General features: G+C 46.4%; 1 protein-coding gene across 1 annotated transcript; it reads left to right on the forward strand.

The window, feature by feature from the left end:
• The first annotated feature begins 11921 nt into the window (after positions 1-11921).
• On the forward strand, positions 11922-43311 carry LOC147717859 (uncharacterized). The gene is made up of 3 exons (XM_086924637.1): positions 11922-12152; positions 35648-35755; positions 41633-43311. The coding sequence occupies exons 1-3, from the start codon at positions 12098-12100 to the stop codon at positions 41842-41844; spliced, it is 375 nt and encodes a 124-aa protein (XP_086780763.1). The 5' UTR covers positions 11922-12097; the 3' UTR covers positions 41845-43311.
• Positions 43312-72089: the final 28778 nt, after the last annotated feature.

The raw sequence follows: 72089 nt of genomic DNA on the forward strand, positions 1-72089 counted from the left end.
CTGATGCCACACTTATCCTTTACTGCCCCACTGATGCCACACTGCCCCAGTAATGTCCCAAAGCCACACTGCCCCTCTACTGCCCCACTGATGTCACACTGTCACCTTACTGCCACACTGATGCCACACTGCCGCTACTTCCCCACCAATGCCACACTGCCTCTACTGCCACACTGCCCCACCAATGCCACACTGCCCTCTACTGCCACATCACTACCATGCTGCCTATCTAGACCAAACCAATGTCAACCGGAATACCTCGGAAGACCAAAACAGCTACCGGAACAACCTGAAGCAATATCACCAGCGCATAAGAGACACCAAGCCGACGTTAATCAAGAACAAAATCCACACCAACACAACCAACGCAAAATAACTCTTTAACGTCATACAACAATTCACCAAACCCCCCAGCGAAGCCACGAACATCACTCCATTCCAGGAACTCTGCAATAAACTCAGCTCCTACTTCCATCTGAAAATCAAAGGCCCTCTACGATAACTTCAGCTAACAGACACCAGTCACCCCCTCCACCACCGACAAAGAGCCAACCATCACAACCTTGGATCCTGCCACTGTCGAACACACCACTGCGTCCATGAAGAACACCCACTGAGGAGCCACCACGGACCCCTGCCCACCGCACATCTACCACAGGGCCTCCGCCGCCATCGCTCTCAAACTAGGACGGACCATCATCGCCTCCCCCGAATCCGGCATCTTCCCAGATGACTGGAAGCGCAGACCACACATAGAACCTCAGAATCATCCTTGACTCCTCCCTCCTCCCTCACCATGACCCGCCAGATCAACTCCATTACCTCCACCAGTTTCAACTGCCTTCAGATCCTCCACAAAACCTTCAAATGGATACCCCGTGAATGCAGAAAAACCGTCACCCGCTCACTCATAACCAGCAGACCGGACTACAGCAACGCCCTCTACGCCGGAATCAACACAACTCTCCTACACAAGCTCCAAACTATCCAGAACTCCACAGCCAGACTCATCCTCAGACCCCACAGCACGACAACATGACCCAACACCTACCAGACCTCCACTAGCTCCCCGTCAAGAAGAGGGTAACCTTCAAACTGCTCACCCACGCCTAAAAATCCCTCCACAACATTGGACCCAAATACCTCAATGAGCGAATCTCCTTCCACGCACCCAAGAGCAATCTTCGCTTCGCCAACCACACCCTCGCAGTGACCCCCAGGCATCCACAGAAACAGATCAGCAGAAGAACTATCTCCTACGTCACAGCCAAAGCCTGAAACGAGCTCCCAGCCAACATCAGATGCTCCCCCACCCTGCACACCTTCAGGAAGAACCTCAAGACCTGGCTCTTCGACTGAACTGGAGCTGTAGGCCCCCGAGACCAAACCAAGGCCATACCGCCCCCCTACTGCCCACCGTTGCCACCCTGCCCTTTACTGGATATATAACTAAGGGGAATGATTCATTTAAGAAGAACAGGGGCTGGAATCAAAAGATTATATCAACAAAACATAATACCTCTCACACCATAAATCACACTAACGTGTTTTCTAACACAGAAGTCCTTTTTATTGACTCTGTGCTAGTATTATTATTTTTTCTTTCTTAATATGCTTTTTAACATTTAAGTATTCCTTCACCTTATACATAACAAAATATCTTCAATATTCTGAATAGACTTGGCATTTATACAAAAAACACATAAAAACAATACATTACTCACTGGACTTACTACACATGAATACATTCATAAGTTCAAAATTCTTACACATTACATCATCATTCTTTTACTTTATGCATAAGAATATATTTGGCGCTTTTATTAGCAGGGAATATTAACACTGTGTGGTTTTCTAAAAAGTCTGATGTCTATCGTGATTGGACTGCATCCAATTGTCCCTGATGTCAAGCATATATCTTTAGTGAAGAACCCTGGGTTTTTCAAAATAGCGTCAGTACTTTACGATGCACAGAGGCTCATTCTCTTTATTTTGTATGTAAATGTATAGGCATTTATATAGCGCACTACTTACCCGGAGGGTCCCAAGGCACTTCGACCGCTGCGAAACCCTTCCTGGCTTCCCTGAGAGATGGTCCCTTAATGGGTATCTCCAGGGTGAGACCAGGCATCCCCGGCGGTCTGGTGGGGCCGTTAGTGAGGATGAGGCAAGCTAATGCCCAGAGTTGCCGAGTGTGATCGCTGATCAGAGTGGGCACCGAGGCGAGAGAATTATCGAGTCCGCTGACCCTAGTCCAGAAACCTGCCGCGCCGGGAATCGAACCCTGGTCCCGGGCCGTCCTCTGCTCTCGGGTCTGCCGCCTCTAACCAGTGAGCCACACTACCTGGCACGAATGGCACATTCCGTTAAAGTGAAGTCCTTCACAGCTCCTTTTACCGGATCCCTGCCCGTGCATGAGGGCATGATTATATTGGCGGTGCCGGGGTGTAATGACGGTTTGACGGCATCGCATATCTTGGCTTTGTTTCCTTCTTTCGTGCTGTATTCTGTTCAGCAACGATTATCCCGTTCGCTGTTCTCGCTGCAATGTCCAAGCGCTGGAAGAAATCGGTCGCTCTGGAGATGGATTATTAATCTGCCTTCCTGGCGTCTGATTTTTAGACCCGGCCCAAGCCCAAAGCCGCTCAAAACCAAGCCAAAAATAAGTCATATCAGACCAGTTCCAGCCCAAAAACCAGCCCCAATTAGGAACTCTGAAATGATGCACAAATTATCATCACAAACAATTTTAAGGACAAATATACATTTTATTCAATATACAGATGGTGGGAGGGCATTAACTGGGCACCTGCCTTAATGCTACTCAATTTTAAGACCAGTCCTTACTGTGACTTTGTCATGTGAAAAAGGCACCGCTCAGAATACAATAGTAGAAAACAGAGAATAAGCAAGGCAAAAATAGTGTTCTGGGCAATTTACAGCTCCCTCTAAATTGTATTTTAATAAAGTCTGTAAAACTTAGTGTCTTCATTATTCCTTACATTACAGATTAAAAATCTACATTGAAAGTTTTCGACCCCTGGCAACATACATGAGCTTCATGCAGCTCCGGGTTGGTGGCGGCACTGACTGTTACAATTTTAATCATACATTGTTCTGTTAAATTTTGCAAACAATAGCGGGGGTGGAAGAAATGGTGCATTTTCAAGCAAATTTGTGAAAGCAGGAAGGTGTCAAGCACTCTGAGGTCTGATGACCCCGTCCAGAAGTTGAAGACCCGTTGAAGAGCAGGGACCCCTCCAGTACTTCCGCCCACCTGTGTCTGATCTCAACTTTCCTGCGGGCCCTCGCTGCACAGTAACAGCTGCAGCCACAGGGACTTGGTCTCAGATCTGAGTGTAAAGTCTACGTGTTATGATGTTGTCTTTTACCTTCATCCCCTCTTGCCCCCCTGAGGCCTCCGTCCCATCCTCGCGCGTCCCCTGCCCTCGCTCTACCCTGTTCACCAGCTGGTAATTTGCATATGCACAGTTGTGGGGTTGTGACTGGGATGACGTGACCGGCGGCTGCGTCCCTCCGCTCCTGCCAGGGTGTTGTGTTTAACATTTAATTAAAGGAGGAGCCTTGTCATCACTGCTGCCTGCCTGGTGTCTCTCACACTCCCTTCACTGTGTACACTTTTGTAACCTGCACACATATCACTTTTTCCTCCTGTAATGTACCGATTGCTACCTCATGTATTTTGGTTGCCCACTATTGTCACTTTTGATTCATGTAACTTAACGTTTGCTTTTGTAATTTGTTCACTTGTAATTTCCTCCTCATGCATATTACTGTTCCTATTGTGAAGCGTTTTCGGGTAAAGTCCGCGCTATATAACATCGCATAAATACATTAAAAAAACGAGGGAGCGTAAAATGTGTGAACATATATAAACTCCAATAAATAAAATACAATGAAATAAATACGGATGGGCCGGCTGGGTCTGGCATGGCCTGGGGCAGAGGCTGGTGTCCTACCTTTGAAGTGCGTCACCGTGTCTCTTCAAGGGCTGGTGCGTGTGGGGCCTGGGTGTGCGGCAGCAGCAGTGTGACACTCGACGAGTGTCACCAGTGACTCACGAGTCCTCCTCCCGACCTCCGCTCCTCTCCAGACAGCAGCCCGGGTCAGACAGTCAGTCTGTCACTCACCGGCCGGTTGCCAGCAAGCAACACCACTAATATCACCGTCACCGCACCGAAAGAGAGAGGTGTGGTCAGCCCCCCGCATATATGGAAAGCTTGTGGGGGCTGACCAACAACTGCTGTCCAGGGCCGTCATTGGTAGCGTTTTCGTGCGCTACACGAATGACGGCCCTGGGGGACCCCCACATTGGCTAATTTAGGGATAATTTACAGTGGCAAATGGCTCCAGGCCATAACGTTGCAACAGTAACTAAGCAACAAAGAAAGGTGGTGACCTGGGGGGGCGTCCAGGTACAGCGCGCATGTGCTGAGTGTGTGTGCACCATGCAAATGAAATACAGTGACAAGCAAGCTAAGATAACGCTCAAAGTTCTCCTCCTCCAAAGACACCTCCAAATCTAATTCACGCCCTCTCTATCACCTGCAGGAAGGCCTCCCATTATTGAAAATTCTATTGTCCTTGACTATTGAAGTGCCTTCCCAGTGTGTTCTGGCAGTTTGAGTGTTTACTATTTATTGCAGTATTATCCTTGCACCTGTGTATGGTACCCTTTAGTAACGTGCACACGTCACTTTTCTCTTGTATCACACTGTATGCTACCTCTCACTTTTTGTTTGCTTTAGATACTTGCACAAGTGCCACCATTGCCTACGTAACGTTTGTTCTTGTGCTGGAATGTCTGCCATTTATCGCAGTATTATACCTCTGCTTGTGCTTTGTACGCTTTTGTAACCTGCACACATATCTCTTTTTCCTCCTGTAATGTATCGTTTGCTCCTCTTGTATTTTGGTTGCTCACTATTGTCCCTTTTGATTCATGTAACAACGTTTGCTTTTGTAATTTGTTCACTTGTAATTTTTCTCCTCATGTATCAGTTCTGTTCCTCTTGTGAAGCGCTCTGACACCCTCGGGTAAAGTCCGCGCTATATAAAATCGCATAAATAAAAGAAAAAAATAAATATGTAAATGTAAAGGCCGGAGCCAGGCCTCATTGATGGATGCCAGACCTCGCTCTATGGCAGGCTGCCTTCTGCTCGTGTGCGCGATGCGCTTTAAGTGTGTGTGTGATTGTTGTCGCCCGCCCAAGCCAGTTTTTCATGTACAAGACCACAAATATAGCCCAAAAACGAACCCCCCGCCAGGCATGGGTTTTTCCCGCACAACTGGGAAAAAAGTCGCCCAATTGTGCGGGAAATACCCCCAATCTGGGCTGTACTTCCTCTTTGCATCACGTCGCTGTGTTGTTGCGCATGCCTGTTTCTGTCGGGATTTTTGTTGTTCCAGATGCGCCCATCCTTCAAAGATACGAAACGTCATCGTTTTTGCATTGTGCAATGTTTATTGTGCATATGTTTTTTTAAATTTAAATGTTGTGATGTTGAATACCATTGTGTTGACTGCTCGAGTGCACTTGAGCCGATATTATTTGAATGCCTTAAGGCTGCACATGACGTTTGTATGTCATGGTAACTGATTCTACCATGTTTCAGAGTGATGATGATCGCTTGGGTGTCTGTAAAATTAGTTTCGTAGAAGTGTCTCGCACTTTGCAAAGCATATTGCACTTCTCTCTGATGGCATGACATGGCATGACGTCAACGATGCTTGGGCCAGAGTATTTCAAATTAATTCTCTTTTTTCTATAAAAATGAACGTTTAACCTCTGTGTTTGTGTCCTTCATATATTTCCTCATTTGTGGGCTATGTATTTCGTCATCTTCATATTAAGACCAGTGAAATAGCACATTTCTCTGAAAGGGTTGGTGTATATCGGGCAGAATCATGCACTTTGAACAAAGTTTGGATTAAAAGGTCTTGCACTGTGGTATTGCTTGGTGGACCAGGAGGGGCGACTAACCACAGTTTGTAAGTTCCAACATCTCATTATCAGCCTGATTCATCAAAGACTCGCTTTGCGAGTCTTTAATAGCGATTCATAAGGAATCGCTATTACAGACTCGCAAAGCGGGATTCATATAGGAATCGCAAAATAAAATGTGATTCCTACACATTCCTTATTTGCGATTAGCAATTAGCTAATCGCAAATAAGATAGCGATTTAAAGGGTGCCAGGGGTGTCCAAAGGACACCCTGTAGCACCCCTTTAATGCTAATTTAAACAGGTGTTGCGCACACACATGTCCAAAGGACATGTGTGTGTGCAACATGCAACTTAGAAAAATGCTTTTAAAAGCATTGTTCTGAGTTTTCGCTATTTACCACGAGGTTTGACCTCGTGGTAAATAGAGGCCCGAAATTGCGATTTCACAATTTGAAAATGGATGATGAATTGCATTTAAGGAATCTCAAATAGAGATTCCTTAAATGTAATTCCTCGCAAATTTGCGAATTCGCTATTACCGAGTTTTACATTTGGGATGATGAATCCCAAATGCAAAAATTGCGCTCGCAAAGGGCCAGATTCTGAGAATCTGGCCCTTTGCGAGCGCAATTCACCTTCATGAATCTGGCTGTTAGTCCATTTTCCATAGAACCCAGAAACAAGATGGTTTTGGCTTCTATTTTAGAAAAAGTATTATCGGTGTTGCTTCCAGTGATGTGTCTTAACATGGTCCACCTGACTTCACTAGGGCCGTACCCCATTTCAATACAATGTGACACCATCGGGGCATTAGGCGTCTTGCATCTTATGCGTGACCGATGTTGTGTGATCCGCTTTTTGATCGGTTGGCTGGTTTTTCCAATATATGCCTTTGTGCAGGGGCAGATTACACAGTAGATGACATTATGGGTGTTGCAGTTAGTGAATTCATCGTGTTTTATGTATTTCTTCCCGTGGGTAAACTTCGTACCTTCTATAGTGCTGGCGCATGAAACGCAGTTTCCACATTTCTTATGGCCTTTAATTGGTGGTAAAGACAGCAATGAGCGAGAGAGGTTTCCTGTTTTTTTACTTTAGAGTTTGCATGTACTAGTTTGTCTTTAATACTGGTATTCTTCTTGAGTGCGAAGATGGGGACTGCCTAAATGGGTCAAAACTTTTGACTGGATTCCAATTTTTTCTGATTATTTTTTGTACATCCTTCTTAACACCTGAAAAAGTTGTAATGCAGACCAGGGGAGTAGCTTCCTTCTTGGTTCTTGACATCAGGAGGGATTCCCGAGGGGTGTACCATGCCCTCTTCATTGCTTTCTTTAGCAGCTTTTTGGGGTAGTTCATATCTAGAAGTTTGTTTACGAGTACCGCAGCGTTGTCAAAGTAATCCTCCTTTCTTTTACAATTGCGGCAAATTCTCAGGAACTGGCTCAGTGGTGAATTTTCCCATAGATTTCGCTGATGAAAGCTTGCAAAGGGAAGGAATGTGTTCCTATCGGTCTCTTTGGTATATAGGGTGGTATATATGTGTCCTTGATCATGTTTTATAAGCAGGTCTAAAAAGTTTATCTCAACCTTGCTGGTGTTAAGGGTAAATTGTATGTTTGAATTCCGGTCGTTCAGCCAAACTCCAAATACTTGAAGCTGTTCATCACTTCCGTGCCAGAGCATAAAAACATTGTCTATATACCGATGACACATTTTAATGTGTCCTTCATAGGGGTTGTTAATATATACCCACTTTTCTTCAAATAATGCCTTAAACATTATGGCCATTTCTGGGGCAAAGGGACACCCCATTGCGGTGCCCTTTACCTGTAGAACTGGGTGTCATTGAAAGAGAAAAAACCTCTGCTCAGCGTAATGCGGACTGTGGAAAACGCAGCAAACTCTGCAAGCAGAACGGAGTTCACCCCCCAGGGTTAGTTGAGAGCTGTGTAGAATGCAAAAGTTCTGAGAAGAGGTTGAGAGTTAGAGGTTGTACTCAAGACACTCAGCTGCATATGTATGAGGCTGATTCTGTATGAGAGAAGGTCTCTAGATTTTATTTGTGCGTTCACATTTTTGCCAGAACAAGAACGATTTTCTGCTCTCTTGGTGGATGCCAGATCACGGTGGTTTGAGGCGGCCTTTTTGAAGAACATAAGTACAAAAACTATCATTGCCTTATTGGAAGATATCTTTAGGAGGGAAGGAGTGCCTGTGAAACTCATAATGGTATGCAGCTCCCCTCAGTTGAAATGGAAACATGTTTGGCATATGTTGGGGTGCAACACGTGTGTACATCTCTGTATAACCCTCACAGCAATGGTCAAGTGGAGAGAATTAACAGATTTGTGAAGGGTACCATGGAATTGGCAATCAAAGCAGGGCAGAGTATGAAGAGTGCAATTCAAGATATGTTGTGGGCATCATCCTCTATACCCAATGTGGCAACAGGAAAGACACCTTTTGAGATGATGAGGGACAAGAAACCAGGCACTAATCTGTTTCCTTCCTGGATGTGGAGGAGTGGCGATCAGTCAGTAACCAAAGCAGACCCTGACTTCTACAAGGATGGTGTGATTTGGGTGGGGGACTGGGTCAAACTCAAGCCTGGTGGTGTGAGGTCCGGTTGGTCAAAATTTCGTGGTCATACAAAGTCAAGCAGGTGGGCCGCAATAGGTTAATGTCAGAAAATGAGCAAGTCTGGAACACGAGAAGGGTGGCTTTATTTCAAAGGGGTGGAGTTGTTCCAGTGCAGGAAGGGTTGGAAGCAAGCTTGTGTTTTCCAGACTTGAATGAAAAAGAGTCCCAGGTGACTTCAACACTGGATAGTGGGAGTGGGAATGTTGAGGAGATGTTGCTAGCAAAGTCGGTGATGCACAATACAGAGGGTGTGGATGGTCAAAGGGAAAGTCGGTCTGGTGGTAGAGGAAGAGGGTGTGGTGGGCCTCCCAGATGGCTTGATGATTATGTCTGTGGTGGATCAGCCACCTGGTGAAGTTGTCTTTGTGTTCCTCGTTGGGTCCTAGGGTGGTGGGTGGTGTCTCATGTGCGGGGTCCCTCTTGTGTTCCTGTTTGTTCCATCTGTCCTCTTTGTGACCCCCACTGCTGCCTCATGTGGGTTCATATATATTCAGGGCTCGAGTCGGGGTACCACACGGATGGACGGCATCCCCCCACTTATTTTACCATTGCCAAACAGCTGGACTTCACTCTTTGGCCTCTCTGGGACGAGGAGCTCGGCACCTTTCGTGGCGTCACTTCCTGTTGTGACGTCACTTCCGGTGATAGCGCCCCCCCACTTCTTTTTTTAGGACTTTTGCCCTGTATATATTTATTGTCCTGAAAGAATGGGGATGTGTTTGATGTGACTTAGTCTTTCTCCCCCCTTCACCTGGTGTGTCTAGTCTTCTGTGGAATGTGGGACTAGTGACATGGGTGGTTCCATGTCAGTTGTAGTCAGTGGTGTCTGGCTATTCAGGAATAGGGTTTCTATGTTCTATCAAAGTTGAAGAATATAAGCCTTGGAATCTGTGTAATTCTTGGACAGGGAAACCCACAACAGTGCCACCAGTTCTTCCCTTCACACAGACTTCCTTCCTCTGAGCCATGCACCTCTCTCTCACACATTCACCTTCACAAAAACTCTCCAACGCGCTCACATTTACACCCAAACTTGTCTTCCTCGCATCTCTCTCTCCGCGTCGCGATTGCTACCTCCCACTTTACCTCTCTTTCCCTGTCTCTCTCTGTAACCGCCCTCCCTCACCCCTCTACGGCCTTGTTCTCTCGTTTTTCCTCTTCTCGTCATGTTCAAACTCTCCCCGCTACCCCTGACAGGCAAAGCTGCTGAAGGCCTGGAAGTCTAGGTGGGAGATGTCCAGAGACGCACTGTGTGTGATGGCTCTCCTGTCTACCCTGTCTGTATCTCTCTGTCTCCCCTACCCCGTGTGTCTCTTCTCTCTCCCTGACAGGCACAGCTGGTGATGGCCAGTGATGCACTGTGTGAGATGGCTCACCTGTCTACCCTGTCTGTGTCTCTCTGTCTCCCCCACCCCGTGTGTCTCTTCTCTCTCCCTGACAGGCACAGCTGGTGATAGCCAGTGATGCACTGTGTGAGATGGCTCACCTGTCTACCCTGTCTGTATCTCTCTGTCTCCCCTACCCCGTGTGTCTCTTCTCTCTCCCTGACAGGCACAGCTGGTGATGGCCAGTGATGCACTGTGTGAGATGGCTCACCTGTCTACCCTGTCTGTGTCTCTCTGTCTCCCCCACCCCGTGTGTCTCTTCTCTCTCCCTGACAGGCACAGCTGGTGATAGCCAGTGATGCACTGTGTGAGATGGCTCACCTGTCTACCCTGTCTCTCTCTCTGTCTCTCCCCCACCCCGTGTTTCACTTATCTCTCCCTGACAGGCACATTTGGTGATGGCCAGTGATGCACTGTGTGAGATGGCTTACCTGTCTACCCTGTCTCTCTCTCCTTGTCTCTCCCTTACCCCGTGTGTCACTTCTCTCTCCCTGACAGGCACAGCTGGTGATGGCCAGTGATGCACTGTGTGAGATGGCTCACCTGTCTACCCTGTCTGTATCTCTGTCTCCCCCACCCCGTGTGTCTCTTTTCGCTCCCTGACAGGCACAGCTGGTGATGGCCAGTGATGCACTGTGTGAGATGGCTCATCTGTCTACCCTGTCTGTGTCTCTCTGTCTCCCCCACCCCGTGTGTCTCTTCTCTCTCCCTGACAGGCACAGCTGGTGATGGCCAGTGATGCACTGTGTGAGATGGCTCATCTGTCTACCCTGTCTGTATCTCTGTCTCCCCCACCCCGTGTGTCTCTTCTCTCTCCCTGACAGGCACAGCTGGTGATGGCCAGTGATGCACTGTGTGAGATGGCTCACCTGTCTACCCTGTCTGTGTCTCTCTGTCTCCCCCACCCCGTGTGTCTCTTCTCTCTCCCTGACAGGCACAGCTGGTGATGGCCAGTGATGGCCAGTGATGCACTGTGTGAGATGGCTCGCCTGTCTACCCTGTCGCTCTCTCTCTCTGTCTCTCCCACCCCGTGTGTCTCTTCTCTCTCCCTGACAGGCACAGCTGGTGAAGGCCTTGGAGTCTAGGTGAGAGATGTCCAGAGACACACTGTGTGTGATGGCTCACCTGTCTACCCTGTCTGTGTCTCTCTGTCTCCCCCACCCCGTCTGTCTCTTCTCTCTCCCTGACAGGCACAGCTGGTGATGGCCAGTGATGCACTGTGTGTGATGGCTCACCTGTCTACCCTGTCTGTGTCTCTCTGTCTCCCCCACCCCGTGTGTCACTTCTCTCTCCCTGACAGGCACATCTAGTGATGGCCAGTGATGCACTGTGTGAGATGGCTCACCTTTCTACCCTGTTTCTCTCTCTCTCTCTCTGTCTCTCCCATACCCCGTGTGTCTCTTCTCTCCCTGACCACACAGCTGAAGACCCTGCAGATGCATGTGGAAGGGGTCCGACGACAGAGTGTATGAGACGAGACACCTTGCCTGCTTCTCTCTGTCGCTCTCTCTTCCTCTCTCTCTTTATCCCTCCCATAAGCCCCATCTCTGTTTCTCTCACTCGCTGTCTCTCTGTCTCTTTCTCTCACTGTTCTTCTGAAGGCCCTGGAGCTGTGTCCAATGACACATTGTGTGAGCTGAGACAGCGCACCTGACTCTCTTTCCCTCTCGGTTACTCTATTGACCATTTGTCTTTCTCTCTCCCCACCCCCTGCTAAAAGCAGCAGAGAGAAGGGCCGGAGGCGTCCAGTGACGCACTGTGTGAGCTGACGCGACTCACCTGGCCCTCGCATCCCTCGGGGCTCCAGCGTTCCCGACGCCTCCCCCATCCTGAACAAATTCCCAAACGTCAGATTTGTGGGGCGGCCCCTGCCGCCCAGCCCTTGGGGCGGTAGTAGGGTGGGAACGGCTATAAATGCTCTGTGCGGGGAGAGCGCCACGAACATCTGGTGAGGCTGACATCGCGCGCTGTCTGGAGGATACCTACCGTCCCTGTCAACCCAGAGCCTTCCCCAGTGCCCCTCAGCCGAGACCCGGACACCAGCGGCGCCTGACTCTGACCCAGCCCGTCCGACCTTCTTCTGTCCAACACATAGGGGCCATGGCGAGGTGGCAACTGGTAGCAGCCCTGGTCGCAGCACTCGGCGTCTGCCTCGGTAAGGATGGGTAGTTGTGGGTGGGCGAAAGTGGGGTGGCACCCGGGACTGGAGTATGGGACCGTGGCACTGTCAGAAAGGCCTCAGGGGTGGGGAAGGGTGTTCGCTGGTGTCTGAGGCCACCAGTAGGCCGGACGGTGGAGGGGGTGGGGGCGGTGTTGGGGTCCCTGGGCAGCATCGAGGGCTAGAGGTAAACCCCGAGAAGATTCACTCCAGGGTGGAGTCGAGAGGATTGCCAGTCTAGGCCGCTGCCCCCGAGGTGGCGCAAGCGGCGAAACCCTTCACAGCGGCCCTGGTCCCACCAGTGACGCGCAGAATGTCGTGAGGGCAGCTGCGTAAGGGTGTTTTGAGGGTGGTCACTCTTACGAGCAGGGGCGGCGCTCAACACTCTGAACAGGCAGCACTGAGGCCGGCGTCGCACAGCGCCTAGACACCATGCCAGAGAGGTTGGCCCCTGTGCTCCTGTCTGAAGCGGCTTGGCTGCTCTGAGTAAGAATGACCAGCGAGGCTGCTTCTAAGTATGTGGAATAAGAAAGCTTCAGCACAAACAGCAGGCCTCTGAGTGACAGCAGCAGGCAGCACGCTCAGGAGGCTGAGAGAATATCTCCCGAGGGAGAATGGCGTCAGGAGGACTCTAATATCCACCTAGACACCCCCCTTAGCCAGCTAAGCACCGGCTCCAGAGATCTGTTTGAAACCTACATGCCACTCATGCCCTGGCAGTGCTTGTCCTATGAGTGATGGGCGCTTCGACTAGTCTGCTTCTGTGAGGAAGGAAGGCTTGCTTCGCGACTACCAGGCCGTGTTTCTTCTGTGAGGAAGAAAAACGTGCATTCTATGGGGAAAGCTTCCACTGCTGCCCCGGCTGTACATATCCTCTGAAGGAGGGAAGCTTGCTCTGCTGCTCCGGCTGTACCTGTTCTCTGAAGGAAGGAAGCTTGCACTGCTGCCCCGGCTGTACATGTCCTCTGAAGGAGGGAAGCTTGCACTGCTGCCATGGCTGTACATGTCCTCTGAAGGAGGGAAGCTTGCTCTGCTGCTCCAGCTGTACCTGTCTTTTGAAGGAGAGAAGCTTGAACTGCTGCCTCGGCTGTACCTGTCCTCTGAAGGAGGGAAGCTTGCACTGCTGCCCCGGCTGTACTTGTCCTCTGAAGGAGGGAAGCTTGCACTGCTGCCCCGGCTGTAACTGTCTTCTGAAGGAGGGAAGCTTGCACTGCTGCCTCGGCTGTACCTGTCCTCTGAAGGAGGGAAGCTTGCACTGCTGCCCCGGCTGTACCTGTCCTCTGAAGGAAGGAAGCTTGCACTGCTGCCCCGGCTGTACCTGTCTTTTGAAGGAGGGAAGCTTGCACTGCTGCCCTGGCTATATCTGTTCTCTGAAGGAGGGAAGCTTGCACTGCTGCCCCGGCTGTACCTGTCTTCTGAAGGAGGGAAGCTTGCACTGCTGCTCCAGCTGTACCAGTCCTCTGAAGGAGGGAAGCTTGCACTCCTGCCCTGGCTGTACCTGTTCTTTGAAGGAGGGACGCCCCTACTGCTGGCCTGACTGTACCAGTCCTCTGAAGGAGGGAAGCTTGCACTGCTGCCCCGGCTGTACCTGTCCTCTGAAGGAAGGAAGCTTGCACTGCTGCCCCGGCTGTACCTGTCTTTTGAAGGAGGGAAGCTTGCACTGCTGCCCTGGCTATATCTGTTCTCTGAAGGAGGGAAGCTTGCACTGCTGCCCCGGCTGTACCTGTCTTCTGAAGGAGGGAAGCTTGCACTGCTGCTGCCCCGGCTGTACCTGTCTTCTGAAGGAGGGAAGCTTGCTCTGCTACCCTGGCTATATCTGTTCTCTGAAGGAGCAAAGCTTGCAGTGCTGCTGCCCTGGCTGTACCTGTCCTCTGAAGAAGGGAAGCTTGCACTGCTGCCCCGGCTGTACCTGTCCTCTCAAGGAGGGAAGCTTGTACTGCTGCCCTGGCTGTACCTGTCCTCTGAAGGAGGGAAGCTTTCAGTGTGCTCCAGTCCTGGCTCTACCTGTCCTCTGAAGGAGGGAAGCTTGCACTGCTGCCCCGGCTGTACCTGCCCTCTGAAGGAGGGAAGCTTGCACTGCTGCCCTGGTTGTACCTGTCCTCTGAAAGAGGGAAGCTTGCACTCCTGCCCTAGTTGTACCTGTCCTCTAATGGGGGAAGCTTGCACTGCTACCCTGGCTGTACTTGTTCTCCGAAGGTGCAAAGCTTGCACTGCTACCCTGGCTGTATCTGTCCTCTGAAGGAGGGAAGCTTGCACAGCTGCTGCTCCAGCTGTACCTGTCTTTTGAAGGAGGGAAGCTTGCACTCTTGCTACTCCAACTGTACCTGTCTTTTGAAGTAGGGAAGCTTGCACTGCTGCCCTCGCTGTAATTCTTCTCTGAAGTAGGGAAGCTTGCACTGCTGCCCTCGCTGTAATTCTTCTCTGAAGTAGGGAAGCTTGCACTGCTGCCCTGGTTGTACCTGTCCCCTGAAGGAGGGAAGCTTGCACTGCTGTCCCAGCTGTGCCTGTCCTCTGAAGTAGGGAAGCTCGCACTGCTGCCACGGTTGTACCTGTCCTCTTAAGGAGAGAAGCTTGCACTGCTGCCCTGGCTCTACCTGTCCTCTGAAGGAGGGAAGCTTGCACTGCTGCTGCTCTAGCTGAACCTGTCCTCTGAAGGAGGGAAGCTTGCACTGCTGCCCTCGCTGTACTTGTTCTCTAAAGGAGAGAAGCTCGCCCTGCTGCCCTGGCTGTACAAGTCCTCTGAAGAAGAGAAGCTTGCACTGCTGCCCTGTCTGTACCAGCCCTCTGAAGAAGAGAAGCTTGCGCTGCTTCCCTGGCTGTACAAGTGCTCTGAAGAAGGGAAACTTGTACTGCTGCGCTAGCTGTTCAAGTCCTCTGAAGAAGGGAAGCAAGCACTGCTGCACTGGCTGTACAAGTCCTCTGAAGGAGGGAAGTTTGCACTGCTGCCCTGGCTGTACCATTCCTCTGAAGGGGGGAAGCTTGCACTGCTACTCTGGCTGTACCTGTCCTCTGAAGAAGGGAAGCTTGCACTGCTGCTCCGGCTGTACCTGTCCTTTGAAGGAGGGAAGCTTGCACTGCTGCTCCAGCTGTACCAGTCCTCTGAAAGAGGGAAGCTTGCACTGCTGCTCCGGCTGTACCTGTCCTCTGAAGGAGGGAAGCTTGCACTGCTGCTCCAGCTGTACCAGTCCTCTGAAGGAGGGAAGCTTGCACTCCTGCCCTGGCTGTACCTGTTCTTTGAAGGAGGGACGCCCCTACTGCTGGCCTGACTGTACCAGTCCTCTGAAGGAGGGAAGCTTGCACTGCTGCGCCAGCTGTACCAGTCCTCTGAAGGAGGGAAGCTTGCACTCCTGCCCTGGCTGTACCTGTTCTTTGAAGGAGGGACGCTTGTACTGCTGCCCTGGCTGTACCTGTCCTCTGAAAGAGGGAAGCTTGCACTGCTGCTCCAGCTGTACCAGTCCTCTGAAGGAGGGAAGCTTGCACTCTTGCCCTGGCTGTACCTGTCCTCTGAAGGAGGGAAGCTTGCACTCTTGCCCTGGCTGTACCTGTCCTCTGAAGGAGGGACGCCTGCACTACCATCCTGACTGTACCTGTCCTTTAAAGAAGGGCAGTGTAAACTGTTTCTGCCTAAGGAATACCTGTCCGATGAAAAAGGGTTGTTTCCACTAGTGTACACGAACACTACCTTGAATGAACGCTACAAGGGGCTTTTTCTATATACACTAAGGCTTGAAGCACTCTCTCTGTAGCTGGGAAAGGTCAGGATCTTTCCCTACCACAAGAGTGCCTGTACTATCCCCATACTGAACTCTCAGGGCATGTCCCTGCTCAGATGGTTATGCTTTCCACATACTGAACTCTCAAGGTCTGTCCCTACCCCCACAGCTGTGCTATCCTCTCAAAGCACTCTCAATGTGTATTCCTAATCTCAGCAACGGCTGAGCTATCAGCTCTCTCCCTACTCCCATGGCTGTGCTATCCACATTCTGATCTCCCAACGCCTGTCCCTATTATCAGCAACGGCTCTGCTAGCCACATATACTGAAATCTCAGGGTATGTCCCTACTATTGCAGCTGTGCTATCCATATACTGATCTCTCAGGGTCTGTCCCTACTCTCACGCCTGTGCTATCCTTATACTGAACGCGCAGGGTCTGTCCCTACTCTCACGCCTGTGCTATCCACATACTGATCTCTCAGGGGCTGGCCCTACTCTCAGCAGTGGTTGTGCTAGCCCTATTCTTAAGGTGTGGCTCTAACCAGCCAAGAACCGTTGTGCTGTCTCTACAGCCTCAATGTTTGCTCTGGTGGATGCAGTGACCCCTAGTGGCCGCTCATAGTATGGCATCAACTGATACGTTAGAGCAGATTGACAGCTGCCTCAGACACTAACAATCAATAAATATCAAGGCACTCCGATTGGAAAATAATTTGTAATATTTTCAGGGAGGGGGTATGTGTTGATCCGAGGCAGGTGATTTTCTTGGATACGCCGTATTCGGCTGGCAGAAAACGACCTCAGACACCGAATACTCTCTTAGAAATATAGGACATGGCGACTAGAGCGCGTTTACTAATGGATGCAATATCTTTTATTGCAATTGTATTGTAATGTTATTTATATAGTGCTTACCACCCCCGACGAAGCACTGTGGCACTTTACGGTGAGTAGCACGCTACTCCGGAAGCCAACGTTAGAGGTTAATTTAGTGTTTATTGTTGGTTATTGTTATTAGTCATGAGCTCTCATGAAGAAGTGTGTGCATTTTCTCTGGTTACTTTGTTATAGATTATATTGATTCTTATCAGGTGTGATCATTAGTGGGGGCATGAGGATTCCGGTGAATGGTTGGTGAGACAGATTGGCCGGTGGAGATTAGGTAATGTCAGATTATATGGAAGAGGTTCTAAAGAGGAGAGCTTGTGATCCATGAAATGAGGTATCAGAACATTGCAGAATTCCAATAAGAGGATTGAGGCAGACAGGCATGAGACTGGGAGGAAACTACACTCGGAAATACAAGGCGGGCAGAGGATGAGGATGCAGAGAAGAAGGTCACTCTAAAGAAAGGAGAGGAATCACGCAGATGTGAGACAAGGTCAGTTTTTCATGCAGGGCTTTAGGCATATAGTGGGAGAAGGCTTTCTGTGATAGCAAGATCGAAGAATGTAAGCTGTAGAAAGAAACAACATTATACATAGTGCTTCTTATACGGGCCAGACAGCTTAAACATGTGAGTCTGAGTGTACACATCCTTTAAACATGAAGAGGCCGAGTCTGGTGTGTGCCGAGCCTAGGGCAGGCCTTTTAACCCCTTCGCTGCGGGGCTAATGCCCCCGGGATGCGGGGGGAGGGGGACCGCGTGCGCCCCTCGGTGCTCGTAACGAGCTCAGCTCGTCACGCTGCACGGTGGCGCTGTGCTCATGACGAGCTGAGCTTGTCATGACTACACCCGTTTCTATGGAACGCTCAGCACAGCAGGGGACTTATCCCCAATCGGGAGCGCCGTGGCGGGCATGACGATGGTATGTGATGATGGTAAAGTGTTCCAAAGCTTAGGTCAGAGGAACCCATGAGGCACAATTTGATCGTGGGAACAGTGCACAAGGAGCGATTGCTAGAACGCAGATACCAAGCTGATTGATGAAGACTTATCAGGTCAGCGATACAGTGGGGGGCAACTTTTGCCCTTGCTTTGTAGACATAGCATAATGCTTTGGATTGGAAGTGTGTCTCCGCCCTCAGCCAGTGAAGCTCGCGGAGGAGAGATGTAGCTGATGAGCATATGGCAGTCTGTCAATAAGTCTAGCAGCTGCATTATGCACATTATGCATTGTACATATAAGTGAAGCAGAGTGAAGGAGGCCTGTGGGATCCATTTTGAAAGTTCTGGACTCCTCCTGTGCACAAAATGGAGGAGTATGTTATTTTTCCCGACAGTGCAAGTAATGCAGGAGGGAGGAGACCTAGGCAGTGAAGTGAGGACAAAAGAGACATGGCTCTTATAGAAATGTGATGTGGCACTGCCACCTGGTGGATGGTGGGGTGAGTGAGCTGTAGTCTCTGTTCAAAGTGAAAAGGGTCTCCTATGTAAAACCAGCCTTTTGTCTCTTTCCTGATCACAGCCTTTGTGGCTGTTCATAGCCAGGAGCAGGTAGTACACACCTCTTTGTGTCTCTGTTGTGGATGCTCCAGGCTGGAGACTTCCCTGCTCCAAAGAGCACCACCCCACATTAAAGCTTTGTCTTCAACTATATAGAGAATCACTTGAAAAGGAAGCCGCCCTGAACCAGTTCTCCTGCCACCAGATTTCTGGGAAAATACATTGTGCTTCCTGGTTTTCAGGGAAGTCTGACGGAAAGCAGAGGGAGGCACGTTTTTATGTGTTTTAAGGCAGGGCTGGATGGTAGCCCTTATTGAAAGCAATGTATGTATTCTACAGTTTTTTAACTCTGCAATCTGGAATGTTTCACTATTTATGGTGAATGTAAATTATGATATTTAAAAAACAGTAGTTGCGGGTAGAGCGGTCGACCTCGAAGCAGGGAAACGGGATCGAGTCTCGGCAGGGACATTCAACACCCTGTGATTCTGGGCAAATCACTTAGGGCAGTTTTACAAGCTCTTTGTGTCACTTTTGAGCCACTTTTCCCATGTTAAAAATGACGCAAAAGTGGCACAAAGGCCTTGTAAATAAGCCCCTTAATCTCCCCATGTCGAACAAAAAAATGTGTCCGTCTGTAACGCAACTGGTGCTCATGTAAAGCCTCTGATACCTTTAGGTTGAGTTTGCGCAATATAAAACTCACCCCCCCAAACAATTTGCTGTTATCGTTCTTGCAATGGTGCTGTGCACTTCTTTTCTTCTTGGTTGAAAAGCAAAATAGTACTGACGATTATAGAAATAGTAACAAGATTAAAAAGTATGCCTTGTATCCCATAGGCTTGTAGGCATTCCTATGCCTAACAAAAGCCAGGGGTACCAATGCACAAACTGACCAAGTGGCACACGAAGCGCAGCGCCTCGACTCGCGTGGTCGAGCCAGCCCGCCTGCATGCTTCTGCACACTGTATTGAACGGTACCTGCTGTACAACCCCACTGTGTACAGCGCTGTTACTTTGTAACCAGATTCATACTAGAAGCGCTGCATGCATACACCCAGTCTTATATGCAAAGGTGTGACTGACAAGGAGGTCAGAGATGGCCCTGTCACTCGGCTGATGACCACCCACATGCACATGGTGGTTCTTTGTCCCTGGGTTCCCCTCAACAAACCCTTATAATTTGGCAGTGACCAAAGGATATTTCGTCTAGAGGAAGCAGTCTCTGTTCTGCCCCCATACACAAGATTTTGTGTTGTATCAATGGAAGAAGGAAGTGGTCACGCGAAACCCAGCACTGCATGTGTTTGGAGTAGGGGGTGTGGGAGAGTACATACTTTTTTGTCTTGCAAACGTTCTGTAATTCTTATGAATAATACAAATCTGTAGTTGTTTGCAAATTGACTTGCACATTAGAGTTCAACTATCATCAGGGCTTTAAGTGGGCCGGGTCTCACTGGAGCTGAGCACCAGCAGTTTTTTAGAGAAGGTCTCGAAACGGGTCTCTATCGGGCTCTGTTTTATGCCCTGGCACAGGCGGTCCGTTTTTTTTGGACTGCAGTGATAGCAGATCCATCGATTTGCCCGTGCTCACTTCTCACTAGTAGAGAAATTACGGCATGGTGTCATACCAGGGGAGTGTTGTAGGGGAAGGGAAAAACTTTAAAGAGTCATTTTTTTCCTGGATTTCCCTTCTCCTTTTGAAACTCAGGAGCAGCAACATTGTTGTGGTGTCACCAGGGCTTTAAGTGGAACCTTTTTCAATATTATATACAAGCCATAGTTGCTGCTTATTTATCTTATGCAACTAACAACCATTGACAAAGCCAATAGGCCTAACTTGTTGTAGGTATGATGTTACTTGTTGTATCATATATCTGGATGCAATGAAAGAAACAGCAAAATACAAGTCGGGTGGCGCACTGTGCTGAGCAGAAATTTTTAGCTTAGGTGGTTTTAAGCCACGCCCATAATTACATTGACCCCCGCCCCTTTTGAGAGAACCCCTAGTTTTTTCATCCCACTTAAAGCCCTGACTATTGTGTCCCCTTCAAGTTGTTTCGAGACAAAAATAGAACACCCTCGAACTGTCACGCCATAGTGGATGCCACTTGGCCTCAGCCATCTTCTCAGACTTGGGAACATGTCCTTGGATGGTGTCTCAGCATGAGAGCATCAAGGCCAGGGTTTGTAAGACTGATGATGAAGGAGACACCACTGTCTAAGTCCCTGGAGATAACTCTGCTCTGACCTGGAACTCTTAGGAATCAGAAAGAAGCACTTCCGGGGACAACAGTTCGCCTTTTTCAGTAATGTCCCCTACACCCAGTTGCACCTTCCTGTGCCTTGGTTCTCCTTGAGAGAAATCTTCCTAAGTCTAAATGTTCTTCAGAGTTATTCCTTAGACCCCATGCCCCCACTTCTTGCTAGTTGTGTAAGCTTAGGGCAATCAGTCCTACCCACAGTCTGCAGGTGATGACCAACTCTAGTGATTTCCAGTGAATATTTGTATCTTTTATTGCCAGTACCATAAGTCTGACTGATAGAATTTGCTTTAAAATTGATTTGTTCAGAGCTGAGTCAAGATATGGCTGTCTCGATGCTTCCTTGCAGGAGCTAGCTTAGAGCACGATATTGCTTCTGGAGGACTCTATTGGCCTCATATCATCTTGCTTGGATAATAATCTTACTTGTTTCTTTAAAATTCCAGGTGGGGAATAAAATCCTGCCAGTTAGACAGGTCAAGGTGCAGTTCAGTGTAGGCAGTAAGTAAGCTGTCGGCCCAGGAATTTTTATCCTTTTGTGAAGATTTACTTTAAAATTGCTTTCTTTGTATTTGGAGGGGCTGCGGGTGCCCCTCTGTAGTATTGAATAGTCGATGCCCAGTGCTCGTAAGATTACCTATTTAACCCGAATTCCAGCCGTACCAAGGCATTCCGGGCATGGGCGGGTATCTAAAAAATCTGTTTAAATGTTCAGCACTTGGCAAACCCCATCCACGTTGCTGGTCTTCATCAGCAGGGAATTTTGCGCCATTTTGGATTCTGCTCTTTCCTCCTCCATTCTAGGGTGGTACCACCTCCTCCCATAGGGGAACTGCCAACTGGCCCATGTCCACAGAATGATGTTTAACCAGTCCTGACTTTTCAGCCTACAGCACTAGGCGTGTCGGGACATATTGTGAAATCTGGTCGCAGCCAGATATCGAATGCCAAACTTTTTATATTGAGTTACTATCATTTTGTGCATGTTGAAACAAAACCCCTTCACCGTTTAAAGTGAAAACCTGAACTGGATTTATGGTGACAGCCCGGGTTTGTGGACAGACAGTTGCTTCCCTGCTTGAGTGCAAGAGCCTGCAGCTTTTTGATATAACTCTTTTTAGAGGCACAGATGGCCAGTGTGGTGGAAAGAGAGGCATCTCTGTAACACTGCGGCTTCTGGACACCGTCACTTCCTACAAAACTCTAGTCCTAGGGTCTGCTAAGCCAGGGTGATGTGACCTGGCCTGTTGACTCCTGCCACAAAGCAGGTGTGTGTTGCAATGGGCACCAGGTGAGGTCACATCGCACCACCTGGGCAGTAGGCTCTCATACATCACATCCTGTATAGTAGTGCACAGGGCTCTTTTCTCTCCCACTCTCTCTGCCATCTTGAAATGTATATTTATCTGTCCTACATTCAAAGATGGCCACTGTGGATTCACGCACAGCCACGACAGCCATCTTTGACTAGTGCTGCTTAAATCGTAGCAAAATCCATTCAAGGATGCTGCCGCGGATGTGTGCATATTCACGGGAGCCAACCAAGTGGCAATGCCAATAATCTTCCCGGCCGAGACTTATTGGCTTTGCAAATAATTGTTCCGTGTTTTAAACCCAAAGTAGGCATTTTATTTTTCGTTATAAACTCATAGTGGGAAAGCAATGTTTTGTTTTCTTTTTTTCATTTCCTTCCTGGCATAATAGCCTTCATTATATGGCTATAGCGAGAGTAGGATCAGGACAAATGAGGTCCTGAAACTCTTATGTAAAGAGCAGGAAAATTCCTGTAATAAACCTACTATTGACCCTGTAGTATTAGTGCCCAAACTGTCATCCGCTCCCCATTGCATTGTATACACTTGCCCATATAATGATTACACAGGACACATTGTTATGGGTAAAGTACTGCTGCAGGTTTATTTGCATACAACAAACGTATGACGTTTTAGTGGGTTATCTTATGGGCGATCCAGGGCAGGCAGCCCCTCGCTGCCCCGACGGCTTATGAGCCAGCCGGCACGGTGGGTCGACGCCCGGACAGTGCAGCCTTTGCTGATCCCCTTCCGGATCACGTGATCATGTCTTATACTCCCGCCCCTTTCAGGGCGGAACGTGGTATGGAACACCCCGGGTTGGTCAGGCCCCCCAACCACCCGAAGGACTAACGGGGCGCCGTCGCGGTTTTCCCGGAACCTCCCTGCGGCTCCAGGTCTTTGGCTCAGGCACCCTTACTGCGCCAGGCAGAGGTACCCTTACTGTACCGGTCTTCCGCAGAGGTACCCTTACTGTACCCGTCTACCTCCAGATCTCCCTGTAACTTCGTCTGCAACAAAAATAGCAAAAATAGCAAAAATAGCAAATTTACGCCCCAACTAGGTGGGAAGGCAAGAATGTGGAAGAAGGTTGACATCCCGGCCTTTCTCCAACTGCTGACCTCTACTTGCCCTATACTTGATCTTGACACTGAGAAATCAGAAGAGGTCTTTACCGAATGGCTACTTCAGGCAGCTGAAGTCCATGCCCCCTGTGTTAACTTTTCCCGCTCTCGCCCCAACGATGCTCACAGGTGGTTTACACCTCACCTAAAAGCCCTTAAACTTAAAGTCCGCCAAATGGAGCGCAAATGGCGCGTAGCCTATTCAGAACATGACAGAGCCAACTTTCGCAAAGCTCGCAGGGAATACCAAAATCTCCTCCTTACAAGCAAAACGGATTACTTTTCTGATAAAATTCTTAAGGCTCAAAATAAGTCAAAAGAGCTATTCAGCATCGTGGAAAATCTCAGCTCTAGCGACAGAACTTCTCTCCCTATTGTACCTACCCAAGAGCTCTGTAACACACTGAACTCCTTTTTCTTTGATAAAATTTGTAAGATCAAACAAAGTATTCTCACTACTCAACCCCCTCTTTTGTTTGCTGACACTTGTTACAATCCTGTCACTTTAGATTCCTACCCTCTCATAGACAACATCAAGTTACTTAAATTACTAAATAAAGTTAAAACTGGCTCCCCTGATGATATCTGCCCCCCTCACATCCTGAAAGAAGTGGGCACCAATCTCCCTGGATGCCTACTTTCTTTTTTGAATGGATCACTTGTACAGGGCAAAGTCCCATGCAATCTGAAAAAAGCTCTTCTTGTTCCCCTCATAAAAAAGGCAGGAGCTAACCCGCTAGATCCCATCAATTACAGACCTATATCGCTGTTGCCATACTGTGCCAAACTGCTGGAGTCACATGTTTGTGAAACTATCTCCAGCTTCCTGGAAAAATCTGAGTATCTGGCACCGAATCAAGCAGGGTTCCGTCCTTGCCATTCCACTGAGGCGGTTATCCTCTCGGTGTTAAATACTCTGAGGCGCAATGCAGATGCAGGTATCCATCAGGCGCTTGTTCTACTGGACCTCTCTGCTGCGTTCGACACGGTCGACCACACCATCTTGGTCGACCGTGTCGAGCAGGCAGGCCTTAGGGGCCCTGCATTGAGCTGGATCCGCTCTTTCATCTCGGGCCGCACACAATCGGTCAGACTAGGCTCATTTTCTGCTCCCACGATACCCACCACCTGTGGGGTGCCACAGGGGTCCTCATTGTCTCCCCTCCTCTTCAATGTCTACCTTCGCCCTCTCCTGCACTCCCTGCGGAACGCTAATGTCACCATCTTTAACTACGCGGATGATTTGCAGCTCATCTTCCCTCTCAACACCATGGACTCAGTGGGCGAATTCCAAAGAACTATGTCCCACATACTGAGTTGGATGAGCTGCAATCATCTGAAGCTCAACCCGGGCAAGACTGAGCTGGTCCTGCCCGGACAGAGCCCACTTAGTTGGAATGCCAACTTCTGGCCCACCAACATGGGAGCGCCTCCTACTAAGTCCCCCGTGGTTAAAAGCCTAGGCATTCTCATCAGTGAGGATCTCTCTCTAAAAAGACAGGTTGGAGCGGTGGTATCTTCCAGCATCTTTCAATTGAAGAAAATTAGAAAAATTGCTCGTTTCTTTTCTTCAACAGCGCTCACTCAGATCGTCCTCTCCTTGGTTCTGTCCAGGCTGGACTTCTCTAACAGCCTTTACCTCGGTCTCCAAATTGGTGAGCTGAAACGTCTCCAGCTTGTCCAGAACCAAGCCGCTAGGCTCCTCCTGAACATATCCAGGAGGCAATCTATCAGACCTGGCCTCAAGCAGCTACACTGGCTGCCAGTTGAGCAACGTGTGGCCTTCAAGGCTGGGTGCATTCTGTTTAGGTCCCTGAATGACTCTGGCCCTTCTTTTGTCAGAGATCTATTTAAAAAATACTGCCCCTCGCGTCATCTTCGATCCACCTACAAATCACTTTTGATTGTGCCCTCATTCAAAAGGAAACGCCTCGGTGGCAGCTGCTTCGACCATCAAGCTGCTGCTCTTTGGAATTCTTTTCCTCTTCATATAAAGCAGAATGATAACATCCTCAGCTTTAGACGATCTTTGAAAACCTGGCTGTTTTCTCAAGCTTACCACTGACAGCACCACTCTGTTCCTTGACTGCTCTGCCTGGTTCTTTCTATAGCGCCATGAAGCCTTCGGGCGTACGAGCGCTCAATAAATTCAAACTGACATTAACATTAACATTAACACAAAAGAAAACATTAGAACGTCCAAAACATCATGCCACCTGCCCAGCTGCTGGGTACGAGGATAGGGTGAGTGCAGCGAGGCAGGCAGGCGCAAGACGACCGGACAGCGTCCGGACAGGAAGCAGCCGGGGGGCCAGGACGACCTGCAAAGAGGTTGCATACAGACGGCTGGGCCTAAATACCCGGCCCGCCCCCAACGCGCCCTCCCCGGGATGCACGTCACTGGTGCACCCGGCCAGAGGAGGGGCGGTGAACTGCCCGAGCCTCCCCCTCCGAGGGCTGAAGGAGGGGGGGGTGCTACGACTAATGGGCACTAAGGGGGCTGCTCTGCTGATGTCCCCCTGTGGGAGAAGCGGGCAGCGGCAGTACTCTAAGTATTCAGCTAATAGTATTTCTGTGATGCCCACCCACGCTGGGAGGAGAACCAGGGTACCTGCGTCAACAAGAGACATCCCCTTATGTATATTATGTATATAGAACGTGGCTTACTGTTTAGACCTAATAGTGGTTCTCTCATATGTATAGGAGGAGTCACACCAATGTTGCACTAATAGTAGTTGTACCAAGTCACTGACTGACTGACTGAATTATTTTTAGAGCGCTCTTATGCCGAGGCGTCTTGGCGCTGTAAGACGGAGAGATAGGAGTTGGAATTAGGGCAGCACAAAGAGCCAGGTCTTCAGTGCCTTTCTAAACTTAGCTATGCTCTTTTCATAAGGAAGCGAGGATGGTAAACTGTTCCATAGCTTTGGAACTTGATGGGAGAAGGATCTGCCGCCCCAACGGACTCTCTTAGTCCTAGGGATGTGCAGTGGATTTTGGGAACTGGATCTGAGTGAGCGCTCAGGTACGTAGGGGGAGAAAAGATTGGAAAGCTGTTTAGAGGTCTGCCCATAGAGGGATTTGTGGGCCAGGCACCTGACCTTGAATTGAATTCTTCTCCTGACTGGAAGCCAACGGAGTTCACTTATTGCTTTAGAAGTGGGATGTCGTTTGGGGAGGTTAAGCAGTACTCTGGCCGCTGCATTTTGGATTGACTGGAGTCGGTTAAGTTGTTTTTCGCCGGCACCTATGTACAGGGCCGAGGTGACCTGGTTGATTTGGGCTGTACAGGAAAGGTCCTTGTCCATTATGAAACCTAGGTTTCTGACCTTGTTGGCCGGAGTAGGGCAGATGCCGGCTTCTGAAGGCCACCAGAGATCGTTCCAAATGGAGGGTTTTGGCCAAACTCGATCACCTCTGTTTTTTCGGTGTTAAGTTTGAGGAAGTGAGCGTTCATCCATGACTTTACGTCTGACAGACAGTTTCTGAAACTGGTGGCGGTGGCTTCTACTGTCTGCGCCAATGAGACCACCAGTTGGGTGTTGTCGGCGTAAGAGACTAAATGCAGGCCGTGGGTTTTTATCAGTGCAGCTAGGGGTGTGACATAGAGATTAAAAAGGGTTGGTGACAGAGCCGACCCCTGAGGGACTCCGCATGGTAGAAGGAACTCCTTTGAGAGAAGACCATCCCAGTGAATTTGGTGAATGCGTGCCTCCTGAAAGGACTGAAGCAGTTTTAGGGCGGTGTGGGTGATGCCCAACGTTCTTAGTCTATTTATGAGGACATCATGGTTAACGGTGTCAAATGCCGCTGTCAGATCCAATAAGATCAGAGCGGCTCTGCCTCCTTTGTCCATGGATTGACGAATGTCATCCGATGCAATGATCAGGGCAGTTTCCGTTGAGTGACAGGCCCTGAAGCCATGTTGCGTGGGATCTAATAGGTGGTTGTCTAATAGGTGGTTTTGGCAGGGAGGGGTAAACACGATATAGGGCGGTAATGCTTAGCTGGGAGACTTCTCATTAAAATGGTAATGCTGGAAGCCTACAGGGCTGGGGCAGAGTCAGATTGGTATAATATCTGTAGATCACTGTAAACCTACATATTAAACCCCTTATATAAGTGTTCACAAAGCTTCCTATAGCACTTTTCCAGACCCCTAGAAGCAGGGTAGGGCGACACAGTTTTCGCTGTGACTAATGCTCTTATGAGTCTGGCATCCCCTTGATTGTAGTGGTTTTTACACAGAAAGTATTTTTTAAATGTTTTTAACAGCAGAAGTATTGTTTTTAATACATTAATTGCCTGTAATTGGAGATGTTTATCTGGTACTTGCTTGTTGCTTATTTGAATCGTTACATGTAACGCTTGTAGTTAATTATGCACAATATAAATATAATAATAGTAATAATTCAGGTAAAATGCCAATCGCACGGAGATCTCGAGTCATTGGCTGAAGGGTCATTTAAGTGGGGTAAAGTCCCACAGGAGTAATGCCCCAGCAGACTCATTCTCTCCCCTCGCTCGCCCCTTAGATGCGGTTGCACCAGAGAATCCAGCATGTGAGCAGTGTTCTGAATGAGCTCCGATCTCCCCCCAGAGAGGCCAAAGAGCGAATGTGGGGCTCTGTTTGCACCAGTTATCGAGCTCTGGAGATTTCATGTCATGTGGGCGATGTCAGCCAGTCCTGGTTTCGCAACTCTCCTTACTTTGCGGTCTGATACTTGTACTTCTGCATGTGTACACTTGAAGGGCGACACTCAAGTTCATTGAGAATCCCACGATTCAGTTGCGATAGACTCCCTTTCAGGACTACATGTCCCAGAATGCAAAGAAAAACAAGTACTAAATGAAGTACTAGCATGTGGCAGATTACCCTACGACACAGGAGGGCTGACAGCCCTCCAGGGAGATCCCACTCAGTACAAGGTCAAGGGACATCCGCGAGATATTAGAGGCTCAGGGACCCCTCATCACATTCTGCAGGGGGTTGGGGGGCTATCATTCTACGTTACGCCACAGGCATCTTGCAGTCTCTCTTCACAGAGCTGACATTTGGGAATGTCTTTTGCCCCCTGCTTGGTTCCCCGGTTCCCACCACCGCCCCACCCCACCCCTTTACTCCTGCCCCAGGCCTGTGCACGTGAGACGCCGAGCCCTAGGGTGGGGCCCCGCCAGAGAAGAGTTTCACCTGTTCGCCTCGCGCCAGAGGCATGTGACTACTAAGGATCCAAATGAAACATCATTAAAAAAAACAAGAGCAAACAACGCCTGGTGAATAAACAGGTGGAGGCGAGCCATGGAGAAGGGAAGCGCTGGAACAGTGACAATGTGAAACCCTGGGAAAGCGTGCTCATTAAGACGGATTATTTCAATAGAGGCTGCTGCTTATTTCCGAATTCAAAGACTCATCCTTTTATTGGCTGGGTAATGATGAAAGGCCGAGCCAGCTGAACTGGAATTTAAAACGATTTCATGCAGACTGGCCTCCACAACCATGGCCGAATCCATAAAGCGATCCAACTTTAATCAAACTAAGTGCACGCAATCGTGATGAATAGTGTAAACGCTCGACCCACTGCGCTACCTTCCATGATTCCAGAGAGCAGGCGGCCTGCATCTCTCTAGGGGGTTCAAGCCATCAGCAGCCGTACCCTACATTCCACTGGGGTTAAACTAGCTTCTTTAAGTTTACATGATGGAGATCTTTACAGTAAGCGCTCAACCTACTGAGCAATCTTAAATCGTATAAATCTTATGAAATGAAGGTTGCATGCCGATCTCGGCCGCAGGCGCGTAGGCAGCGCTAGATCTCTACGTTTAAATGTTATTCTACACTCACTGACAAGCCAATGTGACTAGATGAGTCTTGCAGTGACATTACTGCATTTAATTGAAAATGGGATAAGTCGAGTGTAGAGCAGTTTTGATTGGAAGGAGGTTTTACAAGGAGATGCCCAATCACATTTTCTGAATGTACACATTGCTGATTTAACTACCAACCATTGTTGGGATCTCGGGTTTAATCCTTTGCAGTAAACTCATCTAATCCAGAGGTTCCTACACTTCTTCTCACCTCTAGAAAAGCGACAAATGCTGATGAGACTCAATGGAGTGATGAAGATTTTTTGATTCTTTAAAATATCTAGGAACTGCCATGTGATACATATTTTGGCCCTTTCATGACAGATTTTGCCCTGAAGAAGTTTCAGTAAGGAACGAAACGTGTTGGCAAGGCTTATTCCCATTTTTTTTAGTATTTTGAGTCTAACTTGTGAATCCAAGGAGAGTTATTGATTATCTATTCTCTCCTGAATTTCACTGAATGCTGAGTGAGGAATTAATAGTACATTTAAGTTTTGAGTATCTCACCCTACTATAATGCTGTGTTCTGAGACATTCAGGTCTGAATGTGTACAAGAACAGAATGGAGCAAGGTCAAGCAGTGATGAGGTTTTTAAGGTATATTTAGGTTGTTCTGGACATGGCCGAGGGCCCTGAAACCTATGTCCATGCCTTGACCAGTTATGTTACCATCAGTTGTATGGCACCCTTCTACCATTAGTGGGACACTGAAGTTCTTTAGAATCGCACTATCCTTCCCACACAGTTGTGGAATTTTGACCAATGCGTTGTGTTAGTAAAGTTTTGTTTGTCCAGTCTTTTGTGTAACCATTTTTTATATTGGTTAGTGTGAAAAATAAAAGGTGAGACAGGCGCTTTCTGGGGCACTGGGTGCACAGTTGCACGTGCCAAAGGCTACGTTTATTTAATTCCACACTGGGCTCAATGGCTATCCTTTGCCCGAGTCCAGTAGAACGTTCTTTAGTCCGGCATCCCCACGTGTACAGCTGAGATGCAATGGTGTGCTTGGGAGAGTGTAGTCTGTTTAAGGTAACATGTTCTAACCCGTTCCAAGATGGCGGCTGGAATGTGCTGCAGATCTGATACTGCCAATGATATTGGCCCCATTTTGTGTATATTGGAGAGCCAGGAGCTCGCACAGACAGGTTCTGCTGGGGCAGGGTGAATCATACGTGTATCTTTCATGAGTGATGCGCATATTGTTCAAAACAAATCTGTAATTGTCAGATCAAAAACCTAACTGATCGAATGGGTATTCCGCTGAATGTGCGAAAAAGGCCCCGCTGAATGTGCGAAAAAGGCCCCGCCTATCTTAAGAAGAGAGGAATTCTTTTCTTGCGTCCTCTCACTCAGCCAGGGTTGCCCCTAGGTGACATGCTTCATCATTGGGGCCATCCCAAACAGCTTCTGTTTGGAGCATGCTGTAACTTGCAAAACTACGTACTTTTGTGAAAAAATGTGTAGTGCAGGGTTGTGGAATGGAAAAGTGATGCTAAAAAAATACCTAGCTAGAGAGGTAATATTTTATTCTTGCTCCTAGTTGCTCACTAGGAGTGGCTCACATGGGGCTGGTCCACGTGTGGTCCTGAAGAAGAGGTTTAGGGGATACCTCAAAACATGTCGACCAAATACTAGGGACCCTATACACATAATAGTTATATTTCTCCCTATTATTAACCCCATTTTATTCATACCAACTGGGAGCAAGAATAAAATATTAGCTCACTAGCTAGGCATTTTTAGCATCACTTTCCCACTCCACAACACTGCACTCCACATTTTTTCACTAAAGTGCTCCTACGTAGTTTCGCAAGTTGCAGCACGCCCCAAACAGCAGCTGTTTGGGATGCCCCCAATAATGAAGCATGTCACTTAGGGGCCACCCTGGGTGAGTTAGGGGACTAAAGAAAATAATTCCTCTTTTCTTAAGATAGGGGCCTTTTTCACACATTCAGCTGAATCCCCATCCATTCGGTTAGGTTTTTGATCTGACAATTACAGATTTTTCTGAACTATATGTACCTTGGAGGGTGAACATAACCTTTACCTCCATCTACCCCCATTTTTGAATATTATGATGTGCTTATTGGATAGTACGTGTTATAGGTAGTTTGATGGCAGCCGACCTTGTGGCAACAGAATTGTGTTGAATGTGTATAATGACACGGAGAGAAGAATTTGGTAGTGGTGTTTCCCTAAAAGGGAGTAACCGCACATCAGACTATGCACAAGTAGATAACTAGTATAGTAAGGGCAAATTATTTCGAGAATGCTGTACAAACAGCAGGGGAGCTAGAAAGACCAGTGTCACTCACTACCAAGGAGTGACCAAGGAAGATCAAAAATGATCCACCTGTACATGCAACAAAATAAGCGAGATCACAGCACAACCCAAATGCAAATGTTGAGGAGAAATAATAATCTCAGGAGTTGTAAGAATAAGCAGTCAATTTCTGTTACAAGACACAACATGTGATAATGACATAAACTAGTCTTAGAATGAATCAGAACAAGATGGCTGGATAAAACTGTTTTGAAAAAAGATTTTCTTTATTCCTTTTTCAAATTGAAGTGTGAAATGCAGCCAACACGTGTTTCGTCTGTACAACGTTGGTATTGAGACTTTCTCAAGGCTAAGGAGGCGGTAGAAGTGTCAAATTCTGAGTAATATCCAAGGTCAACACCTTGGATATAGCAAAATATCAGGTCGGAGAACACAGCGGGGATCCAATACAGATAGCGTGACGGCGATGTGATGACGTGGAATATAGATAATTCAATGAAGGGTCCCCTCCAACATCAGAGTTAACAGTTTGCTCATAAAACTCAGAAAACACGATGGAAATATTGCACTCCAAGTATGTGGCGAATCGTTCTTGTAGGTACTGATAAACAAGGCGTGACTTGCATAGACTTATATCTGACCTGTCGTGTTATCCACAGGTCAACAGTATATTAGAGAGATGAGCCTATGAACCCGACCAGTTTCTATCTCGTAAGAAAAAGAGGTCCACCACGCTTGATAACGCGGCTCATCATTATCAAGCGTGGGGGACCTCTTTTTTCGTTGCAGGTCAGATATAAGTCTATCATCACATCTTGTTTATGTCATTATCACATGTTGTGTCTTGTAACAGAAATTGACTGCTTATTCTTACAATTCCTGAGAATATTATTTCTCCTCAACATTTGCATTTGGGTAGTGCTGTGTATAATAACATTGTTTGTCGGGGCACTTTGGGTGATGATGTGGGGCCGCTTTTGGGCAGTTTGTGAGGTCGGCACATGAAGGTTGGGCGACCAAAAAGAAGAGAATAAAGGGAGCCTTGGAGATCATATTTGTTTTTTATCATTGCCAGCTGACGGCAGCATCGTGATCACGGACAACAAAACATTCCGGTGCCATGTTGTGCGCATGTGCGGTGCTATGTCTAATTTGTTACAGGTGTTTGGTTGCACTGTGAGAGAGAGGATAAAAGTTCAGTGAATGCAATGTTTACTATCAAAACGCAGTCTTTTACTTAGGACAAACATAGGATAAATAAAGTGGTTTTCTTTAACCCCTCCCCTGCTGATGACGGAACCGCTCCGTCATCAGCTGCGGTGGCGCTGTGCTGATGACGGAGCGGTTCCGTGATGGCCCGGCCGCCGCTCCTGCACGGAGCTGATTTCGCGCCTGCGCGGCGCGTTCTATTGAGCGGGGCGGGCCATGACGGAACAGCTCCGTCACGAGCACAGCTCAACCGCGGCTGGTGACGGAGCGGTTCTGTCACCAGCCTGCGCCCGCTGCGCGGCCGCCCCGCCCTGTTAGCGCTGCGGCGGAATAGCCGCCGCAGCGAAAGGGTTAATGAGTGGCACCCCAGTGTGCTCTACGTCTTTGCAGTGTGTGTGTTCATGTGTGTAATGTTCTGTTTAACGTGTTATGTTGTATGTCTTTGTAACACTTCTTGGTGACAGCTACTGTTTGGGTTTTGTGGTAAGTAAACTATGTGTCATTTCAAGCGTGTTAAGGATATTATGTTGTTATGTTATGTTAAAATTATTTGTAGAGCGGACGTACACCGATTGGTTTCTTGGCACTATATATAGGAGTTTTCTTGGTACTAAATATAGGAGTAGCCAGAGTCCTAGTGAGTTAGTCCTATGCCTGTGTGAACAGCCATGTCTTAAGGTGGATGGTTTGCAGTTGTGACTAATGTTCCTTGTGAGATGTGTCTGTGTGTGGTCTGTCAAGAAAGCAATGGTCATGTGGCCCTGCCTCGTGTTCTGTGGCTTTGTCTGTGTGTGTAGCGTAGAAGGTGAAAGTACTAAGGGGCATATCATCAAGCCCCGGAGATAAAATTATCACCGCTTTAGCATCCGTTTTTGGACAGAAAGCGGTGATAATTTTATCGCCTAATCAGCAAGGTCACGCTATCGCGTGAATCCTTGCATTATCGCCCTTTCCAACCAACCCCCATCTTTGCATCTCCAATGAGATGTAAAGTGGGCGTTCCTGCCCTGACATAACTGGCGAAATGTCGCTAAGCGACATTTCTCCAATTATCAATGGGCATGCTAACCTGCAGAGCGACAAGCAAAGTAGCGATAACCTCTGTTATCACTACTTTCCTTACGACTGCTTCAAAACTGACTTAGCCATGATATCCTATGTAAAGTGGATATCATGGCTAAGTATGCCTTGCCCTATCAGCAAGCTTTCGCCAAACCTTGTGCGATTATCGCTGTATTTTCAGCGATAATCGCACAATTGGCAGCTTTGGAGATAAGCGTTGCTGATAGCACGCTATCTCCGCGATAAAATTCAGAGTTGGCCAGCGACAATTAACCTCGCGCTAAGAGAGCTGAGCGATAATTATCGAATGGCCTTGATGATTTGCCCCTAAGTGATGGTCAGCTGAATGGTACACCAGGATATTGCTTGGTGTATGGAAGCTTGTGTTGGTATTTTTTACTGGCTGTTGCGCCTTTGTAGTTGGTGCTGGTGGAAGGTTGCATGCCGCCTGGTTGTTATACGTTTGAGGCTGGCCCAATGTGTACTACTGGGTAGTTGTCATATCCACAAGAATATACTTACGCAAGACAGCTGCACAGAGGTAAATCTGTGCTCTGTGTAGGTAAAGAGGTTGAGCTATCGGCCCTTTGACATCCGGGCTGGGCTGAGATAACTTCCGCTGTATACTGGACTTTTCTGCACAGCTGCCACGCAGTGCTTTGCCTCACGGGGGCGCTCAGGTCACGTAAGAGGCTACAATTACAGGAGCACTGTGCGATAAACCGGGCCCGAGGACGGACGAGAGATGGATCTTCCGAGCCGTAGGGGGGACGGCCAGATGTTCTAAGGGGGGAGGGGTGCATTGATTAGGAGGCAACTCGATGACAGCTGTCTATAAGTTTTAGAGTTGATAGGATACTGCGGGGAGGGTGCTGAGTGCGGGGCATTGGAGGGCGGGAGGCGAGCACAAGGAGGGGGCAGCGACGGAAGTCATCTGGACGCATAGTGCGCGTACCAAGAACACAAGGCTCAGCAGGGGAAAATAGGGAATTGAGGCAACTGCTGCACACATGAAAGAAACAATTCATTCAAAACCAATTTTTAAAGATGTCACATTAATGGCTCATTAGCAGGCGGAAACAGCAGTTCCGAAAAATTGGAATTTCATTTGCAACTGTCTTTCACTATTTCTGTTTTTCCGTTTTGCATCATTTATGCATCACTCCGAAGGGTTTGGTAATATTGATTAAAGTAAAAAAGCTGATTGGTTTTATTGGTTTTAAAAGAAGTAATTTGTAGACAAGATAGCCAGATGCCTCCATGTGACCGGAGGTAAATGCTCTAATCTGCTGCTTTACTTACACAAAGCACTAGAATCTGTCATTAAGGGCCAGACGTACGACCGTTTTTGGTGGTCGCAAGCGGTGAATTGGTCCGTTTGCGACCGCTAAAAAGGGTTGAACCATATGCCAGAGTCGGCCACCTGTTACTGAATCGCAAAATAGGTTTTGTGAGTCACTATTGGAAAGGGGCATGCCAAGGGTGTCACTTCCTAACAGCGAGTCGCGGGGGGATGTAAAATTATACAACCTCGAATGCGGTTGCAAAACAATCACATTGACCACAAATGTCAGATTGGTTGTAATCCATTTGCAAACGGAAAGGGTTCTCCAAGGGACCCTTTTCGCTTTGTGATTGGCAGCAAACATGTTTTTGAAGAGCAGGCAGTGGCCTGCTCTTAACAAATGAAACCGAAACATTTAATTTTTATTGTTTATATGCATCCTGTTTTTCTTTATTTCTTTTATTGAAAAATCAGTCACAGAACTGACCCCAACAGGCCACCATTCCTGTGAGTATCGGCCATTTCCAATGGGTAGCAAAATGCACCTGCCTCGTGAATAGTAATGAGGCCGCTCCTTTGTGACCCATTGGGGAATCGCAAAGAGTGTCTCAGACATTGTTGTACATCAGTGTTTGCGACTCACAATCTAGGAGTTGCAGAAAAATGCAATGGCAAGGCGCAAACACTGAGGGTCGTACATCTGGCCCTACGTCCCACTGGTGTTGGTAAAAGCAAGACTACACTTACCAGAATGCTTTGTGTTCTTCATAAAAGATCCGATCGAGAGCATGTTGTCCTTGGTGACAATGAGTCATTTGATAGCCGCAAGTCTCATCATACAATAAGTGCGAGTCTTCTGCCCGACACGTGAGATGCTCCTTGCCAGAACTCCCCACCTCTCCGTCCTGGATTTTTGGGTTTGGAGGTTGGAGCTCTACGTCATTGTTCTGACTCTTTCCTACTCTCTTCTTCCTTCCTGCCCCAGGTGAAGGACTACAGTGCTACAAATGTGACTTAGCCTGCACCAGCCTAATCAGGAAAAACGTGACCTGTGAAGCCGGCCAAGTCTGCGGCAAATCACAGACTTTCAAAGGTAATACCAAAACTTAAGAGCTGTTCTTTATCCTTGATCTGTGCATGTGTATGTCGTTAGAGTGAAAATAAATGTGGCTCAATAACATGTTAATTACGTCAACTATACTATTAAACTCACATTCACACATTTATCACTACTGTGCTAATGTCAAATTCCTGTTTACCACCATAGCAGCTTCATGAGCTTTCACATGAGAAATCTTTGTTTTCTGTCTCACAGATTGCATGTCAGAATTACTTTACTCGTGGAAACGGTATAGAAACAAGGGCAACACCATAGTGGTTTAAGCTAGCAGCACAAAAATTAACTCTTTGTATCCTGGTTTTGGTTAAATTTAATTGAAGATACCAAATATGCCGATCAACATAATATGATATTCTTTTTATTAACATTGTTGAGTGAGGAGAGGGGCAAAATGACTTGCTCGAGGCTTTACTGCTCGTGAACCATGGCCCCTCCTCACACAAAGCAACAGTAATAAAAAGCATACTACACACTGTGAGCCTCATGTATGAGAAATGACGCATCGCTGCGTGGAAGCAGCGATGCGTCACTTCTCAGTGCGCACTCCTTGCGACATACCTGATGCGTCATATTTAATGTATGATGCATCATGTCGCAAGGAGTTACAGATACGTCAGTATTTCTGACGTATCTGTAAGCGCAACAGTGATGCATTGCTGGAGTGTGTCACAAAAGTGACGCAACTTCAGCAATGTGTCCTTTCACATGGGGCAAGCCCCAGGTGAAAGGGCCTGCGTCAGTCTTACGCCTGCCATGAGGCAGGCGTAAGATATTGACGCATTGGCGTCCTAGAAGTGGCGCAGTGAAATCTCATAGATTTCACTGCGTCACTTCCTGGGCCCTTTCATGCATCAATACGCCCCTGTGCATACATTATACCTGCCGCAGGTATAATGTGGCGCAGGGGTTTACAAAGTGACAAATCTACCTAGATGTGTCACTTTGTAAATATGGCGCAACAAGGCGCATTTTTTACGCCACTGGTACGTCACAAAAGTGATGCACCGGTGGCGTAAAAGTGACGCACAGCCTCATAAATGAGGCCCTGTGTATCTACATATGTGCTATATAAGTACATATATATGGGTGTGAATAGAGGTAAGAAGCAAGTAATAGGAGGCGGATGTAGGCTTAATACGAGGACCATTTTGCAGGGCATGTTCCCTTGATGTTTTGGGGTGCATTGGCTGCTCCCCCCGAGGTGCTGGAGGGGGTCGGATAAAGGCCCGGGCTGTGCCAGGACCCGCAGCCCATGTTGCCAGTGTCTTCGGCCTTCTCTGGCATCGCCCCGAGAATTTAGAATTCTTTCCCCTCTGAAACCAGACTGAATCCTTCAACGGCATCTTTCAAGAAAGAAGTTAAACTACTTCTCATGATCAGATTTCTGCCCTAGATAGCTGGAACTCTCCTTTCGGAGTCTATCAGGACTCAACTTTGCTCATGATTACGGCTTGTTTATTTTGGTACTGTTGTGATCTATCCGTCTGGTTTTCTCAACTATCATAATACTGGTTGCATTTGTCTCTGTTCTTTAACATGTGTAAAGCGCTCTGATACCCATAAGGGTCTGTTGGCACTATATGAAACCTTCAAATAAAATAATAAATAACAATACTAGGTACAGATCCAGTCCGGTATAACTGGGCCTGTGTTTCCCAGCTCTGGAAGTGGTACCCCTACTCTACCAGACTCCTCATGAGGCACTGAGTGTTTGAAAAAACGAATAAAATAACAACCCCTTCTCTCCCACTCCCTCAGATCTTCCATTCGATCCAATTTTCATTTTAGTTTACCCATTCCCCTTCCTGCACCCTCCCAGTGCTTAATTTGAGCTGGTGGGTGCGGATGGAGGCCACCGGCACTCATGCTTGGTGGAACGGCACTAATGTCTCTTCATTAGACATTTACTGAGACTAAGAGAGGGAAAAACACACAACATGAAAAGACAGAGGAAGAGAAAAACCGCCACCAAGAGACAAAGCAGGTGCCAGCAAGAGTGACATGAAGGGGCGGGGAGTGTTTGTCCGCGGACTAAAGAGGCATTCGTTGGATTTCATTCTACGCAGCCTTTGTATTCCGTGCACCAGCATCTAATAGCTCTGGCCACGGGCTACTGGGCAGAGGTTTGGGCACCGGCACTTATTCTTTTACAAATTAAGTACTGCACTTTCCCCATTTTAACGGCCTTCCCTCTCGAGTACTCCCGTCCTCTCTACCCCACTGCTCTTTTCCACAGCCCCCTTGTGAGCTGTCACCCTTTTCGGTGCCCTCCTCCTGCCTTAGTGTTCTTTTCCCACTCCTGCCCGCCCACCTCACGCTCACCCAGCTCTTGAAGCAGCAAATAAAGTTTTGATTGTTCTTTAACAGTTTTTTCACTTGTGTCCTTTAAATTGTCACTTCGGGACTCATTCCCAGGCTCACAACATGGCTATTCTTCTACACTTCCAGGCCACGCTGACCTTGACCCACGTTGTACAGGCACCGACTGCTTGCACATCTCTTGAGCATAGTCGCGCATGCGTAGATCACCACAGTTTTGGAGTCTTGCAAACCTCCATTTTCTAGTAGGCCGCATGGGCCATAATGGGAACTATTATAGAAGCAAACACAATTAAACGTTAAATTTCGAAGTATAGCCCTTCTGTTTACCTGCCCCCATTCTTAGGTAACCCTGTTAGCTATTACCTAGCGTTTTAGCGACATTTATGCATTGTTTTCTTACAATTCTCCATAATTTTCGCCACAATAAGACATATAGAAAGCATACATACACAAGTTTTCGTTAGATTATGACATTTGCGTACTATGTTAGTATAACAATTTCACTTACTTAGTATATTATGATTCGCAACATAAGCAAATTAGTATCCCACGTGTATTTGTGTGTGTACATTCTATTCTACGTTGGTTAATTCCAAAAAACACACGAATAATACATATTACTGTTATGGGAAAGAGACTTCGAGAGGGTTATAAAAAAAAATTTGTTTTCACCCTCGCTCCATCAGAGACAGTTGTGAGAGTTGTGGGGCGGGTTGGAGACTTGTGGGTCTGTGCTTGCTGCATCATATTGTGAGACCTGATTGCTCTGAATGTTTGCAGAGCGTGAGGCAAAAGTATCATGAATGAAAGAGACTTTTTTGCCAAAAGATGGGTTAAACTTTTGCAAAAGGCTTGGTCTATACCCTTGCAACACCTGGGCATCGAGGTCACAAGAGGCCTCGAGGGAATGGTGGTGGCCAATTTACAGCCGTTGATGGCAAATGGACTGTGACTTACACAGGTGGTCCTCCTTAAAGCTCCCTGTGTGGGGCAGAAGGCAAGTGTTAAAAATGGTCAACACTCCCAGATTCAACTAAGCTTTCAGCATGCTTGCAAATGCTCACGGTGCACCTTTTGACTCTAAATAAGGATATTAAAGAGCTTATTTGGGCAGGCAGAGAGCCTAGGCATAAACATGCAAAACGTCATGCAGACACCTGGACCCGGGACATTACCAATGTACCCACCCACGATGCTCGCAATGTGGGTGTACATAGGAGGCTGGGCATAGTATTTTACATCAAGGAGCATCACTCTGGTCTAACACAGCCCTTACAATAGGCAAGGAGACCTTTTAAAATCCACTACCAGTATGATGAAGACCTTTGAAGTTCTTTGTACGGATGTTCCCCTGAGACCGGTACGCTACCGGCAATATTTCCAAGTGTGTCCCTGTTTACACAGTGTGCTTGGTGCCGTGCCAGTTCCCTTATCAGAGTCGTCTATTCTAGCCTTAGAACCTGCCACAGCGGGCTCTACCAGCCATTAAAGGCCTGCTCAAGCATTAAAGGCCCGAGCCAAAGGCCTTTATTATTGACTCATTATACGCTTGTAATGTTAGTCGGGAGGCAACGAGGCACTGGCAGGCCTGTCATGGTGCCGAATACACTGGTCGGATGTGCTCGATAACCATGACAGGACACTGAGAGAAGTGCAATTGAAGTTTTCTAATTTTAAACAATCATACACCTTGGCTTGGACACTGAGTCACAACTAGGTGACAAGGTTAATTGGGGGGGGGGGGTGCACCTCTGTGCCGGTGTATGCTGCCTTAACTTGTCGTAATAAACATTACTTTACCATCTCTGCTGATAAAGCCCTTGGCTTGCTGTGGAAGGAGAGAGGATCGGTGACCATATGCAGCGATGCAGCCCTAAATCAGCAGAGGGCCAGCCTTGGAGGCTTTGAGGCAGCCGGCAGATTATGCTTTTTTGCATTAAAAAGATGTCTAGTCGGTTACTGGGGGAGGTGGGACCAGTCCTGGAGGCTTTGATGCAGCCGGCAGACTATGCATTTACTGCATTAGAAGAGTGCTAGTCTGTCCCTGGAACCAGACCTAGAGGCTTTGATACAACCAGCTAACCATGCATTTACCACTGCATCCCTAGGATGACTGGTCTGTCCTGGTGGTGGGAGCTGAGGGAGGAGATGGACCAGTCCTGGAGGTTTTGATACAACCAGCTAACCATGCATTTACCACTGCATCACAAGACTGACTGGTCTGTCCTGGTGGTGGGAGGTGAGGGAGGAGATGGACCAGTCCTGGAGGTTTTGATACAACCAGCTAACCATGCATTTACCACTGCATCACAAGACTGACGGGTCTGTCCTGGTGGTGGGAGGTGAGGGAGGAGATGGACCAGTCCTGGAGGTTTTGATACAACCAGCTAACCATGCATTTACCACTGCATCCCTAGGATGACTGGTCTGTCCTGGTGGTGGGAGGTGAGGGAGGAGATGGACCAGTCCTGGAGGTTTTGATACAACCAGCTAACCATGCATTTACCACTGCATCCCTAGGATGACTGGTCTGTCCTGGTGGTGGGAGGTGAGGGAGGAGATGGACCAGTCCTGGAGGTTTTGATACAACCAGCTAACCATGCATTTACCACTGCATCACAAGACTGACGGGTCTGTCCTGGTGGTGGGAGGTGAGGGAGGAGATGGGACCAGTCCTGGAGGCTTTGCTACAACCAGCTAACCATGCATTTACCACTGCATCCCTAGGATGACTGGTCTGTCCTGGTGGTGGGAGGTGAGGGAGGAGATGGACCAGTCCTGGAGGTTTTGATACAACCAGCTAACCATGCATTCACCACTGCATCACAAGACTGACGGGTCTGTCCTGGTGGTGGGAGGTGAGGGAGGAGATGGGACCAGTCCTGGAGGTTTTGATACAACCAGCTAACCATGCATTTACCACTGCATCCCTAGGATGACTGGTCTGTCCTGGTGGTGGGAGGTGAGGGAGGAGATGGGACCAGTCCTGGAGGCTTTGATGCAACTGGTCGACCATGAATATTTTGCATTACAAAGATGTCTAGTCTGTCCCCGCGGGGAGCTGGGCCAGCACTAAAGGCTTTGATGCAGCTGCTCATCATGCATTTATTGCATTTGAAAAATGTCTAATGTGTTCTTGGAGTAGGTGGTACTAGTCCTGGAGGCTTTGATGCAACTGTCTAACCATGCGTTTATTGCATTTGTCATGTGTCAAGCGTTTACTGCATTCGAAGGTTGACTAGTCGACCGACCATATGTGTACTGTATAAGAGGGATAGCTATTCTGGCCTTGGGGCCGGTGGGGCTATCGATAGAGGCTGTGATGCTGCCATCTAGTCCTACATTTACTGCATGAGAGGGATGCCTAGTCTGTCCCTGAGGGAGGGGGGCCAGCCCTGGAAGCTGTGATGCTGACGGCCAATCCTGCATTAGAATGGCGACTAGTCTGCCCATGTGGGAAGTGGAAGAGCTGCTTTTGGTGTCCATTGTTTCCTCTGTTCACTCACACTCATCTTGCTTTATCCCTAGGAAACAGTCCAAGTTTCACCGCAGAATCATGCTTGAACAAAACACTTTGCGGCACTACCAGTAACAAGACTCAAGACTTGGGATTGGTGAACATCGACTACAGCGTCAAGTACACCTGCTGCGAGGGAGACTTGTGCAACAGTGGGAACATGTTCACATTCACCTTGCTCTCTGGCATTTCTGCATTGGTGGTCATGTTTCTGAACATCTGAGACCATGGAGGGAGCCTGAGTGGGAGGAGGGTGGTTTGCAGGGCGGGTTGGGCAGGGGCGGGGGTATTATATACCTTCATAAAGCATGCAGGTTTGATGTTATAACATGTTACTTGCTAGGAGTCATCAAGACAGTTCATAAATGGTAGAATGATTTGCTAAAATGCACAGGAAGGGGAGTTTCAGCCTAGAAAGACCTTCAAATCACCCATCTTAGATCTCAAAGTTGTTGAGTAATAAAGGATGCATGTAAGCCCTGGTCGACGCACAACCAAATATGTCTGAGGCATGGTCTTCAAGGTCGAATTAACATATCTATTAACTATTTACTGTAAGTATTCCCCAGCTCTGGCCACCCCATCCTATCCAAACGCAATCATAAACACTCATGAGCTAAGCTGGTCTGAGCCCAGTATAGAACTGTAAACAATCAGGCAGATACTCTCTCCGGCTGTAGCCCGCTCAACGATGCACGACAAGCCATCTGTGGGCTTTGTCCTTAAAGTCAAGTTCTCTTTATGAAGTCTTACATCTCCCACAATCACCGACAGCAATCATTTCAAAATTGTGCTTTGTTTGATGATATCTGTTTGGGTTTTGAGACCTATTGTGGCATCAATCACTGGATGGCCCCTTTAAGATGTGGTAGGATCCAACTGAAGTGGAAGAGTCCATTGACAGGGGTTCCTCAGGGCTGTAGCCTCACTGATCATAATGTTCTAGAAGCCTGAAAAGATTGAAGGGGAGCAGGCCTAGCACACGATCTTATCTTGGAGAGTTTTCCATCACTTGGTATAGTTTTCCATTTCCAAGCCTGTCACAGAACTGACAACGGTCTCCATCTGAAAGCTTTGAAATTTGCTGCCAAACCTCAGTCCTCTGCTTAGCTTACGCGCTATAATTTTCCCCAGGCATGTATCCAGCCCCATCTAACCTCTATAGTTGTTCTTCTGGATCATGTTAGCCCATTTCCCATACTCCTAGCAAACTGGAAAATGAATTGTAAATAATTTTCAAGATGATTTTATTTTGGGGGAATTTTCTTTTGTTCTAATGCCTAGATGCTGTTTAGTCTAAGGTTCTTTATGCATATTCTAGCTAACTGATGTAATTATTCGTTTTTATAATAAATTAAATCTGTTTCATTGTGGACAGAAATGGATTTTCCCTTTATGTTAGCGCAGTCAGTGTATGCTCATACAAGTAGCTGTGGTGGGTCTGGAGTGCTGGTCATGCATTGTTCGCGAGCCGGTGGGTTAGCCACAGCATTGCTGACAGCATGTTGGAACAGCACTTTGAAGGACCCCTTGATGGGTCTTGTACTAGGGGTAGATTAAAGTCCAAATTAGGGAGGAAGATGTTACAAATTGTAAAGAAGGTCTAGATGTTTTTTTTATACCTGTACATCTTTTTGTATTGTAACTCCTGACTGCTACAACTCTTATAATAAAGTAAAAATTTCAGAGACCACTTTGTTGTGACAACTTTCTGTTATACAGTGCAGTTCCTGTATGCTCTAAGCATAGAACCTTTACTTGGTAACAACTAATGTATGCATGCAGTATTATTCCAAGTGGGGTAAGTTGATGCCCGGTCAGCTGTGAAGGAACCACTCGCTGTTGATGTTTGTCATAAATACTACTATCCTGCCAGTAACGCGTACATGGTTATTTACAACAATTTGGCTATGAGCTGCCCAGGAAACAGAGCAGCATATCAAGGTGGTTGTAGAGGATCCATGCATGTGGTGAGAGTGAGCACTGACTGCAGTGTGACAGTGAACAGGTACTTCTGTTGACCTCAGAGGCAACCTTTGGGAGTTTTGTCACCTTCATCTTGTTCATGGACTGCTTCAGATGAGATTTTTGGAGACTATGCAGTGACATGTTTCCCGCAAACCAACAGCTGAACACAAGAGCTGCCGTCGTACCACGTTCCAATCCACTGGCACACAGTCCCTGAGCATGGAGTGCCCCGTCCAGTGGTGTGTGTGTTGCAGAGCATTGCGAAGTATGCCATCCAGCGTGACACATGCGTAGCAGCCATCTTGGAATAGGTTGCATGTGTATATGGTGATATGCACACATGAAGTTGTACCAGAATGTACAGAGCGTGTACTTCCCTAAGGGACAAGTATCTAGTGAGTAAAGTGACCCTCACACCTACTTCTACTTACCCTTAAGGTATCATTCCATTTCCTGGTGGAGAACAAGTGCACCATATTTACTTTCACAGTGATCTGCACTCCTCATTATCTTTCAGATTCACACAAAGATGTGGATGCATTTTGAATGCATATCCATACACGGTTAGTCGCACACCTTGACAATACTTATTTTGGTAATAGTTGTCCTTTTAAGTTTTGTCACTTACACCTTAATTGTTGTTTTACATTTATGTTGTTCCTATTACTCCATGTAATAGAATCTTCCCATCCAGCCATCGTTACTCCACCATTACTTCTTTCTCAGCCTGCTCCACCAGCTTTGATTAAATGGGAAGGTTAAGTGAACATGTTTGATAAGTAGGGATGGGTGGAAGTAGTGGAGTTTCACTCTGAGGAACTCTACAGAGTTACATAAAAACTCTGCGAGATTCAGCGACATTTCACCAACGGGTAGAAAATATGCAGCCCGTGCTGCAATTTACAGCACCATGCGTGGCGCAAAAGCGCACAGTCATTCGCGCTGATTTTGCTGCTGCTCAAGTAGAAAATCTACTTGAGAGGCAGCAAATCTGCTCGAACGGCAGCCCTCTGACTGTGAACGCTTGTGAACACTGGCGACCGCTCACGTTAGAAAATCACACTAAGGGACACCAAATCTCGCTCGTCCGCGGTGATTGGCGGAATTTGAGCAGAACTCTGATACTTTTTCATGACACAATGTAAATGAATCGGGGTTGTTGCTGAAGGGTGGTAAGACCTAGCAGCTGCACGGGGTGCAGAGTGCTGTCTAACGTACCTGTGAGGGACACAATTTCTGTTACCCACTGATCACAAATGTTGGCAAATGTATTGCTCCCTGGTGGGGCAGGTAAAGATCCAACAAGAGTTGCAACACTTGCTGCTAGAGTACCGGAATATTGCTATGAATTGAACATATTCAAGGATGGAAAACTGTTCAAGCAGACTTTATCAAGGGTATGGCTGGCAGTGGATAGACCAGCCATCAGAGCTACAGAAGTTAGAGAGCTGTAGCTTCTATTCGGGATGCAGTTGTAGGGGGAGGTGAAGGTGTTTTTACGGCTGAGGAGTGGGTACATGAAATGAATCCAGATACTACTTTAAAGGTCATTCATTTCTGGGAACATGAGAGAGTGTTGTGTTTCCTTTTCAGTAAGACCTTTTTATTAAGATTTTAGAATAAATTACCCTCTATGGGGAGAATTTGATACCGAGAAGAGAGCGATTTATACCACTTTCTGGATTGTGGACTAAACTTATTTCTTTGGCCCATGAAGAACATTTAGGACAAAGTTTGGCTAAAAAGTGACACTGTGCTCAGTTTTGCTGGCCAGGTTTAGATAAACAGGTGACTTCTTGGTTAAAAAAATGTGTATTGTCTAAGGAGGGTGAAAACACGTAGAATAATTGTACAGTCCTCTGAAAGTCATTTTGTTGATCCAGGCAAACCATGACACAGTGTATTTTTACACTTCTTTAGTTGAATGAATGAGCTCAACGGAGAGTTTAGGTTTGTGTTGGCTGGGGTTGATGTTTATTGCAAGTGGTTGTGCATCAAGTTTTTGAAGGAAATCGCTACTGTGGTCATCATCCAAATTTGGAACAGACAGCCAGATTCATTAAGGAAAAAAACGGCTCGCAAAGCCAGTTTCTGCGAATCTGGCCCTTTGCGAGCGCTTTTATTGCATTTGGGATTCATCATCCCAAATGCAATATTCGCAAAACCTGAAATCGCTAAATTGCGAAGAATTGCATTTAAGGAATCTCTATTTGAGATTCCTTAAAAGCAATTCATGAACCATTTTAGAATTGCGAATTCGCAATTTTTGGCTGCTATTTACCGCGAAGTCTGACTTCGTGGTAAATAGCGAAAACTTCGAAAAATGCTCTTCAGTGCATTTTTCTAAGTTGAATGTTACACACACACATGTCCTTTGGACATGTGTGTGCGCAACACCAGTGTAAATCAGCATTTCAGGGGTGCTACAGGGTGTCCTTTGGACACCCTGGCACCCTTGAAATCACTTCCTTATTTGCGATTCGCTAATTGCTAATCACAAATAAGGATTGACTCCCCATTCATTCCTATGGGCCTTTGGCCTTTGGCCCATAGGAATGAATGGGGACTCATTCCTTATTTGCGATTAGCAATTAGCGAATCGCAAATAAGGAAGATGTAGAAATCACTATAAATTTTGCGATTTCTACATGCATCCCGTTTTGCGAGTCTTTAAAAGCGATTCCTTAATAATCGCTATTAAGGACTCGCAAAAGAGGAGCATGATGAATCTGGGGGAGAATTTCTTGGAAGGATCTCCTTCAATATTAATAACGGATAATGGTACCCAGCTTACCTCCAGTGAAATGTAAACCTTTTTGTCCTATTTCAGAATTATAGTCCATCGCACCTCACTGTGCATTACACAAATCAACGGTATAGTGGAGCATGCCAATCATTCAGTAAAAGGTACCATTTAAATGGCATGTACTAATGGTCATGATGTTGGACAAATGGTGCATGACAGTGTCTGGACATATTGTACCATTTAACATGAAGCTACACAGAAATTTCCCTTTTAAGTGATGCCAGGAGGGTATCCAAGTATCAGACTTGTTCTGTCATGGTGGGTACAGGAATGTGATAAAGCAGACCAGGTCTTGGAGTGCAATGATGCTGGGAGAAATTCTGCTGTGAGAGTTAGTGATTGGGTAGACATTAACTCTTGTAGACTGGAGTTAGGGTTATCCAAATGTGTAGCTGCATTCGAATCAAACATGGTCATCACTACTATGTAGTATTAGTTAATGGGGAGCAGTGGAATCTCAGGAGAGTCACCATATATCAAAGAGGTGGCGAGCGCAAGAAAAGAGTAAGAAAGGTAGGTGGAATCATGGGGATGAATGATGAACTGTTTGAGTGGGAGCTTATGGAGATCCTCCATGGTGGGGGAGGGGGAGGGTGGAGATTCGGACAACAGAAGTAGGGTGGAAAATATTCCTCCTCCAAGGACTGCAGAGGAAAGGTGCAAAGTGATTAACAACCACCCAGCTATTGATGGGACTATGTTAGTTGAGATGTTTACGTTTCTATTCCCTTTTCATCTTTCTCTTTGTTAATAAAGTGTAATTCTTGTATTCTGTAAGCACAGAGACTTTATTAGGTTTCAAATGGTGTATTCATAAGGTAACAATGCAAGCTGTGTCAGATGATGCCTGAGCTGGGAAGGAGCCACGTTCGTGTTGAGGCTTGTAGTAAATAGTACTATTCCTCTGATTACGCGTATCTGGTTATTTACAGCACTTTCCTCCATGTGTACAGCTCACTCAGTCCAGTTGAGTGCAGAGGGTCTTTACAATAAGGATCTGAAGCTGGTAAGGAGGTTGTCGATTGTGCATGGGCTGCAGAGATCTGCATGCACAGACACTCGGAAGAAACTTTTGTTCGTGCTCAGAAGCGTCCTGTTTCCATGGAGCTGTGTAGCGGCTGAGAGTTAACCTGGATAGGTGTCTGAAAGTGGCCAATAGCTGTACGGCCAAGAGGTGTTGAGTTGCAAAGTTTGGAATAGAGTGCCTCCAACCTCGTACAGGAGGCTGCCATTAATCTCATCAGCCAACTACGATGCCATAAAAAGTCTGCCACATCACCAATAACATTATCTCCAACAATGATTTCACAATTAGAATCAACCGCAATGGATCACACACTGCTAACCCCTCCTCCGGATCGCCCCTAAGGATTCTTGTACATATAGTTCGTAAGTGGTTCACCTAAGGAGGTGCAAGTAAGTACTTGTTGTTCTCAAGATTTCACAATTGTCTGATCTGGAAATTAGCTTCCCATGGTGATAACACAATAAAACAACATCATCTATATACAGTAAGGCCACTGGAGACTGGTATCAAGAGCATCTCAACTCGGCCAAGTCACAATCAGTTGCACAATAACCATCTAAGCACATTGAAGGCACGAAAAACTCAAACATGAAAATCAGCAGCCTTAATATTTCGACAGGCAAAAATATTGTCCTCCTTGGCAATGAACCAATTATCTTTTGGACTATGCCCCCTAAGCGGAAACTATAACCTTTCTGTATGTACTACGGTGCCCGAGCAACCTTTGGCCGGTGGAGCTGTCCTATGCAGCTTAGAGGACTCTGGCTTTGGTTCACCCCTCGGCCGTCACCTACCCAGCCGAACGTCGGACACTGTTTTTCCTCGTCTCCCCGTTGTGCTTCCTACCCCCTCCCCACCTCTTCCCTCCATTACTCTTTGTCTACCTCCCCTATTCCTTTCCTCTCTCCCCTAATTTTTCTCTCCCTTTGCCTAATTTCTTTCCTTATGTTTATGCTACGGTTTTGTACTCATGTAACTATGCTCCAGTAACTGATGGAACTTTGTAACCATGTTCTGAAACCATGCTTTTTCCTCATGTAAAGCGCTCTGATATCTCCGGGTCTAGCCAGCGCTATATAAAACTTTTCAAATAAATAAATAAAATAAATAAGGCTCGGTTCCTGGCAGGGCAGATCTTGCATTTTATCCTCTCCAGGCAGATTAACAGAAAAAGGAATGTTGGGTTATGTCTGTGCTAAGAGGCAATTTAGTAAATATCCACTTCACATAAGGCTTACTCGAGTACCACATGCTGGAGTCGAATTACCACTCACTCTGACACAGCAAAGCAATCGACATGCCTAACTAAAGTCTGATTATCTATTTATTGATCATGTTGTGTGCTTGTCTCTGGTGTCTCTCTCGGATGACAAGACGACATGACCATTAATCACTTCTCACTTGGCTTATGCAATATTATTAAAATCTGCCCTACCAAAAATTAAATGTTGCTGTTTGTTGACGCCATCTGGTGTAGCAGCAATATCATTTAGAAGCCTTTTGCAGCAATGTAGCACGCTTTTGTGGGCTCCTGTAGTGCTTCCTTATATCAGCTGTCCAGGAAGGCATTCAAAGTCAGGCATTGTGAAGGTGTCTCTTCCATAACAGGCAAGTAGCCCTGCATAAGTTTGACACTTTCATCTAATTCCAGTTTTTCTGTCAACTTTACCTTGCGTTCTGGGACTTCAGCTGCAGTCGTATTGGAGCATGCCATGCAAACATTGCTCAAGATGGTAAAAAAATTAAAAAAGCTTATATGGCATAGTAGTGTTTGGAAAAGGTGCTGATGTTCATTTACGCAGATGGTATTTCTAAAGCCCAAACTTAGCCAAAAGCCAACGAAACACTAAAGAGGATCAAAGACAAGCATAAAGTCATTGAGTGATAGGTGAGTTACTGGGTTATGTGTGGTTAATGCATTGTGATGCAGTGTGTTCTTTAAAGAGGGGAGGCAATGTAAGAAAAACAAGCATTGGCAAAGCAAATAGATTTGCCTTCAGGACTTGGGACTTTCCTCAGGCCTTGAGTGAGACATACTGCAGCATGTAGGATTTCCTTAAGGGGTGCCGTTAGTGTGGACTCTTCAAGACCGTGGAGCAGGGAGTAATCATCATTGAGATGCAGATGTATGAGGGTTGAAGAGCAGCACTGAAGTCGCTTCCTGGAAGAAAGGGTTTGACTTCCTTAAGAAGAGAGAGCTATACCAGGCTATCTTTTTTTATTTGTCAATGTGTTCTCTGAGGGTGAGGTCGGTAAGTAGGTTGAATCCAAGTGACTTGCCATTCAGTGAAAGTCGGGGTTCGAAGCTATGAAGGTGCATGTCATTGAGCCAGGTTTGTAATGTTCCTTCTTTATTGTTGGCAAACAACCGCAACTCTATCTGGGTTTGGTTGGGCTTCAGGTAGGTGCTGCAGCCAGGTCTGGATGATGTGCAGGCTGTGTTTGAGGAGTTGGCTGTCTGATGCAGAGGAGACATTCAAGTAGAGCAGTGTATCATCAGCATATTGGTGAATCTTTTTTTTTAACCTTTTTTAAAATTTCGTTTTGAATAACGCACAGCATTTCGAATCACGATAAATAAAAATGCTTCTATAGTGGTCAAGTTTATTTATCTCAAGAGTTATTCCAATGCCAGTGTGGGTTAGGTTCATGGTAAAGATTACTTGTCCTTTCCTTCTGCTCCTTCACTCCTCTTCTGGGGTCCTCTTCCTCTGTCTGGTAGACCTCTCCTAATGTCTATCCTTCTGTGTGTCCCATATGTGCCACTCCCATATCGAGCCCTCTGTATGCTCTGTAGACCCACACAGATTTTGATAGATTCATCCAGATAACCTCTTGGCTCATAATCTACCTGTTCAGCCTCCATGTATTCCATCATGCCTTTTGTCCATGTCTGTATTGTGTGTGACTCTGAATTCCCTCACCTTTCAGTGATATCTTGTTTTGCAACTTCGAATCCCTGTAAGCAGAATAACAGATACCACCTGGGAACTAAGACCTACATACATCACGGGATTCTTAGCATCATAAATTGTGGTATTTGGAACCAGTGCCACCACTGCCTCCGCAATCTCTGCTGATATCAACGTTCAGAAATTTTAGATCAGCAGGCACTGCCAGATTGTAAGGAAGAAGGTCCCCTCCACCCTCTCACAACACAGGCATTGGGCTGATGGGGCCCTTCCCATCATATCTAGTTGTTTCCGTTATAGTAGACGCTGTGGAGCACTTTAAACTAGAAGAGTCTTAGTCGCGCCTTTATGCTCACTCTGCGGAGGTGCATAAGGGCCGCTTCCCAGTCTATATCTTCTATTTGTCCCATGTCTGCCTCCAATTTTCCCCATAATCTCTGAAGGTTACGTGGTCTGCTGTTAATCAGGTGTGAAGTTGGGGCGTGCTGTTGGGTAGTTTCGGCCAGTCTATGCATTACGCCTCTAACGCACATCTTATTTGTAGATATTTGTATGGTTGCGTGGGTGACAGGTTGTATTCCTGTTGTAGGGATTCCACTGGTTTGACGTCACCTTCTAGTCTCGTGTCCCCCAGTATGGAAATTCCTATGAGGTCCCATAGTTGGAATCCTGTGAGACTCAGTCCTAACAAGAGGGGGATGGCTCCAGAGAGCCTATCCCTCCATCCCGTGAACCATAATGTGGCATGCCTAGTGTCTAGCGTGCTTTGGGTAGGGGTTAATAGACCTCTTTTAGTGGCAGGTCCCTTGTAAATATAGTGAACGCACGCCTTGAGCTCCATGTCCTCCCTTTCCCCTTTTGTCACTGGGTCGATCCCCAGTGTGAAGCCTCAATCATTTATGAACTAGAGCTGGGTTAGTACTAAGCTTGGATATCTGGGAGTTTTATACACCATTCTGTGCAGGGCCTGTAAGGCTATTCTAGGCATTGCACCATCCCAGAGCAGCGCTTGGTCTATCAGGCCAAAAAAGGTTGCCGGGACTATCACTGGGGTATCCTTCAGAACCCCTCCAGGCTCTTTTTGATAAACTCCATCTGGTCCCTGTTATCTCTTGGCCCAGATGTATAAAGCCCATCTAGGATACTCTCAGGGCCAATGGGATGTCTTTTGGTTCTGCCCAGTTAGCTATTGGGTATATGGTTGACTTGTCCCAGTTTAACTTTGGAGTTTACAAATCAGGTGTTCACAGTACAGAAGAAAGCCCAGGGACTCAATGACACTTGAGGATAATGCTCCATTGCTAAAACATACTTGAATGATTTGTGAATAGTCTGTAACTAACCCAGTACGAAAGCCGCCTCTAAATGACAGCAAAAGAGATTGGCATTAACATGCAACTTTTCGTATGGGCGAGTCGGTTTGAACTGCAGGTTAAGAAATGGTTTCCCAGACAGTCCTTAGAAGTTAGCATAGTGCTGAGTGGTATAACGCAAAATGATGTCCCCCCTAAATAATGCGTAAGGGCTTGCCTTGGGCAGATGGGGGCTGTGCCACAGCTCTGTTCCAGATGAGGCCAATGTCACAGCTCCACTTCTGGCCCCTGAAACCCCTAAAAGATATGGGGCACATATCCAACTTGTGGCTGGCTGAACTCAGACCCACACCTACCCCCGGCCCACCAGGAACTTTGGAATAATCATCAACAACAAACTGGACATGACCACACAACAAGTCAACACCGTGACTGCATCCGGCCTCCACATCCTGAAGATGCTGAGCAAGAGTTCCAAAGCAACACTCGAAAAACGGTCACTCACACCCTACTCACCAGAACATTGGACTATGGGAACACCCTCCATGCCGTGATCACAAAGCAACTCACTTAGGGCAACAAACCATCCAGAACTCAGCAACAGGTCTCATCCTCAACTTCCCTTACAGAACACGCATCACACCACACCTCAGGGAACTGCACTGGCTCCCGATACAGAATTTAAACTCCGTATACACACATTCAAGGCGCTGCACAACTTAGGCTTCACCTACCAGAGCAGTCACATCTCACTGCAACAACCAACCAGACACCTCCCCTCTGCATGACTCCTACTCGCACACATCCCACACATACACAGAACCATATCAGGTGGACGGGCGTTCTCTTACATCGCTCCTAAATCGTGGAATGACCTGAATATGGGTCAGACTCTCCTCTCTTTTTGAATTCCGCAAGAAGCCTGACTTTTTAATTAACCAACCTACTATGGGCAGGGTTAGCCGCACACACACACGCTCAGTGCCAGGATACCGTTGAGGGTGCGCTTTACAAATACACATAGCATAACACATTTAGCATTCCCGCCTTACTTATGCAACTCGACAGACATCAGTAGTTCGGAGAAGGTCAGGCTGAGAAAGAACAAGAACTGAGTGTTCAGGGTGAAGCCTCATGACTTGGCTCGAGACGCTGGCCTAGCTGTTATTCCTAAGGGAGATCATTTTTTTGGCCAGGCTTGGCTGGAGAGATGAGACTGTGGTTTTGAGTGGGAGGAGGTCCGTCTATGGTAGGAACCAGTCTGTTAAGTTATATACCAAAGGTAAACAGTTCTCCCGTAAGGCTATCAGGCTTTCCCGGGGATCTGGAGGCACAGGAGGCCGGTCTTTGAAAACAGAGCGCTGCTGCCAGGGTTGTACAGCAGGCCCCTCTGTCATGCAGGGGGTCCCAAACTTTCAGAGTTCTGCAACCCTAAAGGGGGCTCCTATTTAGTCCAAGGCCAATGAAAATGTGTAGAAAAAATGGAAGACTGAGGCCCCCCCTGAGTCTTATTTGGGCAAGGGGGGCCTAATCATTTTGTGTTATTCCACTGGCCACTGCCACAGTCTCCACCTCCCCAAGTTTAATATGTCATGCCCTTAGGGTGCTTTAGGAGAGAGAGAAGGAGAGAGAGGGATGTCAAGAGGAGGAGAGGGAAGGAGCAGGGCAGGCTGGAACATTGCACCAGGGCTGCCTTTGGTTCCTAGTCTGGCCCTGCAGGCCCTTAAGGTTGTGCCCTCTTGGAGCATGTGGGTTGTGGCTAGTGCGAGTACATAACACTAAAGAGCATCAAGGTCCAAACAAGTTTACATGAAAAATATGTATAACTTCTTCCGAGCAAAGATTATCAAAACTGCATCAGAGGATCAAGGATCACTAATCAAAAAAACCTGATGTATGAAAGCACAGGAAAGGTACATTGATGAGAAAATAGTGTGGCCTCAAATTCTTGTCAAACCTATGTTTGAATTGTTAATTGCACCTGGAAAGCCCAAATTTACAAATGTTTGCGCGAGATCTCGCGGGACGCAAAGTTGTGCTGCACAACACAAACAGCAGAACCAATCAAATTTGACATTTAAAGGTTGTTTGAACCAAAAGCTGATGCAAGCCCAGCACTCAATGCCATCACATAGCTTCATCAGCCAAAAACAAAGATGGCCTAGTTCAAGTAACTAAAAACTTCCCCTAAAAACAAAAATGGTCTGACTCCCACTTCAAAAGAAAGTGCAAGCTGTTTCTTCCAGTAAGCGACTTCAGAACTGGCCTCCCATCCTCCACACTGCCAGCCTTAAGTGCATCTCACATGCCGCAGGACATCTCACCCAGACCCTGAAGAAACAAGATCACATCACCTCCATCCTAAAGGAACTCCATTGGCTCAGCTTCCCGACCCACGGCATCTTCAAAACCAGCTCCAATATTTACAAAGCCATCGCTATCACAACCGTTCTTATCTTACAGAGAAGCTCAGGATCTCTGGTGGTGCTTGGCACACCAGCAGCCAGGACACTATTAGACTGCAGATCAAAAGGACTAAAAATGTGAAAGCAAAATAGCAGGCCCTTTCCATCTATGCACCCAGGATGTGGAAAAAAATCCCTGTATCCTCCAGGACCGCCCCAATGCTGATCCAAGTTAGGAAATAGTTGAAGATGTCCCTCTTTAAAGAACTCTACATCACAATACATTAACAGTCCACATACCAGCTACCTCTGCTCTTACTCAGTGACATCATGCCTGTCGTTGACCCTGTGTAGTGTCCTGCTGCCTTTTTGCTAGGTTCATGCTATAGAAATACCATATACATACATACACACATATACACAAACATACATACATACACATACTCACATACCTACATGCATACACACATACAAACATCCATACATGCACACATAAGTACATACATACCTCAGTTACCCTAAAGAAATAAGCCCCAAGATGTTAGGCACAAAAGGTGTTGGCTGTTTCCATTAAACTCATCGTGAATTTGTGGAAGAAGGTGCAAAAAATTCTAAATAAAAAGAAGTATCCAAGAGATGATTACCTATTCAAAGCACACAAGAAGGTGCACAGAAAGAGAACCGGGATGAATAATATTCGTAGAACTCGACTGCTGCTGAGGTGAAGGAGATAGTATTTCTAATTAAATGAGGACAGCTTGAGATTTTATTTCAATATGATAGAGAAGTGTTAGAAATAGAAACTATTTCAGAATGTAATGTATGCACTTCAGAAAACAATGATATTTACAAGTGTAGTTCTCAACGTAAAGTGTAAAGGATTGTTGTGGGTGTAGTGGGTATGTAGATGTCCTGCACTCACTACTCTTCGCTTTCCTCTTGTGTTTAATTTCCTAAACCACTTGTTGCTCTAAACTGTTATCTTTAAACAAGCATTGGAAAGCGAGTAGGGCAGGTCAGCAAATTCTCAGTGTCACCCAAATCAGAGTTTGACCATATTACTGGCAATGGCTCTAAAATCGAAAGTATGAGCCAAGACTATAAATATGTAAGGCCCAGATTAATAAACATGTTGCACTGAGTTTGCTTCACAAAAGTGATGAAAATTTGCAAACTGTTTTTTATTGATTTACATCACAGTGCAAAACGTGTTTACTGCTGGAAAGTTGCCTGAAAGTAACGCAAATTACTCTGCATCAAGGGGGCGTCCCACGAGTGCTGCATGGGCATTTCCATGCCATCACAAATGTTTTTTTATGCAAAACCCTATCTTATAACAATATTAGACAGGGTTTTGCACCAAAAATAACGCCACTTTGAAGCAGGTGTTAAAAAAGGAGAAATGCTTTGATTTCTCAAACCTTTTCCTGCTTTGCATGTGTGCTGCTCTGTACTGCACACACCCGAAGAGGGAAACATTGTAAAGTTTGTGTAGGCATGGTATTGTGTACTGGAACGGCACTCATCCAGTACAAAACCTGTGCTAGACTCACACCGACACCTTTGCAGTGTGGTACACATGTGTGCATGTGGTGCTCAGCACTCTAATTCTGAGCCAGCGCGAGGGAGCGATCGGGATAGGGACATATCTCTGTAAATATGGCGCTGTCCTGCTCTCTCCCTCTCATACAACGCAGCACGGCATGTTTGGGTGCTGCGCTGTGTGAAGGCTTTGTTAGTCTGGTCCAACAATGTTACCACAAACATCATATAAAAATAAGCTAAAAAATCTTTCAGATTAAAAATAAACAGGTTATCAAATGATTGTGTTTCACTCTAGCTCATCTGTCAAACATAATAGTTCTTAAACATAAACTATCTACACTCCCAATGCACCAACAACACACCATACATTACCAGACGCATACCAAAAAAGTAGCAGCTACATGTACTGGGCTGCTGAGAAGCCTCAACCCCATCCTAGGCTTCTTTGACCCCAAAACACGGCAGCTCATTGTCCAATCTACCATCCTTGCCCGACTGGACTATGCGAGCGTCCTACTGTTAGGCGCTAACAAAGCCGAGATAACCAGGTTTCAGCGTGTCCAGAACTCAGCGGCCAGGGCAATTGTAGGCCTTCCCAGAAGGTGCTCGGCTAGAGCCACCATTCAGAGACTCTACTGGCTGCCTATGGAAGCTCGTATTCAGTTCAAGGCCCTTACCACTGCTTTCAAAATCCTTAAAACTGATAGCCCCGAACTACTTCGACCGCTGCTAACACCGTACACCCCCCAACGCAATCTTCGCTCCATGGGTCAACAATTTGTAGTGGTCCCGCGCACGAAGCTTTGCCGTATTGGGGGTCGCTCCTTCAGACTATTGGGAGCAAAATTATGGAACTCCCTGCCCCTTCACATCCGCTGCCTCGATAACCTGTCCGCTTTCCGAAAGGCAATAAAAACTCACCTCTTTCCACTTCTGTAGCCTCTAATCTCTCTATCCCCTTCCCCAGTAGGTTATGCTATGGTTCTTAGCGCCGGGACGCCCCGTTGCTGGGGCAGCTGTCGCGCTCAACAAAACACATAACATAACATAACCAAGACTTGTTGGTTTATCATGTGCAGTGTATTGATGGCCAATATTGGTGTTGTATTTAGAGTAGCATTGTCTACTCAATCAATCAATAAATCAGGATTTCTGGAGTGCGGCACTGTCACCCTTGGGGGTCTCTGGCTGCTGGGGTGCGAAGTCTCTGTCGTGTCTTCTCCCCCTGCCACAGACCTTGAGGAAATGCAGGAAGAGGGAAGTAACGGGTAGAAAGAGGCAAAACAGAGGGAAGAAAAACAAGTGAGCTGAAAAGGCAAAACAGAGGGCAGAAAAACGAGCAGAAAAGTTAAAACTGAGCAGAAGAGAGCAAACAATAGGGCAGAAAAGGGCAAAATTTAAGGCAATAAAAGGCAGAAAAAATGGCAGAAAAACGAGCAGAAACAGGCAAAACAGAGGGCAGAAAAGCAAGCAGAATAACGCAAAAGAGAGCAAGAAATGAGCAGAGGAGGTTTCAACTGAGGGCAGCAGGCAGACAGGCAGTAGAGGGTACTGGAATGCGGACAAGCTGGACGGGAGAACTGCATCAGCGGGAGCTATCACGAGGACCTGCTCCTTAAAAAATATATAAGAAAGGTTTTTATAGAATGCACATCCTGCACTCAATTTCTTCATGGTAGTCTCAGATGTGACTCTCAATCAAAATAAAACACAGTGAAGTAAATTGATTTATGGAGGATCACACAACATGGTCACAGAATGAAGCCGGGATCGGAAACGAGGTATCCTGGCTTACAGTATGCAATTCAGACTTTGGATAAATAGCTCCTTCAGCCTCCCTTTTACCACAAGGACACCGACCTAATTAGTACACTGTATTCAGAAAACACAGGTATCACATGTTAATGTAATTTGACACAAAAGCATTAGGGAAGACTGCCTGCCCGTGGAGTTTGTTCTCATATTTGCAGCTATTCAGTGAGGTGAGTCATGTGAAGTGCAGTTCAGACATGCCTGAGCAGCACTTTGTTCAGATTTTGGACCCTAAGCTGTCCTGATTGTCTTTTAAAGCTGCATTGAGAGTGAAAGCAGCAGTGCTGGGTGCTATGCGTGGCTCTGTTTGACTTGTCAGTCTCCTTGGGACATGGACTGAACCAGGGGCCTCATTTATGAGAAATGACGCATCGCTGCATGAAAGCAGCGATGCGTCACTTCTCAGTTCGCACTCCTTGCGACATTCCTGATGCGTCATATTTAATGTATGACGCATCATGTCGCAAGGAGTTACAGATATGTCAGTATTTCTGATGTATCTGTAAGCGCAAAAGTGACGCATTGCTGGAGTGTGTCACAAAAGTGACGCAACTCCAGCAATGCGTCCTTTCACATGGGGCAAGCCCCATGTGAAAGGGCCTGCGTCAGTCTTACGCCTGCTGTGAGGCAGGAGCAAGATTTTGACGCAACAGCGTCCTAAAAGTGACGCAGTGAAATCTCATAGATTTCACTGCGTCACTTCTACGACCCTTCCTTGCGTCAATACGCCCCCTTGCATACATTATACCTGGCGCAGGTATAATGTGGCGCAGGGGTTTACAAAGTGACGCATCTACTTAGATGCGTCACTTTGTAAACATGGCGCAACAAGGCACATTTTTTACGCCACTGGTGCGTCACAAAAAGTAACGCAGTGGCGGCGTAAAAGTGGTGCACAGCCTCATAAATGAGGCCCCAGGCATACAGCCTGGGCCAAGCTTGAGTCTTGCTTGCCTTGCCCACCTCTAACTGGCAAAGTCAATAGGTCTGACATTAATGTGATAATGCGTGCAAATACCATTCGTGCATGCTTGCCTCTGTTCGCTGCCGGCTGCCAGGAAATGCTGCTCGTTCACCAGCAGGTTTGCCCTATGCCTGGGATATGTCATCTGAGAGAGAGTTTGTTGCAATGGGGATCTGAGGCATCCTGTTCTGGGGGGAGATATGTCCCTCAATCAGTTGAGAGCCTCTCAGACTGGAGGTGCCCTCACTGCAGCTGGTCAACAACGTACACAGAACATAAGTCAGGCACTGTCCAGACGACTCCGAAGGGGAAATGTAAATGTATTGCGATTTATATAGCGCACGTATCACCCGAAGGCATCAAGGCGCTTGCTTAGGGAACCCGTCCTGGTATTCCCTTGTGAGATACCCCGGCAGGGTATACGCAAGGTGAAAGCCAGGCATCCCGCCGCGAGGGGCCGTTGTGGAGATTAAGCAAGCTATTGCCCAGAGTCGCAGAGTGTGAACCCGTGAATCGAGAAGGCACTGGAGCGAGAATTGTCGAGTCCATGGACATTTTTTTAGGACTCAAGACCCCGCCGAGCCGGGAATTGAACCCTGGTCCCGGGCTGACCTCTGCTTCCAGGTCTGCCTCCTCTAACCAGTGAGCCACACTTCTTGGGGAACTATTTAGCGGGAAGAGAGTCTTCTAGGTTCATGGCTCACTCTGCAGGTGATTTAGCAGCACCCTTTCAGGGGCTCTATCTTAATGTTAGATCTAGTCCAAGACATGTGGCTGAAATTTGGGATTTGTTAGATGATGTAAAGCCGGATATCTGTCTCTTTAGCAAAACATGGCTTAATAGCATTTCCAGGGTACTACTCGGTGGTGCGCCTGAACAGATCTGGAAAGAGGGGTGGAGGGCTGGCAATCGCCGTGCATTCCCCTTATCACATTAAGACCCTTGATTCTGTCTCTAACCCCAACTTAGAGCTGCTGATTTTCAAAGACTGAATGGACGGGAGCTCTAGTGTATCACCCTCCAGGAGGAAATAAGAGAGACTCAAAACTTAGTGGAATTTCGCAACCCCAGAGGCTGGGAAAAGGTGACAGCCCCGGCCTTCAGCAGGGTCTATACCCCTCCTATCCTCAGGAACTGCAACACCTGTGACCTGGCCTTAGAAACATTTGAGGCCTCCATTACAGTGGCTCTTGACTCTGTTGCACCGCTGAAGTTGGTTAAGATACAGACCAGGGCAGCCCCGGCACCATGGTATTCTTATACACTTAGAAGGGAGAAGGCCCTGTGTAGGACAAAAGAAAGGAAATGGAGAAAGTCCAAATCTGAAAAAGATGAAAGGAGTTACAGAGAGACCCATAGAAATTTACCTAAACAGTTGTAATGTAGGTAGGAGAACCTATTTAGGCTTTCGCATTATAGAAGCTAAGGACTCCTCGCGCGAGCTCTTTGCCATCTTGAAGGAATTTACTAATCCAAGGGCAAATAACCCACTCCCACCATCAACGCAGGAATTATGGAAAAACCTAGCGACACACTTTACTAAAAATATTGACATAATTTATCATTCCTTTGGGCCTGAAGAGAATGTTCATGAGGGAGTCCTCTCCAGGAAAATCCCTCTACCCTGACTTTAGAACGCTTCCCTATAATCACCAGCGAACAGGTAGGCGCCCTTCTAGCTCAGGCAAAATCGGGGTCTGATTTAGACCTGGCACCACCTGCGGTCATGTCTGAACTATCCTCGGTCGTAGCGGACTCACTTGCAGAGATATGTAAAATCTCAGTAGCGACTGGGATTTTTCCACTTAAATGGAAGAACGCAAGTATTAAGCCTCTGCTTAAAAAGGCCTCATAAGATCCTATGGACCTACAGAACTATAGGCCAATATCCCTTCTTCCGTGTTGTTCTAAGATCATGGAGACAATAATTAACCAACATCTTTCCAGTTATTTAGAACACAAGAAAATACTAGATACATCCCAGTCTGGCTTCCGTACCTCTTATAGCACCGAGGCTGCCCTACTAGAGGTCACGGATACGCTCAGGATGTCACTGGACAAGGACTCTCCAGTCATGTTGGTGCTGCTTGACTTGTCGGCGGTCTTTGACACCATCTCTCATCGTATCCTGTTGAACAGTCTCAGAGAGATTGGTGTCAGAGGCCCGGCATTTGACTGGATTCCAAGTTACTTGTCGGACAGAACACAATGTGTTCAGCTGGACTCATTTGTGTCACCCACAACTGCAGTGGACAAGAGAGTCCCACAGGGCTCTATATTAAGCCCCACGTTGTTCAATCTTTATGTCGCTCCCTTGGCCTCTATCATCAGAAATCACAGGTTTGAAACCATCTCCTATGCTGATGATATGGGTAAACAGTCATAATATCTATTCCAAAATATAGAATGGACATAATATCGAAGTAAAAATATAGAATGGACAAAATATCGAATGGACACAATATAGTGGTTAAAAATATCGAATTTAAGGTAAGTAATATCGTTTTCCAAAATATAGAAGTCAAAATATCGAAATATACAATATAGGCATTAAATATATCGATTTTTTAATAATATCAATTTTTTTTAAGTGTTTTGTGTGTTAGTATATGTGTGAAAAGTGTATATTAATTTTTGTAATGTATGTTTAATGTATTTTAAGTAATGAATTTTATGTTATTTAATTTTTGAGTAATTTAATTCTGTAGCGGGTTGTGGGTTTATAGGGGAATAGGGTGGGAAGTAATTTAATTGTAATTAATTAAATATTTTTATTTATTTATTGGTATTCATTTTGAATTTATTGTTATTTTGTAATTGGTAATTAATTTTTATTAATTGCCAATTAATTTGTATTAATTGATTAATTGTTAATTATGTTAATTTTCTAAATTTATTTTCTGTAGCGGGTTGTGGGTTTATAGGGGAATAGGGTGGGAAGTAATTTAATTGTAATAAAGTAAATATTTTTTTTCATTTATTTGTATTGATTTTAAATTTATTGTTAATTAATTTTTAATTGGTAATTAATTTCTATTAATTGGCAATTAATTTTTATTAATTGGTAAATATTTTGTATTAATTAAATATTTGATAATTATGATAATTGTATTAATGTATTTTCTGTAGTGGGATGTGGGTTTATAGGGGAATAGGGTGGGAAGTAATGTAATTGTAATTAATTACATATTAAAAATACTTTTTGTGTATTGATAATTAATTTACTGTTAATTTTTAATTGGTATTAATTTTTATTATTAATTAGTTTTTGTTATTTAAAATTAACTCGGTGAATAATTATGAATAGGTTATTAATTTTTAATAACTAATATATAGTTGTATTTCTAATTAATTATTACATAATATTAAATTGGTTATTAATTTCAATTAATGTTTTATTGGTATTGATATTTAATTTATTTTTAATAATATATTAAATCATTACTTTCCCTACTGTTAAACTCACTGGAGTGGGAATAGTAATTTTCACCCTCCCGCTATCCAACGCTTTCCCTACTGTTGCACTCTCTGGAGTGGGAATAGTATTTTCTACCCCTACGCTATCCAGCGCTTTCCCTACTGTTGCACTCTCTGGAGTGGGAATAGTAATTTTTACCCCTACGCTATCCAAAGCTTTCCCTACTGTTGCACTCTCTGGAGTGGGAATAGTATTTTTTACCCCTACGCTATCCAGCACTTTCCCTACTGTAGCACTCTCTGGAGTGGGAATAGTAATTTTTACCCCTACGCTATCCAATGCTTTCCCTACTGTTGTACTCTCAGGAGTGGAAATAGTAATTTATACCCTTCCAATATCCAATGTTTTCCCTACTGTTGCACTCTCTGGAGTGGGAATAGTAATTCTTACCCCTACGCTATCCAACGCTTTCCCTACTGTTGCACGCTCTGGAGTTGGAATAGTAATTTTTACCCTCCCACTATCCAACGCTTTCCCTACTGTTGCACTCTCTGGAGTGGGAATAGTAATTTTTACCCTTATGCTATCCAACGCTTTCCCTACTGTTGCACTCTCTGGAGTGGGAATAGTAATTTTTACCCCTATGCTATCCAACGCCTTCCCTACTGTTGCACTCTCTGGAGTGGGAATAGTTTTTTTACCCCTACGCTATCCAACGCTTTCCCTACTGTTGCACTCACTGGAGTGGGAATAGTATTTTTTACCCTCCCGCTATCCAACGCTTTCCCTACTGTTGCACTCTCTGGAGTGGGAATAGTAATTTTTACCCTTACGCTATCCAACGCTTTCCCTACTGTTGCACTCACTGGAGTGGGAATAGTATTTTTTACCCCTACGCTATCCAACGCTTTCCCTACTGTTGCACTCACTGGAGTGGTAATATTAAATGTTACCCTCCTGCGATCCTACGGTAAAATATTGTACATTTTTTATTAATAACTTAAATTAATTATATCTTAATATTAAGGTTATTTGAGTATTTTTAAGTATGTTTTAGTTAATTACATTTATTATTTAATTAATTTTAAATTACTTTTAAGACATTTAAAAAAATTCGATATTTTGACTGACTATAGTTTTTTACAGACTATATTTTGGATTCAATATTTTTGTACTTACCTGTTTGTAGATAGGAATTCGATATTTTGGCATTCTATATTTTGGTGACTATATTTTAGTAAGTCTATATTTTGTCATTCTATATTATGTCAGTGATCCGATGATACGCAGTTGATAGTACACATTGAGAAAGACCACGCAGAAACCAAGGCTAAGTTTATCACCTGTATGAAGAGTAATGCAAGCTGGATGAGGAAGAACTTTTTGCAACTTAACTCCTCTATAACGGAGATTTTGTTGTTCAGCAAGGCAGAAGAACTGTGGAGCGCCGACTGGTGGTCGATAGAAGTAGGAGAAGCACCTACCCCCCCCGGGGCTGGGCCAAGAACTTAGGGGTCAAAATAGATAATAAACTTTCAATGGAAGATCAGGTAAAAACCCTTGCATGTACCTGTTATGGGACCACGCGGTGACTTAGAAAGATCTTTCCCTGGATCCTATTGAACCCTAGAAAGACCCTTATCCAGTCGCTCCTTATCAGCCGCCTTGATTACGGCAATTCCTTGTTGGTAGGAATTAGGGAAGACCTTCTATCTAAGCTGCAGGTGGTGCAGAATACAGCAGCCCGTCTGGCTCTTAACAAACCAGCACAAACTTCCTCCCTCCATCTCTTGCGCCTTTTGCACTGGCTTCCCGTAAGGAAGCGTGCCATCTTCAAGTTACTCTGCATGGTCTTTAAGTCCTTGCATGGTATGGGTCTGGCCTATCCATACTAATATAATAAAGAGAGAGCCCAAACCTTTGAGGCGGGTAATCTCAGGAACCACAGCACCAATCACAACACCCAATACAGCGTTGGAAAGGGCAGTTGCAGCAGATGGACATAGGCTATGCAGACGCCCACCATATACATTTAAAAGGTAAAAGAACGTGCCAGCAAAGTAATCCCTTGTGGGCGTGTCTGCATTGTGCTGTGGGCGTGTGCTGGGGGCATGACAAACGCTGGGGGCGTGTGGTACGTTCCGCCCTTCATGCCATGTCTCAGATTGTGTGCTAATCCCACCCTGCTCCCTTTAAATACCCCTGCACCCCATAATCATAACCCACCCTTACTCCTTAAAATACCCCAACACCAATAAACACTAACCCATCTTAACCCTATAAATATACTCTGTACCCCACAACCCAAACCTATCCCTAAACCCTAAAAATACCCCTGTACCCCAAAACCCAAACCTAGCCCTGAACCCTATAAATACCCATGTACCTCAAAACCCAAACCTACCCCTGAACCCTAAAAATAGCCCTGTACCCCCAAACCTAGCCTTGAACCCTATAAATGCCACTGTACCCCAAAACCCAAACCGAGCCCTGAACCCTAAAAATGCCACTGTACCCCAAAACCCAAACCTACCCCTGAACCCTCAAATACTCCTGTACCCCAAACCCAAACCTAGCCCTGAACCCTTAAAATACCCCTGTAGCCCAAAATCTAAACCTACACCTACCCCTGAACCCTAAAAATACCCCTGTACCCCAAAACCCAAACCTAGCCCTGAACCATAAAAATAGCCCTGTACCCCAAAACGCAAACCTACCCCTGAACCCTAAAATACCCCTGTACCCCAAAACCCAAACCTATCCCTGAACCCTAAAAATACCTGTGTACCCCAAAACCCAAACCTAGCCCTGAACCCTTAAAATACCCCTGTACCCCAAAACCCAAACCTACCCCTGAACCCTAAAAATACCCCTATGCCCCAAAACACAAACCTAGCCCTGAACCCTAAAAATACCCCAGCACCCAAAACCCATACCTATCCCTAAAACTACCCCATAACCCAAAACTATATCTGAACCCTTAAAATAGCCAAAGACCCCAAAACATATACCTCAGTACCCCAAAACATATACCCCTATACCCATACTTACCTTATCCAAACATTTTAAAAAAACATGCTCTTACCATTCATGCATTCACAACAAATTTCGTTGTAAATGTATGCGTGGTAAAAGCAAATAAATTTAATGCCATGCGTTATAATGGCATTGCGGAGTCATGGTACTTTCGTAATGAAAGTATGCGGAGTGATGGTATGCGGAAAGAATGTTGCGGAATAATGGGTGTTTACCCTCTCCCGGTAAGTACATTGGTGGCATGGCGGCCCACATCTCCAGCAACATTCTCCATATTTTTTCACCACCCATTTGAAAAATGCACAGGTCTCTCCCATTGATGGCCAGCACCGACATGCACTTTTAGACACACCTCCCGCCACAAGTTCTAGAATTGCGAAATTTAGAGCTGGGGAGCTACGTTCGAATCTCAGCATCAGCTCAACATCCTGTGATTCCAGGCAAATCGCTTTGTCTCCCCGTGCCTACCACAAATGAATGTGTTCTTCCGTAATGTAAATTGTGCTCCCCATTTGAAAAATGCACAGGTCTCTCTCATGGATGGCCAGCACCGACATACACTTTTAGACACACCTCCCGCCACAAGTTCTAGAATTGCGAACTTTAGAGCTGGGGAGCTTCGTTCGAATCTCGGCATCAGCTCAACATCCTGTGATTCCAGGCAAATCGCTTTGTCTCCCATGCCTACCACAAATGAATGTGTTCTTGTGTAATGTAAATTGTGCTCATGCCATGTTGTCGAGTTCGCGCTATATAATATTGCAAGGAAAAATAAAGTAGAGAAACTCGAGTTCACACACTACTGAACGCGCACTCTTAAGTGCATCAGCAGTGCACTGTGAATCGGAGCGTTTCGCAGGCCTGTCACAGATAAGAAATGCTATCAAAACGAAATCCTACAAAACAATATACTACTGGCCGGCAGCAATTCATACCCGGACAACGTCGGGACGGGCTGCTAGTCGGACTAATAAAATTGAACGCTACCAACCTGGGTGACAACTTAGATCCAGTAATCGCAGCCTGCTCTGTGGCAGGAGAATAAGGAAAGTTAAAAGGGGGAGTCGAGCATTCTCTTATCTTGCCCGCAAACATTGGAATGAGCTCCCTGAACCTCTTTGTGCCTGCCCAAATGTTGCACAATTTAAAAAGTTGCTCAAGACCTGGCTATTCCAACAAGTGAACATCTTACTCCTCTTCCATTTGCCTCCTTCCTCGGGCGCTGAGAGGTCTCCTTGTGGATGATTTGTGCGCCTTACAAATAAGTTAATAATAATAATAATATGATGCTGGTGCAGCCGAAGCTATCCCTCTTGGTTTTGCCAATGCTTGTTTTTTATTATATCACTTTCGTGCCAGAGCAGGACTGTAGACTTCTGCCACAATAGCTATTGGGAAATGCCAGTGGTATAGCTCCTGTGACTGCATTGTCGCACCACAAGAGGCTTCTATGCTCCCAGTTCCTCCTTCTATAACTATCCGCCTTACCCTCTGCTCTCTGTGGGAAGAAAGGTGGAGCGCTGCTGTTATTTTTTTGTGTTTGTTTAGTTTCACAACCACAGTGTATAATGCTGTTCCAAAATCACATGACAATATTCCATGACGTCCCAAGAGGTTACTTCATCTTTGGTATCTTTTGTTATGTTTAGATATTTTTTGTTTTTTTTTGTTTTATTGTTTAACTTCCCTATTAATTCTTTATAAATACACATTTATATATGTTTTAATGTTTGGAATTATGCCTCTGTTTTATTGGCATGTTGTAAGCATGTATTTATTAGTTTTATCTCCAACTATAGAACAAGACAAACATTCCCACCCAAACGCTAGTCACCGTAGAACATTGACAAACACCCTTACCACAATCACCATCCTCAGTCTCCAGTGACTACCGCCTAGTACTTAACAGCACCCCCTAAATTCAGAACCAGCATGGGAGACTGTTCAGCCTATGGACTCGCTATGTACGCCCCTAAACTTTATATCCAGTGACCAGGTGGCATCCCACTGTGTCATCACACCGTGCCACCCCAATGTGCTGGCACACCGTACCTCCACCCTACAGCATGGTATAGTGGCCTCTCCATGCTGCCATCGCCAACTCTGTGGAGAACATTTGGCAGCAGAGTTGGTTCTAATCTTAGCCAAAAAAAAGTTCAATCCTTCGCATTCCATGGGATCAAAATACATTTATTGAATGTGAGTGAGTCAACATACTCTTGCTTGAACACATAGGGCCCGATTCACAGAAGTAACTTAAGACATAATCCAAAACTTACTACTTTTGGTATTCACAGAAGTTAGGATTTTGTCCTAAGTTTGTCTTAAGACAGACTTAAGTTAGGATTTTGTCTTAAGTCTGTCTTAAGTCTGTCTTAAGACAAACTTAAGACAAAATCCTAACTTCTGTGAATACCAAAAGTAGTAAGTTTAGGATTTTGTCTTAAGTTAGTTCTGTGAATCGGCCCCATTATTATCACTGCAAATTAATTCTGCATTTTTTCCATATGCCTTGAAAGTGGGTAAGGTGAGTGGGCAGGGCACCGCAGCACCCCCAAAATAACCAAGCTGGAGTTCAAAATGAATGAACAGTAAAGCTGCATTTACATTTTGTTTTTATCTTGTCACATTTGCTGTGAGTTCAAAGACAGAGGTGAAATGTCAGACAATGTCTTCTGGCAAACTGCTGCTTATTCTTTTAACATGGAGGTTGGTGTTTACTTTTCTTTACCTTACAGCAAAGTTGGAGGATTTTGTGAAGTGAACTATCTGACAATCTTGCTGTGGTATGCAGAGCGTGAAAAGGAAAAGCCGTAGGATGTAATTTGTTTTCTAACACACAAGATGCCTGTAAATGAGGTGTATAAATATTTCAAACTATATCAGCAGTAAGGAAAGCATTAATAAAGTTCAGTTCTTGCAATTTTGAAGCGCGATAGAAACAAAGATTATAATAGGATCAAAACAAATCAAGACACCTGACTTGGCGATGTGCAAGTGATAAATAGTTGCTTAAAGCTGATTTCCACACATTATTGTTTCTGAGCTGTGTAGTTTTATGAGTCAAACCGCCATCGACAGTGCTTACTCAAGGATGCTGTGGTAATATATTTGCAACAGGGTGCTCCAAACTGCCCCGGGGCTTCTCACCACCTTCCACCACAATCCTGATGTATGGACGTGACTCATTCGAACACTTGTTCTTTGTGTGACGCTTGGATTTTTCACAATCCCTATGACTTCAGTGATGTCCCATTGATGCAACACCCTTACTTGGAAAATAGTTTTAGCACCACAGTTTTGTGCTGGTACAGAAGCACTGTTTGCAAACAGTTTGGCCACTGTTCTAGACAAGACGCTCCCTTTGGGCTACACATTCCCCCTGAGAGGAGAGGGTGTGGAGAAGATGGCGTGGTGTACTATGCACAGCAGGGGGGAAGTGCTAGCAAGCAGGCATGTTTTGGTTGAGTTCGACCAGCATTGTCATGATGCATGAATAATGTGTGCATATTTAGGAATGTGGAATGCGATCACAATAGGAAGTTGGGGTAGGAGCCCAGTTTCCCATGTGGCCCGTGCCACAGCATGTCCCAGCATCACAAGGATTTCTGGCATGCTGTTTTATGCCTATTGCTGCCAAACAAAAAACTCCCAGGCAGTGTCAGTGGTTGATTTTCAGAGGTCCACTATAAGTTGACTAAATTAATAATAATGAAAATTAGAAAAAATATAAAATATCTAGGGTGGAGCTTAAACTCTAGTCAAAATATGTACAATCAGTCGACTGAATCTGGGTCCCCGTTTCCTGGCATATATACGCCTCCTCTATACTGACCTGACGGCGGCTGTCCGCGTCGGCGGGGGTGTCTCCCGCTCATTCAGTATCCAGAGGGGAACGAGACAGGGGTGCCCCCTCTCCCCATACCTTTTTGCGCTCGCAATGGAGCCCCTGGCGGCGTGGGTGCGGATCGACGCCCAGGTTAGGGGCTTCCAGTGGTCACCGGGGGTGGCGGATAGAATAGCCCTATACGCCGACGATGTGTTATTTTTTCTTTCTGACTTGGATCGCTCTGGGCCTCGTATCTTGCGGATCCTGCAAATTTTTGGAGAAACATCGGGGCTCTATATGAACCCCGGGAAGTCCACACTCTGGACTCTAGGGGGTCCGCATCCGCTGGGTGAGTAGGCCGACGGGCTGCAGGTGACGGCTGAAGGGGTGAAATACCTCGGGGTATACCTCACGGAGGATGCCTCGGTGGCCCTGGAGCGCAACATCGCCCCGGTTTGGGACCGTACGCGAGAGGATATCAAGGTGTGGGCCAGAATGCCGCTGTCCATTCAGGGTAGATCTGCCATCTTTATGATGGTCGCGCTCCCACGTCTACTGTATCAACTGCAGAACCACCCGGCGTTGGTCCCGCACACTTGGTTTCGACGCCTGAATGCGGCCTTGAGCAGCTTCTTGTGGGAAGGCGGCGCGGCACGAGTTGCGCTGCGGACGTGCTTCCGCTCCACCTATACAGGGGGTCTTGCCACATCTGACTTATTATCATATTATCAAGCATCGCACCTCCTTGTACTCAACGACTGGTGGTACGCGGACAGGGGGGATCCTGCATACGCGGTGGAGCGATACCTTATGGGCTCTGCCTCCCTACATACGCTGTTGTACTCGGCGCCCCTCCGGGGATCGCTGCCGTCCGTCACGCGCGTGGTTTTCCAGATCTGGCGGCAGGCCCTGCGCAGGGTGGGGTGGTGGAATGTCCTGACCCTGGAGACTCCGCTGTGGCAGAATGGTAGATTGCCGCAACTGGCGGCCATGGTGGGCTTTCGGCAATGGGACATGATAGGCATTTCCACACTTGGAGACATTATGTCTGGGGGAACGCTCAAATCTTTTGCTATGCTGCGGGAGGAGTTTGACATGCCACATACCCAATTCTATAAGTACCTTCAGTTCCGGCATGCCCTTGCCCCGTATATCCGTGACGTGGAAGACCTGTCGGAGTTCAGTCCCATTGAGGCCAAGGTCTTTATGGGGGAATTGCCAGACAAAAAGATCTCCCGTATCTACCAGACGCTGGTACACCATAGCGCTTCAGATCTTGCCCACCTTAGGTCCCAATGGGAGCGGGATGTTGGGGAGCTCGACGAGGAAGACTGGGTTGAGGCCCTGGAGGGGCCCAGGGGTGCGGCCGTCTCCACGCGCTTGCGACTGATACAGTTCAGATACCTCCACCGTACATATTACACTAGACAGCGCTTGTGGAGGGCGGGTTTGATTGCATCCCCGACATGTCTTAGATGCGACTCTGAGGTGGGTACGCTACTGCATACAGTGTGGGGCTGTGGGGCTCTTCAGAGGTTTTGGGACAGAGTATTCCGGTGTTTGAGTGAGGTGCTGGCCTGGGAGTTGCAGGGGGACCCCAAACTGGCTCTCCTTCATGTTCTAGCTAGAATTGGGGGCAATAGATATAAGCGTCATTTACTACTTTTGGGTCTGACTCTGGCCAAAAGGGACATAGCGAGATCCTGGAAGGCACCTCGTGCCCCCACCGTCACGGCCTGGCAGAATGGTATGGATTATTGTATGGATCTGGAGCAGCCTGTCTATGTCGCACGGGGGTGCCCCCTCAAGCACTATAACATTTGGAAGAGGTGGGCGGACTACCGGGGCCTGGAATTGGACCCACCCGCAGAGGAGGAGGCCCTACAGTACGATTGATGGCCCTACGGCCTTTGTTCTGGCTTATAATATGCAGCGTTTGGCATGACACGGACGGAGTAGGCAGCAGCACGCTTGGGGGGGGGGGAGTTGAGGGGGGTGGACAGGGGCAGAGGGGTTTACTATTGGACATTTCTTTGTTTACATTTTCCTTCTGACGTATCGCCTAAGAAAATGTTTGCATGATGTGCTATTGATCATTTGCCCTAGTGATTGTCTCTGGTGTTCAGAGCATTACGTCCTATATTTTTGTCATGCTACCAATAAAATCTGTTTTCAAAAAAAAAAAATATGTACAATCATATTACAATTACCACTAGTCCGGTGACTAAATGTTCTTTTGAAACATTCACTTTGCATCACACATCCTATTACCATGCTGACTTTTTTTTACATGCAACTAGTGTCCTTAATGCAGGGTCTCCAACCTTTTCTGTGATATAAGCTACTTATGTCCAATGAAACTCATCGAGTGCTACTAATATTATTAGTGTTGTAATAGTGACTACATCAGACAAGATGGGCCCGATCACAGAACTAACTTAAGACAAAATCCTAAACTTACTACTTTTGGTATTCACAGAAGTTAGGATTTTGTCTTAAGTTAGTCTTAAGACAGACTTAAGACAGACTTAAGACAAAATCCTAACTTAAGTCTGTCTTAAGTCTGTCTTAAGTCTGTCTTAAGTCTGTCTTAAGTTTGTCTTAAGTCTGTCTTAAGTCTGTCTTAAGTCTGTCTTAAGTTTGTCTTAAGTCTGTCTTAAGTCTGTCTTAAGTCTGTCTTAAGTCTTTCTTAAGTTTGTCTTAAGACAAACTTAAGACAAAATCCTAACTTCTGTGAATACCAAAAGTAGTTAGTTTAGGATTTTGTCTTAAGTTAATTCGCTGAATCGGGCCCGATTACCTTAGTTTCCACTACATGCAAGATTACTAGGGGTGATCACCTCAGTGCATCTTACATGGTTGCCAGCAGTAATGCAATAAAGGCTGTGTCTAGATGGAAAGCCTCTACATGGGTATGGTTATCACCTGGCCGGTTTCATACCAGCATGACCAGTATTTTAATGTCCTGCTGCTAAAAATGTTTGAAAAATAACCTGAAGCCGTATTTTCTCCCTTTATCAGTACATATTTTAAACCGTAAATGTTAGAAGGAAACACTTTAAAATGTGTTTACAGCTGCCTTAATGACCCCTCACTGATAATTAAAGTAAACAAAGGCAGAGTGCATGTTAAAAATTAATACAGACATTTGAAATAAAGTTCTACTTCAGAATCAGGTCCGGGCCCTTGCAGAAACTTAAAACGTGAGCAGATGGCCTGTTTTTTGCCTGGGAAAGGTGCCAACCATATACGTGGGTAATGCATAACAGTCATAGTTGCAAAGCCTCTGATACCAAGGTAATAACATTTGGAAAATGTCTCCACAGTGACACATGATTTATCACTCGAATATCAGCTTTACATAAAATTTGACAATTCAGCCATTTTTATTCAAATATGAGCTTCTGAGTGCTAAAAATATACACATTTTCA

This window comes from Lissotriton vulgaris, chromosome 5 (genome assembly GCF_964263255.1).
Source record: "Lissotriton vulgaris chromosome 5, aLisVul1.2, whole genome shotgun sequence".
Taxonomy (NCBI): domain Eukaryota; kingdom Metazoa; phylum Chordata; class Amphibia; order Caudata; family Salamandridae; genus Lissotriton; species Lissotriton vulgaris.

What these genes read in the sequence shown, in the direction of transcription:
- LOC147717859 (XM_086924637.1), top strand. Translation starts at nt 12,098, where the DNA reads ATGGCGAGGTGGCAACTGGTAGCAGCCCTGGTCGCAGCACTCGGCGTC. An exon ending in AGCACTCGGCGTCTGCCTCG is followed by an intron (nt 12,153 to 35,647) that starts GTAAGGATGGGT and finishes TTCCTGCCCCAG; the next exon opens with GTGAAGGACTACAGTGCTAC. An exon ending in CAAATCACAGACTTTCAAAG is followed by an intron (nt 35,756 to 41,632) that starts GTAATACCAAAA and finishes CTTTATCCCTAG; the next exon opens with GAAACAGTCCAAGTTTCACC.